Source organism: Amphiprion ocellaris, chromosome 17 (genome assembly GCF_022539595.1).
Source record: "Amphiprion ocellaris isolate individual 3 ecotype Okinawa chromosome 17, ASM2253959v1, whole genome shotgun sequence".
Taxonomy (NCBI): Eukaryota; Metazoa; Chordata; class Actinopteri; family Pomacentridae; genus Amphiprion; species Amphiprion ocellaris.
The window spans coordinates 20,521,031-20,581,978 of record NC_072782.1 but is presented as its reverse complement, the minus strand read 5'-3'; the positions used below and the strand labels follow the sequence as shown (position 1 = coordinate 20,581,978).

The 60,948-nt window shown below is 40.6% G+C and overlaps 3 protein-coding genes across 4 annotated transcripts; 1 reads left to right on the top strand and 2 right to left on the bottom strand.

The window, feature by feature from the left end:
- The first annotated feature begins 366 nt into the window (after positions 1-366).
- mrps24 (mitochondrial ribosomal protein S24) lies at positions 367-4,259 on the top strand. The gene is made up of 4 exons (XM_023286076.3): positions 367-570; positions 2,062-2,139; positions 2,389-2,500; positions 3,713-4,259. The coding sequence occupies exons 1-4, from the start codon at positions 529-531 to the stop codon at positions 3,994-3,996; spliced, it is 516 nt and encodes a 171-aa protein (XP_023141844.1). The 5' UTR covers positions 367-528; the 3' UTR covers positions 3,997-4,259.
- A 1,762-nt stretch (positions 4,260-6,021) lies between these two features.
- gnsb (glucosamine (N-acetyl)-6-sulfatase (Sanfilippo disease IIID), b) lies at positions 6,022-23,862 on the bottom strand. The gene is made up of 13 exons (XM_023286075.3): positions 23,540-23,862; positions 19,649-19,708; positions 17,982-18,185; positions 15,039-15,104; positions 14,858-14,956; positions 12,419-12,586; positions 11,380-11,462; positions 11,119-11,237; positions 10,792-10,895; positions 10,587-10,688; positions 10,376-10,486; positions 9,188-9,298; positions 6,022-9,092 (listed from the first exon to the last, which is right to left on the bottom strand). Exons 1-13 carry the CDS (start codon positions 23,717-23,719, stop codon positions 8,943-8,945), a joined length of 1,557 nt encoding a protein of 518 aa, XP_023141843.1. The 5' UTR covers positions 23,720-23,862; the 3' UTR covers positions 6,022-8,942.
- An 11,584-nt stretch (positions 23,863-35,446) lies between these two features.
- On the bottom strand, positions 35,447-48,103 carry ndor1 (NADPH dependent diflavin oxidoreductase 1). Of its 2 annotated transcripts, XM_023286074.3 has the most exons (15): positions 48,008-48,103; positions 46,837-46,976; positions 43,720-43,797; positions 43,260-43,357; positions 43,080-43,178; positions 41,598-41,699; positions 41,266-41,469; positions 40,968-41,095; positions 39,514-39,725; positions 39,015-39,122; positions 38,812-38,926; positions 38,446-38,592; positions 38,220-38,338; positions 36,889-36,983; positions 35,447-36,570 (listed from the first exon to the last, which is right to left on the bottom strand). In XM_023286074.3, exons 2-15 carry the CDS (start codon positions 46,969-46,971, stop codon positions 36,426-36,428), a joined length of 1,785 nt encoding a protein of 594 aa, XP_023141842.1. In that variant the 5' UTR covers positions 46,972-46,976; positions 48,008-48,103; the 3' UTR covers positions 35,447-36,425. The 2 variants fall into 2 exon arrangements, with proteins under 2 accessions (XP_023141842.1, XP_054875053.1); XM_055019078.1 differs by lacking the exon at positions 36,889-36,983 and having other exon boundaries at positions 36,431-36,570.
- Positions 48,104-60,948: the final 12,845 nt, after the last annotated feature.

Here is a 60,948-nt window from a genome sequence, read left to right as displayed (position 1 = left end):
TTTTCATATTGCCACAGGATGAAACAGTTTTTAATACAGCACAGTCTAACCTTTATATTGCATATAACTGCATTTCCACATGAGCATGTAATCCTCTCAAACAAACAAAAGCACAAGATAAGCTGTTGTTGTTTGGATTTACCTATGTTATACACTTGAGAGAATGTCCATTTTAAAATTGTTTAAATAAAAAAATAGCAGACTAGGTTTTGCGCAAATATTTGCGAGTAATATATTTCATTTAAAAAAAATAAACATGTTTAGTGAAAGCTACTACTGTTTTATTTTCTTATTTCTGCTTGGTACAACCCATAAGTCTTCCGGTGGAAACAAATACCAGTCTGTCGAATAAACAGTTCCACTTTACAGCTACAATTTCCAAAAGAAATCCCGAATTTTGTCTTTGTGACAAGAGTTATAATCATAACAACGTTCACAGAAAGTCTGAGCTGTTTAATGAAATTATAACGTTGATGGAAAATAAGAGAGATTAGAGATTAGCATTCCACGTTGGACGTTGAAGAAAACATGGCGGCGTCCTTGAGCAGCGCAAGGACTGTGAGGCTGCTGGTATGGAAATTATTTAAAACTGTAACGTTTAACAGAGTCCCGTGAATCCGTGTTGATATTGTAGATATCGTTATGCTTTCGTTAATTTAGCCCTAAGCTTTCGGAACGTGTTAATTTAGAAGCTAGCTAGTGACTAATGTGGCTGAACGTTTGATACCCGAGTAGCAGCTCATGTTTCCTAATGCGTCTCATAGATGTAACCTAAATGTGTGTGAATTTGTAACTACACGCAAAGTACATTTTGGCCTTCATTCTTATCGGTGATATATTTTTTTCCCCGCACAAATAATATTTAGTTGTATTTCTGACCTGCTCTGTAGGAGTTTCTGTCTAGATTCTGAGATGTAAATCAGCTGTAAGAAATGTCTCCCTCTCACCGGTTCTTTTTCTGATCATGTTTTCTACGAGTGAATCAGCCGCTCAAATGAGGAAATAACGTTTAATCTCTAAACCTGATGCTACAATTGCATTTATGTGTTTTTATGATTTGCTACTAAGTCTGTTTTACACTGCTTGGTACTGCAGGTTATAGAACACAGATTGAAAAATGTATTCATAAACATTACAGATAATATTCAATTCCCTTTTTTATAATGCAATGTCAGACGTAAGTGCAAATCTTCAAGATCACGTTTAAATGAATGAAGTTGAAAGTTTCAGAGCCTTACTGTGCAGCTGTCGTGTTAAATATGTATATTAACCTACGCTGTGAACACTTTTCTATCGCAATGACCCTCTAGCATTATTTACAGTAGCAGCACTTTTAATCGTATCGTAAAAATTCACAGCTCTTCATTATAACAACCATTTCCTTTCTGATGAAAGTATGCGGCACAACATTAGTCAGTTTTGTGCAGAAGAGTCGCATCTAGCAGTAAACGGCACCTATTATGTGAACATGCACTGTCTGAGTCTGAAGAGGAAAACCTGATTAACAAAGAAAGCTGGTAACCACTGCGGTGATCACTATTATCTCTGGTGGGATTTTAGGATTCAAGCTAACACAAAACCTGGCTATGTTGAACTTGCTTCTTAGGCCATCACTCAGAGTTGTGTGGGATTTAGATTAAACGGGTGAGGTTAGAGGAAGTAGAGATAAAGACTGTGAGTTCATCAGAAGGACAGCACATGTTGCCAGAGAGGCCAGATTGAAATGGTTTGGACATGGAATAGTGAATATTTTGGTAGAAGGATGCAGAATTTTGCTGAGAGGAGGTTTATGGATGTAATGAAAGAGGACATGAAGTTAGTTGGTGTGAAAGAAGAGGATGCAGAGGATAGGGTTAGAGTAGCGCAGATGATTCGCTGTGGCAACCCCTGAAGGGAAAAGAAAAAAAGGAGCCTCCTGATGAATACGAATTTAAATTCCCTAAACTTTTGTACCGTAATGCATAAAAAGTGTGATGGACACTCACAGCTGTTTAAAGTACTGACTCTCATACAGGCCAGTTTTCTGCACTTGTATTAATCTGACGGTTGTCTGATTTTCAGAGCACCTTAGCCCGGTCCAGTTTATTATGCAGCTCCTCTGGACTCCGAGGTCTCCATGTCACTGCAGCATGCTGCAAGGTAAACACTGTGCTCCACACATCGTGTTGTCCTATGTATCTTCTTTAGCCTAAAAATCTATATCAGACATAATAATGATTTAATTTTTATATGGTATTGGAATAACATTGTTTACTTTAGCAACAGTTGGTCATGTATCAAACGGTAATACTATCGGCTGCTTGGCTTGACAGCTGAGCAGCTCTATTATGTTTATTTGGGACTTCTATTTTACTAACATTTATTCTTCTTTTTGCGTTTCTCTTCCAGAATCGAGCCGCTCGTATCCGAATAGGGAAGGGAAACAAACCTTTGACCTACGAGCAAGCACTTCATCCTCATCACATCGGCCACTGCAAAGGATGGCTGTCACAGCACACCAGTAAGCAAAGTCATTTCAACACAGTTTTAATAAGGCTGGAACTTAGTCTTATTTTAACTGTTGATTAATTTGTGGGGCTGTCCCTGTAGTATCAAACACGTTTGATATTTACATGTTGAAACTTGTATAGTTATGACTATCATGCTCAGAGCAGGCGATGCTGTTGTCAAGTAGTGCTAAACTTCTAGCCCTTCTGGCTAATGTTGGCCACAGATAGTAAAACTGATAAAATCTCACCTCTCATTGACACTGAAGAATAAACTGATTGAATCGTCCCAAACTTTTTCTTAGACAGACTTGTTTCGCCTTCTGCTTTTTTTTTTTTTTTTTTTTCCCCACTTCAAAGTATTAATAGTATGTACTACTCTTCAAAAGTTTGGGGTCACTTAGAAATATCCTTATTTTTGAAAGAAAAGCTTTTTTTTCAATGAAGATAACATTAAATGAATCAGAAATACAGTCTAGACATTGTTAATGTGGTAAATGACTATTCTAGCTGGAAACGGCTGATTTTTAATGGAATATCTACATAGGGGTACAGAGGAACATTTCCAGCAACCATCACTCCTGTGTTCTAATGCTACATTGTGTTAGCTAATGGTGTTGAAAGGCTAATTGATGATTAGAAAACCCTTGTGCAATTAAGTTAGCACATGAATAAAAGTGTGAGTTTTCATGGAAAACATGAAATTGTCTGGGTGACCCCAAACTTTTGAACATTAGTGCCTATAGTTGTGTAAGTTTTACCCATCATCAGTGTTCTATATCGATCTGGAAACTCTGAGACCTACATTCCTTAGAGAACAAGATGTGTCTTCTCACTGTAACTCCATTCCTCAGGAGGAATTTCTGATCTTTGCTGTAGAACAGACACATCTCTCATTACTTAAAAGCACTTGTCAACTCATAACTCTGAGTACATACAAATTTTGTTTCCACTGAAAATTAGTAAATATATGAGTAATTGATGCACCGTTATTTCCTGTGTATGTCTGAGATTAGTGACAAGAATATCTGTGAAGTTTCTTCTTATGATGCAACTTAGTTTCAAAATCTGTAGAAAGCAACACACCTTCTCCAAACAGCTGATTCTGAGATTTATCTGCTACATAATCTAGGAGCCACATGAATACATGTTTTTCAGACTTTCGGTCACACATCACCATCCATCACTTGCATCATATCTCAGCAAGTCTCTCCTCTTCCTCACAGGTAACCTCAAAGGTGAAGAGGGGGCGGCTGACCGCACTGTGGAGGACGTCTTCATCCGGAGGTTCATGTTCGGAACCTTCCATGGCTGCCTGGCCAATGAGATTGTGCTGAAAAGGCGTGGCAACGTGCTCATTGTGTGCACTATAATGCTGCAGAAGATGATACCACAGAAAATTTACTTCTTGATCGGCTACTCGGAGTGGCTGTTGTCACACTTGTACAAATGCCCTGTGAAGTTAGAGATCCAGACCCTGCAGGACAAAGCTGTGTACAAGTACATCTGATGGAAATGTGCTGATAATAATCATAGGGGGTAACTGCAACACAACCATTCCTACCAACAGGTTTCAGTGAAATGAACTTATTTATTTCATTACTGGCGTTCGAAGAAGCCATTGATCATTGGAAAAACTAAAGTGAGCCACATTTGTACTTCCACAGCAGACAGTTGTTTCATAAAATGTAAGTAAAATGATCAGATAAATCAGTAAATTTACTTCATGCTCCTGCTTTGAAATAAATAATCTGTCTGGGATCATATAAGATACCTCAGGTTGTTTTTGTAACTCTTTGAAAAAAAAGAAAATTCACTTACTGCATTATAAGCAGAATATAAACTCATTACAAATAGTTTATAACACACTATGGTATACCTTAAGCAGACAGAAATCCAAATCATGCTTCTGTAATGTTTAATGTTAAGAAAACACAGCAGCAAAAATACAACTGTTGTCAAAAACTGCACATTTATAGTCACATTAACTGACTTCTGGTGTGTGAATACTGCTGTCTAGTTTGTTTACTTGTGAAACAAGCTTATCATTAACTGTAACTGTAGACTATATCATACAAATACAAAATAATTAGCAACAAAACATGTTAAATTCAAAGTTTATAGGCACTGTTGTTAAGAAATTATCTTCCAAACACGAACTGGTTTACTTGTGGACAAGAAAGTGGAAACCAAGAAATGTGAAATTGAAAGATTTTTATAATTTATATTTTTGAAAGTTCATAAAATAACAAAAATGAGTGCAAATTGTACACTGCCCATCCAAAAAAAATCGCACACTCTATATTTCATTGGACTGCCTCTATCTTTGAGAATGACACACATTCACCGTGGCATCGATAAGCTTCTGCAATGTCACATTTATTTCTGTCCAGAGTTGCATTCATTTTCTACCAAGACCTAATATTGATGATGGGAGTGCCGGACCGCCATGCAAAGTCTTCTCCAGAACATCCCAAAGATTCTCAGTGGGGCTGAGGTGTGGAGTCTGTGGAGGCCAATCCATGTGTAAAAATGATGTCTCATGCTCCCTGATCCACTCATTCACAGTGTTAGCCCTGTGAATCCTGGCACCATCATCTTGGACTATGCCCATGCTATCAGGGAAGAAAAACACCATTGAAAGAAAGATCTGGTCACTCAGTATATTCTGGTAGTCAGCTGACCTCATTCTTTGGCAACATAATGTTGCTGAACCTGACCAACCCCAGATCATAACCCTAACCCCCATAGGCTTGTGGGCACTAGCCATGACGAGTGCATCCCTTACTTTGCCTCTCTTTTTTCCCTGATGCGCCCATCACTTTTGGAACAGGGTCAATCTGGACTCATCAGACCACAGGACCTTCTTTCATTGCTGCAGAGTCCAATCTTGATGCTACGTAGCATACTGAAGCCTTTTTTTCTGATTAGCCTCACCGATCAGTGGTTTTCTTAGAGCTACACAGCTGTTTAGTCTCAGTCCCTTGAATTCCCTTTACATTGTGCATGTGGAAATGCTCTTACTTTCACTATTTAACATAGCCATGAGTTCTGCTGTTGATTTCCTACCATCATCTAAGAGTTTGTTCTGACCACATTTGTACCTTGATGGTTCACCACTATCCTTCAGGTTTTAATAATGCGTTGGATGGTTCTTAACCCAGTTTTAGTAGTTTCAGAAATCTCCTTAGCTGTTTTCTTTGCTTGATGCAGGCCAATAATTTGACCCTTCTGAAACAGATTAACATCCTTTCCATGACCACAGGATATGACTGCCAACATAGTTGTTTAAGAAATGAGAAGCTCCTCACTGTATCAGCTAGGGTTAAATAAGTTGTTGTCAGCTGAAACATATTCATCACTACAGTAATTATCCAGTGGAAGGCTCTTACCTATTTGCTTAGTTAAATCCAAGTGGCCACTTTTTTGGACAGGCAGTGTATTTTTGCTGAAAATGGGTTTAAAGTGTACTTATGTGTACATTTAAGTGCCACACACACACCTCCATCTGAGACACTAAGAAAGAAGCATGACAGGCACTTGTAAATGCTTCTGATTTATTTTGAATCAGTTTTGTCACAGTGCAAATTCATTCACATTTAAGACATAGGAGCCTAATCAGTGCAAACAAGGCACACAGGATTAAACTGTGCAAAAGGTCCCTTGATATGGAGATTCCTCACATTTAGAAAACACATCTGAAAAAGTATTATAGCACATCTTCCAGGTCCCACTGTTACAAGCCTGTTTGCAAAAGTTGCCATGAATATTGTAAGTATGTATGTAAGATATGTTTATACATGAGAGCTAAAGTTTTAAAATGTCCAGACTTCAAATATGAGGCACAAAATTGCAGTAAATACTGGACACAGGACAGAGTGTCCATTCACGACAGACTTTCACTTGAAGTGCTGCAGAAATTAAATTATGAGCATGAACATGTCAGTGACAACACAGCAAACAAGAAGATAAATACTTGTCTCTGTACGTTAAATATGTAGTTAGAGCCAGCAGATGGTTAGCTGAGCATAAAACCATAAAGTGTGATTTTTACAATTCAGTTTTTTGCAGTAATTAAACAACTGAACTTTATGTATTAATAGAAACGGGTCATTTTTGTACTAACTAGCTGCTGGTGGTACCATGTACTTATCGAGCTCTCAGCAACAAATCAAAGAGTGTGCCAGTGTTCTAACAAACCGTTGGTTGTATATTGTTTAAGAAAAAAATCTGCACAACATTTTGTGTTTCGGTCATTGGTAAAATGTTCCTGAACATTCAGTGCAGTTTATACGTAGAAAAACATCCCACCATAGATGAGGACAGGTTTATTTTTGAAGTAGGGGTGGACGATAAACAGCCTAGCTGGATCCAACGGAGCAATTTTCAAATTAGCGTTTTGGTTGTTTTTTAACACATTCCAAATAAAATTTATTTAACCTTATGAACTCCAACCAAATTTTAGCCTTCATTTTTTTTTGCTCCTGTCATTACATTTTTTTCCTCACTGTGGACAAAGTTTTCATTGCAATATAAAGTGATGCATCTCCATAGAACCAACACAACCATGACTTGAAGTAAAAAAGAACTCTACATCTAGCTGTGTCTTTTGTAATGTCTAAAATGTCTTCTATCCAGTATGACAGTTATGTTGCGACAAATCATTTTTGTAGAGATGAATTTCTTTGATTATCCACTTTACAAACATTGAAACAAAATGGAAAATGTACATTTTCCCATGTGCCTATCTTGAAAATTTGTTTTTATAACTGCCTTTTTTGTTGTGTGTAAATACAGTCAGCAGTTCACCTGAAAACTCAAAAAAATACTTTTTTTTTTTTTAAAAGACTAATTTTTTGGTAATGTGACTATTGGTAACAGCTGAGATTCTGGTTAGTGTAAACTATTTATTTCTGGTGAGGTATTTTTTAAATAACATGAATTTTTGGCGATTTAAAAAAAATAAAACATGTAGAATAATTAGATTTTGTTTAAATATCACAATTTTAAGCTTAGATTTGGTTAATTTTGCTGATAGAACATCACAGATGAGTAGTTCAAGGTCCATCGGAAAAATGAAAATCCATCATTCCTTTTGATTCAGTTTCTGGCTCTGAGAAGTGTCATTAATTTGGCAATATTTTTTTTTAAAGGCAGCATTCTTTACAAACCCGCTTGCAGGTCTTGGGGTTCAGAGAAGACATTATACTGAAGTTTTGTTAGACTTTCTGTTATTGTGAATTTTGACACCGCAGTTTTAATTTTTTCTGGAACAGTATATCAGTTTCAAACCTCGGTATTGGTGTCCTTGATTACTTGCAGTCTGTAGTGACTCTGAAACATTCATATCAGTCAACCCCAACTTAAAAGAAACTATACTAAACTCTTCAAAGGATTAAATAAATGAGCACAACTCAGAAAAAACAGCAACAGTGTAAAAGGGAAAGTTCAGGTGACATGAATAAAAATGTGGCTGAGCGACAAAATCTGAAGTATTAAAACAACAAATCACAGTTTTACTGTGTTACGTTATTGAACCTGGCTGAGAAACAGTCTGGCACGCAAACCCTATTAAAACTGTCATTTATCACGTTTACAACTATGGCTCCGTATTTGCTGCAAAAACATCTAAATATCATCAAAAGATCAAATTTCCCCAAAATCCGTTCTACACAACACCAGGGCCCTGGCACTGAATGCAGCTAAATAGAAGTCAGCCATGTCTTGTGTCATTAGTTACATCATTTTTTTCCTTCTGAAACATGGCATCATACTTGTGATAGAAGTTCATACAAACAGACCCCGTTCATCCATCTTGACCCAACCCTGTACATACTTGTGATACTACCTGAGGATCTGATAGACAGAGATAGTAGATACCTTTTGAGAGTTCTGCTCTTGATAGCAAAGAAAATGATCACAATCAGTTGGCTGAAACCACATCCCCCCAACATAATACAATGGACAGACAGAGTAAAAAAGTTTTTTATGATGGAAAAAATTACAGCAAGACTACAACTGAAACTAGGAAAATTTGAGAGAAGATGGAAACCGATTATACAAGCGATGCCAGAGCTCTAAATACCTCCCCCTTTTTTTTGCTCTCAGTGCACTTATTTTATTTATATAAGTAGCTTTATGGTTGCGTACATACCCGTGCCAGTGAATATTAGAAGTCAGAATTGAAGACTTATTGGTATCTATGTAAAATATGTAATCTTGACTGGTGTATGGCTTGTACGGAAAGGAGATATATGTATTTATGACTGAAGGTAACAAGATATGGACTGAGTAGTTTGTAAATTGTGGTGGTGTGATTTTTGTACATCTTCATCTGTTTTACCTATGTGGAATAAATAAAAAGTTCAAAAAAAAAAAAAAACAGACCCCGTCCTCTACTCTCAGTACAGTATGGTCTTTGGTAATTGGCAGCCTCGTCATCGATCTCTTTCCTCATTAGTCGATGTTGCGGCAGCTGTCGCCCACACAAGACTGCAGCTTTATGAGCCGCTGGTTCATGGCCTGCAGAATAGTAGGATCCACCTTCTTCACAATGTTCTCCAGCTGGTGCGGGTCCGATGTCAAGTTATACACCTCTACAAACGACTGTGGAGACAGAACCAGAGAGATGCTTCAAAACTGCTTCCACAAAAATCATTCAAATATGGGAGTTATGAAAAACCAAAACAGTCCTGCTATACCTCGCTGTCAGCAAACTCGCAGTACTGCAGGTTGTTTTTGCTGTCGAGAGTCCTGACGCAGGCATATGTGTTGTTGTAGGCATCTTCACACACACAATCTGGGAAACATTGCTGAGGGAAATGAAAGTGTTAGTTTTGCAAAATGTTACATTAACGTGTCCTGTGTGAACAAATGTAAACTTTTACAAAAAACAGGAACCATGCTGTTTGTTGTCATTGTTTCAGTGGGTGACACTGTAGGCTGTAACCTGGCATCCATTACGTTAGCCTACAATATGTAACAGAACAATACACTCATGTGCATTACCACTTCAATGCCAAATGATTCATTATTGTATAACCTGTCAATACTTTTTATTTACTCTGCTGAGGAGCGGTGGAGATATGTGACAGTCATACGTTTGTCCGACTGACTGTCTGTTCGCAACATTACTCAAAAACAGACCAACAGATTTGGATGAAATTTTCAGGAAAGGTCAGAAATGACACAAGGACCAAGTAATTAGATTCTGGCAGTGATGCAGCTTATAGTCTGTATCCATGGATTTGTTAAAGATTTCTGTATCATTGCGAGATAGCGGCACAGCATCACTGTAACTATGACAGCAAGTGAACACTACATCAGCTGCCTGCTAACGATCACATGATTGTGATCCTACTACAAATCAACCGCTACAGACTTATCCATTGAAAATGATACAAGGAACAACTGATTAAATTGTGGGGGTGTTCCCGAGTCCCATCAATTCCCACCGCCCACTACATATTTAGGTCACGTGATTCGGTATCCATACATGACGTACACATGCATAACACACACCTGTGCTCAGCGCGAGGTCATTTTATTTGTGGGTACATCTATATTAAATGGCCACATTCTATGGTGCTGTGATTTCTGCCTCAAATATTTTCAAGATTTCATCCATCAGACATGATACAACGACTGAGCAGTCTTAGTGGAGTACTGCGTTCTCTGAGGGCTTTTCTTGTCATTTATAAGTTGAACAGAGGGTATTTGCTCTGCTGTCAAATTAAAAACTAACAGTTTAGATTTACTATATTAAAAACAATTTAAAAAAGTGGTGTAAAGTAAAACAAACCTACCCGATTGATCAATTTTCCCTTTTAGAAATAACTTTTATTATCAAACATTAATACACTAACACGCTTTTTGTCATGGCTACTCACAGACAGCCCGGGGCCGAGTTTAGGACAAGCTGGGTCTGTGGTTGGATGTCCCTCTCCAGTGTATTCAACCAGGAAAAACGGTCGTGCCGTTCCATTACGCAGTGACGGAGCCTGAGCAAAAAACCTGATTTAGAATTCAGTTTAAAAAAAAAAAAAAAAAAAAAAAAGCAGCACAAGAAAACATTATGGTTGATGTATAGAAGCTGCTGACCATCTGAGCAAGGAAAGACTGTCCATCTACGTTTACAGTCGACAGGTTCACACCAGATATGTCTAGTATGGTGGGAGCCAGGTCGATGTTCAGGACCGGAGCCTAGAGGGGTCAGGAACCATGAAGAAATGATGAATAACAGGCTCAAGCCAAAGATGTTTGTGTTTGTGTGTGTATGTGTGTGTTAGTGGAGGTTTGTTCTGACCTGCAACGTCTGGTTCGGTTTGATACCAGGACCTCTGACCATGAGCGGGATCCTGATGTCAAATTCATACAGCTGCCTTTTATCGATGGGTAACGAGAACTGACCTGGAACAGTGAAGAAGATGTTCACAGCAGAGTTACAATTGATGGAGGAAGTGATGCAAAACAACAACAAATAAAACACGATCATTAAAAATGTAAAAATAAATAAATAAAAAGGAAGGCAATAAAATAAATGGCCACAGTGGTACGGTTAGGGTTAGAGTTAGTTTGTAACAACTACAAAACAAGAAAAAGACCCAGAAAAAGGCAGTTTGTTGCAGCTGACCTGTGTGGTAGCCATTGTCTGATGTGTAGAAGATGTAGGTGTTGTCCAGCTCCTTCATACTGTCCAGTTTCTTCACCAACATCTCCACCATGTCATCCACAGACAGCAGAGTCTGCCACCTGCCACATATCATCATTCATTTAATATGATATTTCTTATTATTACTTCCATCAAACAGTAGATACCACAAGCAATGGGAATCGAGTAAAGGTTCAATTAAATGATCGTATTCTACAAAGGAGGAGTATTTAGCCATTGTACCTTTTCCTGTAGGCATCATCTAGGAAGTTGATCGAGCTGTTGGGCATGGGGTTGACGGGCTGACGCAGCAGCCAGTGTTTGTCCTGGAAAATACACAAATAGAGATTCATTGAAAATACAATTAAAAAACAAGCATTACATTCACTACTGTTCAAAAGTTTGGGGTCATTTGGAAATGTCCTTATTGTTTCAACAAGAAAAGCATTTTTTTCAATGAAGATAACATTAAATTAATTAGAAATACAGTCTAGACATTGCTAACGTGGTAAATGACTATTCTAGCCCAAATGGCTGATTTTTAATGGAATATCTACATAAGGCAGAGGTGTCAAACATGCAGCCTGCAGGCCAAATGCGGCCAGCCAGAGGGTCCAATCTGGTCTGTTGGATAACTTGCGAAGTGTAAAAATACAGAGAAGACATTAACTGTAAAATGTAAATTTGTAAAACTGTACATTTAAAATAATTTCTTGATCTTGACAAGTTGCTTTGATCATAAAGTAAAATACTATATTGTTCAGTTCCAGATACCTGAGACTGATTGTTTTGTGCCTTTGAAGACACACTGTGATCTTTAAGTTGTAATGTGTAAATGATAAATTGAGGCAAAATACTGTTGAAATTGCACTTATTTTTCTTAAATTTCAGGTTGTCCACAATGTTTTGTAAAAAGACAGTTCATTAAATGTGAACATTTTCAGAAATTTACTTTTTTGCACAAAAACAAATTTATTTATAGGTTATTATGTTAGATTTCACTACTCCGGTCCACTTGAGATCAAATTGGACTGTATGTGGCCTCTGAACTAAAATGAGTTTGACACCCCTGGCATATAGGGGTACAGGGAGCCATTTCCAGCAACCATCACTCCTGTGTTCTAATGCTACATTGTGTTAGCTAACGGTGTTGAAAGGCTAATTGATGATTAGAAAACCCGTGTGCAATTATGTTAGCACATGAATAAAAGTGTGAGTTTTCATGGAAAACATGAAATTGTCTGGGTGACCCCAAACTTTTGAACTGTAGTGTATGGTTTACCTTCCCCAGCTTGTTAAAGCTGCCGTCTCGAGGAGCCTGAACGTCGCTGAACATCTTCTGGTACTGAGGTGCTGCCATCCAGGGTGAGTGAGGAGCCGGAGGAGACAGCATCAGGAAGAACGGATGCTGAGGACTTCTGTCATCCAGAAAGCGAAGGGACCGATTCACCTGGATGAGGCAGGACAAGACTTCATAAGATGCAGCTGCAAGATGTACACTACCAGTCAAAAGTCTGGACACATTTTCTCACTCATTTGTATGAGAAAGTGTGTCCAAACTTTTGACTATTAGTATACATTTGTTCAAAAGCACAGATCAGGTTGTAAAAACTTCGTGTTTATCTGAACCAGCATCACATATCAAGAAACAAACACTGATGATGTGTAAAGGACTGTAGGATCAGGGAGAGCCGTGCATCTGCTGCTGCAGAGTCAGTATCACCCAGCATGTAAGATGCTGCTAAATACATGCTATTAGTGTCCTGCACTGTCAAATGCTGTGTTAAATCAGACTTTTCAATTAACTCAAACAATGGTAATTTTTTTGTCTCAACTCACTAAATGACTGGTTTTGTTTTGATTTCTGAGCTAAATTTTCTTCCTTTTTTCACTTTGCCTATGAGTTTTTTCATGGCTTATTTTTGTTCTTGCAGTTTCGGGTCAAGATTTATTCTTATAATACTCTTTTATTCCTAAGCTATGGGTTACAGATAGATTCCTGGCTGAGGCCCGATATTAAACTCTGCTGCTCACTGCAGCGACAACTGAAAAAAAACATTATGAAGCCATTTTTCTGTACAAACGAGGCATTAAACAACTGTTAAAGGCACGTTTTAATCTTTTTTAAACCTTAAATCTATTGAATGGACTGCAATGAAATGAAGCAGTGACTCTTCCTCTAACACCCCCATAAGATTAATGCTTGTGCTTCAGTATAAACTGTATTGTAAATTTGTAAATAATTTTTTTGCTTGATGTTATTCAGGTATCCCAAATATTTTAACAATTTGAAATACTGAGTTTCTGATTTTTACCTATAAGCTATAATCATCAAAATGAAAACAAAAAAAGTCTTTGCATACAACAAAGACTGTACTAGTATCATGTTTACCTTTCGTGCCACCAGCAGGTAAAAGTTTCCAATAATTTCTTTACTTTTAAAATAAGAAACGGTTTTATCCTTTATTGAATTATCTCAAAAACTATTAGATTTCTGAAAATATATAATAAATATCCATGGTCCCCAGAGGATATATAGCTCTATTGGGCATTTCTGCTGCTCGCACATTTTTCCTGACTGCAGGTTTATTTTTCACTGCACCTCTGTGAAAAAATGGCAATCGTGGATAGAAGGAGAGAGAACTTAAGAATGTCATAAATGACAAAAAAAACAATGAACAAAAGTTCAATTTCTTTGACTACTTATTTTGCAAAAAAAAATTAAATAACATGGAATCAACATTTCCAACCTTTTTCCGAAGAGCCTACAGGTGATAACAATAGAGGGGAGAAAATGGTGGCTTAGCTACTACATTTCTCATTTGTTTCATACTAGCCTCCTCTCTGTTCTGCAAAAGTCAATCGGCAGTGTATCTGCAAAGTGCCTGATTTTTTGTTAGATGACTATTAGTCACAGCTGACTGAGTCATAGCTTCTCAGTTGCGCAAAGGAGTGAAAAAAAAATTATTTAAATTTTTCTACAAAATCTAGTTCGAGGAAACAAACTTTTAATGGCAGGTTTTAAAAGTAGAGATGTAGAATAAAGTGATTTTGATGAAATAGCTTTAAGCTTGGATGGCCTTCATTGACTGTGGGAAAAGTTGAAAATCTGATGATCCTTCTTGTTTTTACAGCTTCTGACTTTGATAAATCCTGTCTATTGAGCCATAACTTTAAAGGCAATGTGCCTCTAAATCCGAATCTGAATTCACAGCTTTTAAAGTCTCATTAAGACTGCTTGCTGCACGTCTTTGTTGGTGATAAAAGTACTAATATCACTGCACTTTTGTGACACCCAGCAAAGCAGGTGACTTGGGAAAGTTCAGTTGTGTATTTAAAGCAGAATAGGTCAACAATTAGTTCAACACACAGACTCATCTGTCACAGTAAAACACGCAGCACCAGCATGAAACACTAAATAAAAACAAAGAAACCAAATGCTCTGAAGAGTCCGACTGAAACCATGTTACACTTGTGCTAGCTTGTTTCTTGCATCGACCATCTTCTGCAGGTGATGATTAACCTCCACACTGCTGACTCACAGACTAACTAGACATTTTACATTTCTATGACAGCAGCTGATTCAGACAGTTTGCAGGTGAACAGTCTTATTTCTTCCCATAAAGTCTTATATAAACATCCCTCCGCGTGATGCATAAAGCATGAAATACTGCTGATGGCAGACTCAGTGCGAGCATCTGACAGTGTGATCATGACTTACTATGAGGTCTGTGAGGTAGTCCTTCTCATAACTGTCACCATGCTTCTCCGCTTTCCCGTTGACTGACAGTGTGTAATTGTAGTATTGTGAGTTTCCCACCTGCAAACAAAACAGCAAAGAGTGTGACCGCAGAGACATTTGAAATAACTGGTATTTGTGTGTGAATTTACATGAGACTCACCAGTGCATGCCATTGGTCCCAGCCAGGTGGAACATGGGCGACGTCTCCGACCTCTTTCTTACCATACTGAGGGCAGAACAGACAATTAGTTTGGTTGGGAACAGGAGAAAATGTGCAACAAAAATCAGCAGTTCCACCAGGCTGTATTTAGCCACTAATATGCTAACATGTGACAATGTTAACATGTTAACAGGTGGGGAACCTGCTATATATATGGCCCCACTAAGAACTGTCCTGTCCCCTTTCCTCTTCATATTATATATGTCTGACTTTCGGTATAACTCAGACAGCTGCTTTCTTCAGAAATGTTCTGATATCTCCACAGCTGTCAGCTGTATCAGATGAGGACATGAGGCGGAATGCAGGGACATGATCATGGACTTTACTGACTGGTGCAACCTCAACCACCTTCTACTGAACACCTCTAAAACCAAGGAAATGATGATTGACTTGAAGAAGTCCATACCAGGACCAGTCACCTTTCTTGGCACGGAGGTGGAGATTGTTTCCAGCTTCAGGTACCTGGGAATGCAGCTGGACTGGTCCGGACACACGGAGGTAGTGTACAAGAAGGGCCAAAGCAGACTTTACTTCCTGCAAAGGTTTAAGTCTTTTAACATCAGCAGGCTTCTTCTACGTACATTTTACCAGACTGTGGTGGCCAGTGCTTTATTGTTTAGGATTGTGTGTTGGGGGAGGGGGCTCGCTCCAGGGACAGAAACCGGCTGAATAAGCTGATTAAAAAGGCGAGCTCCACAACTGGGCTGGAGCTGGAATCAGTCCAACAGGTGGCTGGGGTGAGAATGCTCAGGAAACTGAACTCTATTATGAACAAAGCTTCTCACCCACTACACAGTCTGGAGATGTTTAGGAAGAGCACCTTCAGCCAGAGACTCATCCCTCCTCAGTGCAGGTCTAGCAGGAAGTCTTTCCTACCAGCTGCAATCAGGCTTTTCAGTTCACATTAATATTTTAACTTACTGCTATAATAAAGTAATTTCCTGTAAAGGATCAATAAAGCATTATTCTATTCTATTCTATTCTATTCTATTCTATTCTATTCTATTCTATTCTATTCTATTCTATTCTATTATGTTCTATTATTATTATATTCAACATTTAGCAGGCTGAATGTTTACCACAATCATATGTTAGGGTGTTAGCATTCTAATTTTTTCTAATCAGCTGGCAAATTTGAATAAACAGACTTTCGAGCAGGAAAAATTTTATGTGTTCATCTTTGCCTTGTTTTTAAAATCTTACACAATTCTGTTTTGTTTTGTTTTGTTTTGTATGGAAAGATTTTAACTAATCACTGTATCATATTGACAGATGAGTGGACACACATAATATTTGTTGTGATATCTCACTTTATTCTAATTTTCAGTTGTCTTTTTAACGTACTGAACTCCAAAACCCCTCAGTGGGTTTGAAAAGCATGTTTTCAACGGAAAAAATACATTAAAAAATACTAAATATTTAATAGATTTTTAATGTTCCTTGGTCCTTGAACATACCATGTACGAAGTACAGTTGTCATTAAAATGAACCAAATCCAAGGTTAACATTGTAATATTTCATCAAAATGACTTTATTCTTTAGTCTGATTTAAAGCTGTGCCAAAAAAAAAACATCTGCATGATTTTTTTTAAAAATCTGCGGAAGTCATGACTGGGTTTTCAAGTAATCTGCAGACTGAGAGGAAAATAAAACCTACTGGATCAATAAAATAAATGCAGCATGAGTCAAAAACAGTTTACAGAGGAGCAAGTTGCTGGAAGATACATTCAGCATGGTGAAACATCTTTCTTGCGTTAATGTGCTAAATAGCTGTAAAAAAAAAAAATTATAGCAGTTGTAAAAATATAAATAGAAAAATATGTACAATATGTAGAGCTTCTATTTTCCCCAGTGTTGGTAATACCTGTGGGCACTATGAAAAATTAAGGACATGTTGATTCCATTTTTTTCAAATATTGACTAAAGATTGAAGAAATACAACCTTTTTCATTTCATGCTTTATCTCATTTTAACTGTGCCAAACTGCACTGCATTTCTGAGTTCTCTCTACTTCGAGCCATTGTTTGTGCTGTTTCCACACAGCAGAAAATGTCCAGAACCTGATCAGGGTTCTGAGAGTAAGATTTCATATTATACGAAGCTTATAGTTACAATCTAAATTTTTTTGGACTGAAAATCTGCAGGTTTGAATTAACCAAGAGTCCTATATTATTGAGACACATCTGGCATTTTGGAGAAAAAAATCAAACAAATGGAAAATCTGCGATGTACGTTGTATGATCACTGCAATGAACAGGGCTGTCGGCCAATGAGGCAGCTATGTGTCCATGACATCATGCCAACACGTGGGCATTGCTACTTGATTTAGTAAAAGTAATTTACGATGTTTACAAGTAAACAAAATTTACAACAGTCATGACAAGAAAAGCACTCCTCAGAGAGCGCAGTACTCCGTCAAGGCTGCTTAGTCATTTTCCGACAGATAAGTCCCGACAAATCCACAGCGGTCAATTTAGAGTAGCATCGCAATCATGTGATAGTCAGCAGGCAGCTGATGTAGTGTTCACTTGTAATCATAGCTACAGTGACGCCGTGCCGCTATCTCACAATGGTACAGAAATCTTTAACAAATCGTGGATCCAGACTACAAGCTGCATCACTGCCAAAACTGAGTCACTTGTTCCTTGTGTCATTTCTGACCTTCCCTGAAAATCTATTTCATCCAAAGACAAACGTACGCCGATCATCACATGATGATTAATGATAAACATGCAGTAATAACACTGCATGTTTATCATTAAATGTATTATTTGACTTGAATTCTGAACACACTTTAAAACAAAACACTGTTGTCCCTCAAACCCAGAGCGTACACTGCTGAATAATAAGCATGCAGCTTATAACATCGAAAGGAGTTCACACCTGGTTAAGATACTTTCCAGCAAAGAACGTCTGGTATTTCTGCTTGCTGAGGTAGATGGGGAAGGCCTCAGCCTCGGGGCCTTTCTGCCACAGAGCGCTGGAGCAGTTCCCGGTCAGAGAGTTGTTCCTCACCTCGTGGTTGTGAGGGTAGCGACCTGTCAGGATGCTGCTTCTGCTGGGGCAGCACAGCGGCGTGACTGTGAACTTAACAGGAGGAAGAAGCGAGAAGAGGAAGACGAGAGCAGGGGAACAGAATGGGGACAGGAGATGATGAAAGGCAAGCGTGACAGCAGAGAGGAGGACATGCAACTCATTCAGTGTGTAGCTATGCGCAATTTTAGGTGCGTGCAGTGCTGGAAGAACTTTTTACTGAAGTAAAAGCAGTAACACAACAAAAGAAAAACACTCCTCTTGCAGGAACAACATATGACTTGCACAAGCAGCATTTATACAACTAGTAGCATACAATTTACAATTAGGGTCAGATCCCTCCATTGACTCATTTAGTATTCACCCCCAGGTGTGGCTGGGTTGTCCAGGGAAATTTTAGAGGACACCCTGATCCACTCTTCAAAAAACTGCAACTTGGGAGAAGATTTGTTTTAAAGGAAGACAAAGACCGGAAGCATTACAGCCAGAACTACACAGAAATGGTTTAAAGACAACAAGGTGAATGTTCTGGACTGGCCGAGTCAGAGCCCAGATCTTAATCCAGTTGTGAGTATGTGGCTGAACTTAAAAAGGGCTCTTCATTCATGATTCCAGTGGAACTTGACAGAGTTTGAGCAGTTTTGCAAACAAGAATGGGGTATATTTGCAGTGTCCAGATGTGCAGGGCTGATTGAGACCTTTCCACACAGACTCAACGCTGTAATTGTGCCTGTAAAGGTGCATCTACTGAACACTGACTTGAAGGGGGTGATTTCTTGTGCACCAACTTATTGTATATTTTATATTTTTAATTACTTTGTAGAAATCTGCTTTTTTTGTAAAGTCTTCTCAAAAAGGACAAATTAATCTGCCAATGATTCTATGCTGCAAAGCAATAATAAGGAAAAAACTCCAAGAAGAGTAAATAGTTTTGATACGCGCTTCAATATACTATAGGCCTGATGATGATGATGATGATGATTAATTTAGGAGGACTACAGAAGAGCCCTTGTTCTTATACACAGATTTAAATGAATGTGTTAGACTTTTCTTAAATATTTTCCATCCAGTCAATGACTGAATCTCAGTGACAGCGGGCTAAGCAGGTCACCAAAGATGCTCCTTTCCAGCCATACTCCTGTAATAATTCTGGGTCTACATGGGATTGCCTCTCAACAGCCTGGATAACCTCCAAAAGAAGGCACCCAGGAGGTGTCCTAATCAAATGTTGAACCACCTCAACTGGCTACTTTCGAAAGAGCAGTGACTCTGTGACAATCCAGATATCTGAGCACTCCAAGGCAGAGCTGAAGAGGAAATTTAACTTCTGAGTGACTTTGCAAATTCAACAGATATTTATGACACATCTGAAGGAGAAAGTTGCTGTTTTGGCCCAACTACAGATGTGATAAATGTAGTGGAGGATAAAGTATAATAGTTCCCTATTAACTGTAGTAGAGTGGAAATAGAAAGTAGCCTAAAATAGCGATAACTTTCCATTGGGTAAAAATACTCACAGCGTTCACAAATGTTGCTCCTGCAGCTCCTATCAAAGCTTTCGTTTTCTTTATCGGCATCTGCAGAAAAGAAACAGACAGACGTGTGAAGTGACTCGTGTCCCAACATGCAAACGAGCTGTGAAGTCAACAACAATACACGCAATCACTGTGTTTGAATAATAACAGACACTAAAGAGCAGAGGGTCCAGGCATTATGACACGGTTGGCCGATGATGTACTCTCTTATATACGATAGTTTACAGGGTTTCTAAAGATTTTGACTGTTGTTTAAACGAAAGAAACAATCTGAAGTTGCAATGTTGTGATCTAGAAAATTGTGATGGACATATACTTCATGTTTTTTGACATTTTATAGACTGTAATCACTAGATCCAACCCTAGTCAGGTTTATATATAATCAAAATGCGCAAAATGACAAGTTTGGGTTAGTTTTCTTGAGCACAAGTTGATACCCAACTATTTGCAATATACTAATATACTAATTTATATATATACATATATATGTACATATATACATATATATACATATATACACACATATACACACACACACACACACACACACACACACACACACACACACACATATATATATATTAGGGCTGGGACTTTAACGCGTTAATTTCGATTAATTGATTACAGCAAAAATAATGCGTTAAAAATAATAACGCAATTAATTGCACCCTCCTCAGTTCCCTCATTTCTGGCACACTGGTAACTCTGATGAACACTCCAGCCCAGTAGGTGGCGTTAATGAACCTAAAGTCTATTTGTAGCCATGAAGAAGAAGGAGCACAGGAAGCACTGAGTGAAGTCAGGCACCGGTGAACAGTGAAGGAAGATGAGATTGAGCTTGTTGAGCAGAAAGTTTCCTTTTAAAAATCTTCCTGATGGCAGCTTGGATAAAAGCCTGGTTGTGTGCAAATTGTGCAACAAAGAGTTTTGTGATCACTGCAGCATTTCAAGCCGACGGTATCACCTCAATGTAAAACACGTTGCTGTTAGCACCAGAGCTAACGTTAGCTACGAGTCATGCTAACGGCTAACGGTGTACCCATCCCATAATAGACCACTTTTCTAGACAGTGCTTGAGTTTACAAAAAGTCTTAAGATGTTGAATAAAATCGCTATAATTGTACTTAGATTTGCAATAATCTGTGAATGTAGCAGACAGATGAAAAATGCAGATAAATAGAAATGAAACATTTTTGTGGTTTAAGTTTTTACTCTGTCGAGGCTCTGCCTCCTTGGAGGAGGAATAACCTAAACAACAAAAATATCTATTTTAATAACTTAATTATAAAATTTTTGTTTATAAAAAAATTACATAAATAAAAATTGATATTCCTATAAAGAGTGCCATCAAAATTCCACCATTTATCAGACCCAGAAAGATGAAAACGAATGAATCTCTGGATTTTCAACTTTCTGAAGCTCCTTGAACTACTTATGCTGATTTTATGTGCCATACAGTGGAAAAAACAACTAAATTCAGGCTTTAAGTCATCAAAATCACTTTTTTCTATATGTCCCATTTTCCTTTTTTTTTTTAAACATAAATTTTAAATTATAAACATGTATATGTCTATTCATTGATTCAACTGTCAACCACAATTTTATTTGAATTGCAAAACTTCACTTATTGTGTCAAATATTGCTATTTAACAAAACTGCAATTATTGCGATTAATTAATTACAAAGCCTGTAATTAATTAGATTACATTTTTTAATCGCGTCCCACCACTAATATATATATATATATATATATATATATATATATATATATATATATATATATTTGTAATTTTTGCTTGAGAACAATAAATCAGTATCAAAATAGTTGCTAAAACAACAAAAGCAGCTAAAACAAAGAAATTTTGGCATTTTTGGTTGATAAATTATTCAAATATTGCAATTATTATTAGAATTATGTAATATTATGTGCTGCTTTTTTAAATTAAATTCACTTCACTAGTCCATGTTCATCACTTTTGTCCAAATGGAAATATCTCAACAGCTCTTTGATGGACTGTTCATATACGTGTTCTATCATGCAATCATGGAAGTCACATCGCTTGTGATGGAGACGGTTGGTGGTTAATTTGAATTAGCACCACCAGCTGTTTATCTTGATGAACCAACTCCTCCACAACCAAAGTGTAGGGATCATAGGCATTCATTTACCCTTTCTTTCATTGATTTGTTGAAAATGTGGTCAATATTTGTGTGAGTTTTGAATGAAAACTTAGCTACCTATGGTTCCTAAATGCCACTAAGTTCTTATTAATGAGATCGAGTGACATAATTTCATAGTTATTGGCTATTAATTACTCCACCAAGGAATGCGGCGGAGTTATTTGACGATCGGCGTTGGTTTGTCTGTCCGTCTGTCTGTCTGTTTGCAACATTACTCAAAAACAGACTAGTGGATTTGGATGAAATTTTCAGGGAAGGTCAGAAATGACACAAGGACCACCTGAATAGATTTAGGCAGTGATGTGGCTTATTGTCTGGATCCACGGATTTGTTCAAGATTTCTGTATCATTGTGAGATAGTGGCATGGCGTCACTGTAACTATGACAACAAGTAAACGCTACGTCAGCTGCCTGCTGACAATCACATGATTGGGATCCTAATACCAATCTACTGCTGCAGACTTATCAGGACTTATCTGTTGGAAATGATACAACGGAGCAGCCTTGGCAGAGTACTGCACTCGTGAGCGCTTTTCTTGTTAGAAAATGTTTGCATTCTAACATGCTAAATCAACACAAACAACATGGTAAACATTATACTCAATAATCATCAACATGCTAGTGTTAGCATGTTAGTGTTCCCATTTAGCTCTTTTTTTCCATCTAGTACCATCATCAGGTCAAAACTTTACAAAAGTACTGAGATGGTTGTATTTCGCAAAACTAACAGCGTTCCCACCAGCCTCAGCTCTACTTTATGTTTAATATTATATTTAATACTGACTAGCAAATGGTAGCATGCTTAAACACCAAACAGTGAATACTGTCATGAGAATACCGTTTATTATTATCATGTTAACATTTTAGTTCGGAATGTTTTAATCATAAAATATTAAACCACTGAGTAACAGAAAACCAAAACAATCATTTAAATGTTTTATCTGCAGTATTACTTAAGTTATTTATTTAAACAAGCATCTGTTTTACTTCTACTCATTATGAGTATGCTAGCATGCCAATGTGAGCAGTTAGCCTTAAGAGTAGTCTTTCAGAGGTGCTACTGAGGCTACAGACTTGTTTTCTGCATTTTATATCATTTTTTTTCTATTTAATGCATTTTATGTACTTTATATCTATTTATAATTACAGCTGAATGTATTTTACAAACATTATATAAATGAATGTTTCTATTCAATGAATTTACTGTACTTTATGCATATTTATATGTTCTATCTAGTGGATCTTATGTACTTCAGGAGGGAAATTATCTTGCACAGTCGAACTTGTCAATTATATTTCTGTATTTTATGGATAACAAAGTGTTAAAAACAATATTATTTTTACTTATTAACCTTTATTTAACCAGGAGAAATCCCAGTGAGATTAAGAACCTCTTTTTCAAGGGAGTCCTGGCCAAGATAGGCAGCAGCAAATACAAAACACAGTTACAAAACTACACAGTTAAAACACAAGACACTAGCAATAAACAAATAAAAACATTACATTTACAAGCAAAGTTACATTGACTCTAAACTCAGCCCTCGTGGCTATAAACACTTTTATAAAGGGATGTTGTAAAAAGCAGGAGCTTTAAAGTTGAATTTAAAAGTGCATTACAAGCGCCATAAACTCCCCAGCAGACTTAGGATCGATACAGTTGATCAATCACGTGCACCCCGGCTGGTCACTCACCATCCCCCCCAGCTGAACGTCCTGGTCGTCGGCCAGCACGACGATGATGTTGCTGGGCTTGGAGCTTTCCACACACCTGACGCAGCAGGTGAGCAGCAACAGCGGGAGGACAGTGAAGGCAGCGGCCAGTGCTCTCCGCCGGCCGCTCGGTGCTCCAGCTCTGCTCCTCAGACCTGCCATCGCAACACCGCCACAGCGTCGGGGCCTGCTGCTACACAACCACCGACGCCGCAGTTGAAAGGAACGCCGGTTTCGATCCCTGCTCAGGGCGAAGACACGCGCTGCTCACACCGGGAAGGACCGGACTCACACCGCGGAGCAAAGTTTGAGGAAGTACAGCCAAGAGTTGAGGGTCATATGATCAGACTGAGTGGGAGGAGAGACAACCGAGAACAGATTGTACAACACAACAACAAGCACACAACCGACACACAACAATAATATAACAAGTGACCCACAATATTTAGGTTACTAATTACCTAGATCAACTTATACTGAAAACAAATATACCCATTATTAATACTTTGGTCCTTTTCAACTGCTTGTTAATTTAAGAATATTATATTATATTATATTATATTATATTATATTATATTATATTATATTATATTATATTATATTATATTATATTATATTATATTAGCCATTATCCATCCATTATCTATACACCGCTTAAAACTCACTAGGGTCGCAGGGGGGGCTGGAGCCTATCCCAGCTGACTCAGGCGAAGGCAGGGGACACCCTAGACAGGTCGCCAGTCTGTCGCAGGGCTACATATATAGACAAACAAACACTCACACATTCACACCTACGGGCAATTTAGAGTAATCAATTAACCTCAGCATATTTTTGGACTGTGGGAGGAAGCCGGAGTACCCGGAGAAAACCCACGCATGCACAGGGAGAACATGCAAACTCCATGCAGAAAGATCCCGGGAGAGCCGGGACGCGATTTTCTTCTCGCTGCAAGGCGAAAGTGCTAACCACTACGCCACTGTGCAGCCCATATTATATTATATTATATTATATTATATTATATTATATTATATTATATTATATTATATTATATTATATTATATTATATTGAATTGGATTCCCTTTTCTTCATGTAATATAATATAATATAATATAATATAATATAATATAATATAATATAATATAATATAATATAATATAATATAATATAATATAATATAATATAATGTGACAACCCTCCACCTGGACACCAGGTGTCCCTGTCTATTCTTTTGCAGAGGTGAGGGAGGGTCTGATTGAGCCACACCTGTGATCCAGATGCTCAACTGCATAAAACCTCCCTCACTTCCATTCCAGCTCTCTCTGACAGGAGCTGCTTTTCTCCAGGAGCACCAGCAGCATGGTTTTTGGTTTTCTGTTTGGAGTCTAGGGCTGCACAGTGGCTCGGTGGTTAGCACTTTCACTTGGCAGCTGGAAGATCCCCAGTTCATGTCCTGGCCTTCCTGGGATCTTTCTGCATGGAGTTTGCATGTTCTCCCTGTGCATGCGTGGGTTTTCTCCTCCAATTTCCTCTCACAGTCCAAAAATATACTGAAGTTACTTGATGATTCTAAATTGTCCGTAGGTGTGAATGTGAGTGTGATTGTCTATATGTAGCCCTGTGATAGACTGGTGATCTGTCCAGGGTGTCCCCTGCCTTCGCCCTAAGTCTGTTCCCCCACGACCGTAATGATTCAGAGGTGTATAGATCATGCATGGATGGATAATATACCACTGAGTGATAAAACTTATGCAGATATTGAAAGATCTTAGTCTCCTGAGAAAAATAGACAGCTTTGACCTCTCTTGTACAGTCTCAATGTTTTTGGTCCAGTCCAGTTTATTATCTATGTGGACACCAAGGTACTTGTAATCCTCAACATCGTCCAGCTCTGTTCCCTTGATGATGACTGGATTCTAAGAGGTCCTGTTCCGCCTGAAATTTGCCACCAACTCCTTAGTTTTTGTGATGTTGATCTGTACGTGGGTGATGTCACACCACACCACAAAGCTATCCACCACACTCCTCTACTCAGCCTTCTGCCCCCTGCTGATACAGCCAACTATGACAGAGTCATTTCAAAACTTCTGCACATGGCAGGACTATGAACAGTATCTGAAGTCAGAGGTGTGGAGAGTGAACAGGAAGTGAGACAGGACAGTCCCCTGAAGTGTACATGTGATGCTTACTATTGTGTCTGACACACTGCTCTGCAGCCTCACAAACTGTGAGCAACCTGTGATGTAGTGGTTGATCCAATCCACTAGTAGTGCATTCATCAGCATCTCCAGCAGCTTATCCCTGAGCAGGGAAGATCCTGGGTGTTAAAAGCACTGAAGAGTCAAAGAATACGACTCTCACAGTGCTGCCTGCTTCTTCCAGGTGAGTATAAACCTTCAGCAGTGAAAGTAGGTGGCGTCTTTCACTTCAGTGTGAGGCTGGTACGTAAACTGCAAGGAGTCCAGAGATATGACTGGACCCCCATCATTAGGAAATTGAAGGAATTTGGCACGTGTAAATCTGTCCATAACAGGCAATCCCCAAACTGAGTGATCATGCAAGAAAGTCATTAGTGAGTGATGCCACCGAGACACCTAAGGCTCTTCTGAAGGCTTTATGGGACAATGGCAAAGAGAAAGCTACTGTTCAAAGAAGCTCATATTAAATCAAGACTTGAGTCCACCAGAAGGCATTGTGGGAAATTTATTGTCAACTGAGAGAAGGTTCTTTCAGTGAGCCCAAAATTTAGCTTTTTTGGCCATCAGACTAGGTGACATGTTTGGTGAACCCCAAACATTTTACATCATTACAACACACTATCCCTTCCATGAACCATGGTGATGGCATGTTATGAGGATGCTTCTCAGCAACAGGCCCTACATGACTTATGAAGGTAGTGAGTAAAATGAATTTAGAGGAGAATACCTGATTCAGTGTGCAAAAGAACTGTGATTTTAGGGATTTTTTTTCCCCAGCAAGACAGTCACTGGAAGCATACAAGCAATGAATAGTTTGAAGAATGGTTTGTTTTCCTCTTGCTTCCCTTCCTCCTTTATAGTTCTTCCCTTTTTCAGTGGCGTGCACAGACATTCTAGGGCAGGGGTCACTAACTGGCGGACCGCGGTCCGGATCCGGACCCAGACGCCGTCTTATACGGACCGGACCTGTAATCACTAAATTGTAACGGGATTTTAAATTTGACCGGTCACCTTCACCACTCTCACCCCTCTGAGCACTCCTCAAAGGGGTGAGAGTAAAAAAAATAAATAAAAAAACAAAAAAAACCATACCATTTCTGCACGTGTGGATTACATTACATCCTTGAAGAATGTCGCATTTCAGGGTTTTCAGGTCTTGAATATTTCTCAAAATGAGCTGAATTGAAATTATTTTTAAGTGATTCAGCTTGTAAGTGATCAAATGATCAATCTGAGGGGACTTTTTCACATTTTATTCCTTTTATAAAGCTCAAGAGATCTCAGACTTTTTTAAACTACTTTTAATACTGTGTTTAGTGTAGCGGCTGTATTTTATGTTGTTGTTTCCTTCTAAAAGACATTTTCTTGCGTTCATCCTCTGACTTAAGCTTTTCAGTAACCTTTACACAGAGTACTTTGTGAAGCTCTACTTTTTTGATGGTATAGTTATGTGAAGGATTCTTCTAAATACAGGTGTCTTTATACTACGATCACGGAGACACATTCACTGAACTCAGATGATCTTAATTTCACTAATTGTGTGACTTTTAGCACCAACTGGCTGCACCTGAGTTGAATTTGTCACTTTGAAGGGGTGAATGCTTATGCAATCACTTATTTTATGTCTAATTAATTTACATTATTCTGTAGAAATCCATTTTCATATTGACATGAAAGAGTCTTTTTTTTGTCAATTCTTCTCAGAAAAGTTCAAAAGCATGTCATGCATTTGTAGTGACCACACAAGCCATGGGAAAAAGTCAGTAAAAACAGCTGCAACAGTAATCAGGGGGTACAGAATGAACCATAGTACCACTAATCATGGCTGCTGTGGTTGTCCTCCTAAAATGACTCCACAGGTAACAAACTACTTTCAACAAAATACTACTACTGATAATAATAATATGTTAAAGCAGCCAGTGGTTCTACACACCGCACAAGGTGCCCTTTTTTTTCCACTGAGCACCTGCCCCCCCAAAAATGTCTGTGTACACCACTGATTCCACCCAAGGCAACTGACTTGGTTCTGTGTGATGTTTTGCATGATACTGTTGCTAGGATACAGATTCAATATCCTGAGGCACTTGTAATAATATCAGGAGATTTCAATCATGTCAGCCTCTCCTCTCACCTGACTGGATTTACACAGTTTGTTAACTGCCCTACCAGAGAAAATAAAGCCCTAGACCTGCTGTATGCCAGTGTCAAAGAAGCTTACAGAGCTACTACCTTACCACCCTGGGCAGGTCCGATCATAACTTGGTTTATCTGCAGACCTGTTACAAACCTTGTGTGCTGAGACAGCCTGCAACTAAGTCAAAATCAGAAGATGGATGCCTCAGGCTAGTGAAGCTCTAAGGGACTGCTTTGAATCAACAGACTGGAATGTGCTGCTGGAAACAGATGAGAACAGTATGAACATTGACAAACAGGTTGATTGTTTTACTGAGTACATCAACTTCTGCAGAGACACAGTCATACCTGCAAAGACTGTTCGCTGTTTCCCCAATAATAAACCCTGGATCACAAGCGACATAAAGACAATCCTCAACCAGAAAAAAAAAGCTTTTAGAGACGGTGACAAAGAACGGCTCAAAGAAGTGCAACATGAGTTGAAGAGAAGACTGAAGATGGCAAAGCTGGAATACAAAAAGAAGATAGAGAGGAACTTTCAACACAGCAACATCCGTGATGTGTGGAGAGGAATCAGTACCATCTCTGAACATAACAATAAAAAGAAAAGGGAGCCAATAGTGGGTGATGTGGAAAGAGCTGATGAACTCAACCTGTTCTTCACCAGATTTGACACTGGACACACCTACTTCTACTGCTGCTCCTCCTTCTTCTCCTCCTCAACACGTGGAAATCCCCACTATAGCTCCTTCTTCTCTTCTTCCTACACATGTCTCCACAGCTGTAGCCACTTCTCTTCTAGCACCTGTATCCTTCTCTGTTACAGAGACAGGGGTGATGTTGGAGCTTGGGAGACTTTGCTCTGGGAAGACAGTTGGCCCAGATGGTGTGTGTCCAAGGCTGCTTAAAGACTGTGCTGCACAACTGTGTCAACCTCTCCACAGGATCTTCAACCTGAGTCTACAGCTGGGGCGGGTGCCTGCTCTATGTGTGGCGAAATTCGAGGAATGTTTGCAGCCAATTAGACCAATTATGGTCCCAACAACGCCACCTGGGACTTGCACCCAGGAAATCCTAGCTCAGGTGTGTTTCACTGTCACTAAACCAATTAAGGCTCAACAAGTTCCATTAACACAGGGGGGCGAGACGTGTTCCAATTTAACGATGTTTATTAACAAATTATGAGGAAGGAAATAATTTCACACACCAGTTAACATATACTAACTAAAAGAAAGAATGGGCAACAAGGAATAAAAACCCGGGCTGGGGCTTACCCTGCGGCAGGATAACCAGAAGGGGAGAGGAATCCTCAAATGAATCACCCATGACACAGCAAATAGTTCACACACACACACAAAACCAAAAGAAAGGGGGGGACCGTGAAGAAGACACCACCACCAGGGATTAACTGCCGCAGTAAGCCACAGCACCTGTAAACACAAGACAAAGACAAAGATTAATAAAATGTGCCCAAACTAACCATAACTGGTGTGGACAAAAGAAAACAAAACCAAAGAACAATAAATGATGAATTAAATCAATACATGAGGCTGAATAAACTCACAAAGAAAACAAAAAAAGACAATTAAACCAACTAATGCAACAAAGCAAACCAAAATACCAAAAGTAAATACCTAAATTAATTTCTAAATAACAAAGAAAAACAAAACACCATCAACTGAAGTAGCCCTTACAGCTATACCGGTTCTGGCACAGCAACGACACAACCAGCCTCTGCACGGAGCGGACGCAGACGGCACTCAGCCGTGCTGGGCTGAGAAGCCCACTCCAAGCCGCAGCAAACAAACAAAATCAAAAAAAAAAACACCAACAGTTCACCAGACGAATATTAAAGAAAACCAAAACAGCAGCTCGGCTTGAAGTGATAGTGGCAGTCAGATTCTGCCGGGCTGTTAACTGAGAAGAAAAATAACCCCGAGTTAATAAACTCATTACATAAAATCAGGATAGTGGCTGGGGGAACCAACCCATCACGTACCTGGCAACTGGAGGGTGTGAGCCACAAGAATACGGCTCACACACACGCACACACACCCAGAGCGAGCCTGTGATCCTATGCCCAGCAGGGCTCCAGCAGATCCCCGTTTCACCCCGGGGAATTCACCCCAGCACTCGGCCACGCTGGAAGGAGTGGAAATATGGTGATCACTAGATGTAATCACACACCAAAAATTAAAAAAAGGCGGCAGAACACTTACATATTCGGACAGCGCGCCTTGACGGCAATCACAACAGCTGGATACACCAAAGAACGGCTGCGTCCACCAACGCCGTCATGCCAAACCACAGCAAGCAGGGAGCAGAGGACAGAAAGCTCCACCGCTGCACACCTGAATATAAAGGGCACATAGTACCGCCCAGCAATTACGGTGCCCGCACCGCTGGCATGGCGCCCAACAGCGGCCAGGAGGGAGACAACCTCCCGTCACATCTACCCCCCACCTTTGCATCGTCGGCCCGACGATGTACATACAGACACTAACACCATGGCCTAAAAATAGCCATCTGGACATTGGACACGGGATCTGGAACTCTACCAGCAGATCGGGGGAGGTGATGGATGTTTGAATGGTGGCCAGCTGTAGGGAGAACGATTCTACTTAATGCCTGCTGACTGGTACTCGGCTGATCAGTTGGAGACAGTGGGGGAGCTGGCAGCCCTGATACTTGAGGGGTTACCAAGATGGATGGGGCTTGCCCCATGGCTTCAACAGGAGCACCGGTAGGATACGAGGCACCTGGAACGACTGTGGGTGGTGGATGGGAGGTCTCAGAGACCAAGATCCACAGGTCACCATCACAAGAAGACTCACCATCAGATGCTACCTGGGCAGGTGGGGAGGGCACCCTCGGTGGGGGAGCAGCGACATCGGGGTGAACTACGGCCTTCAGCATGTCCCGATGCACATTTCGAACCTTGTGCAGATCGTTCACCGGGGCCACAGTGTAAACCGCCCCCCCACTGGCAGGGGCTCTCCCCACCTGGTGAACAACAGAACTCCAGAGGTCCTGGATTTTCTGGCGACCTCTGTGACTGTGATCTCTCAAGTACACCAGCTGACCCACCAGCAAAGGTGTCTCCCAGACCTGCTGATCATGTCGCTCCTTCCGTCTGTCAGCAGCCGCCAACAACCGCTCGCGGGCACCCTCAAAAGCAACTCTCAGTCTGGCCTGATGTTCGACCACCCAGTCCTGTACCCAACCCAGTACTGGATCCTAAACTCTGCCCAGAAGAAAATCAACCGGAAGCTGAGGTTCCTGCCCAAACATCAAATAGAACGGGGACTCTCCTGTGCCCTGATGGGGAGTCGTGTTATAACAAAACAACACCTGGGGCAAACAGGAAGCCCAGTCCCGCTTCTGTGATGCTAGGAGAGTACGAAGGAGGTTGTGTAGAGTTCGATTGAACCGCTCACATTGCCCGTTACCGGCAGGATGGTACGGAGTAGTACGGGACTTTGCAACCCCGTACAAAAGGCAGAGCTGGTTAATCAACGAACTCTCAAAGCTCCTTCCTTGGTCCGAATGAAGATGGCTCAGAATGCCAAACTTATAGAACCACTCGGAGATCAATGCCTGGGCCATGGTGGAGGCCCATTGATCCCATGTAGGGACAGCTACGGTGAACTTGCTGAACACATCAGTCATGACCAGGACATTTTCGTACCCATTCCAGGAAGGCTCCAACAGTGTGAAATCGATGGCCAAGATCTCATTGGGTCGGGAGGCGAGCAAGTGGCCCATGAAACTATGCGGCCTGTGTCCAAAATCCTTAGTGATTTGGCAACGCTCACACTCCAACACCCACTGTTTTATGTCCGAAGACATGTTTGGCCAGTAGCAGCGCTGTCGGACCAACTCGGTGGTCCGTTCAATGCCCTGGTGACCATGTTCTTGGTGGAGATGATTTAAGGTCTCCTGCTTAAGAACTGCAGGCAAAACGAGCTGGAGACACTCCTCTGCACCATCTGAGCAGAAAACCCGGCGAAAAAGAACCATGTCTTTCTCTACCAGGCGGTCCCACTGACGCAAGAGGATTAACGCCGCCTTGGGCAACTGCTGTCGCTCGGCCCAAGTAGGCAATGCTTTCTGCCGCCAAAATGGCAGCACAGCCTTCAGAAGGGGGTCTGCCTCCTGCAGGGAGCGAAGGTCCACAATAGAATGGAAAGGAAGGGCTGAGATGACAGTCTGATTGCAGGGCCCGATAGGGCCAATGGGTAAGCCTTGCCGAAGGTCAGTGGGGACTGAAGTGCCTGGGAAGGAATCTGCAATTACAGGTGATGCTTACACATACTGCCATGAAAGTGCATCTGCATTCTTATTACTGCCGCCAGATCGATACTTAATGTCGAAATCAAAAGCGGCCAATTGGGCCACCCACCAATGTTCAGTAGCCCCCAGTTTAGCGGATTGGCGATAGCTCAATGGGTTGTTGTCAGTATAGACAATGCACCTATGCCCCAACAGGTACTCTCGAAACTTTTCCGTCATGGCCCACTTAAGCGCAAGAAACTCCAGTTTCATAGAGCTGTAGTTGGACATATTGCACTCAGTGGGCTGAAGACCCCTGCTGGCGTAGGCCACTGGTCTCACACCACTATCCGTCTCCTGGGATAAGACAGCCCCAAGACCACTGTGGCTGGCATCAACCTCTAAAATGAAGGGGCGTGAAAAGTCAGCATAAGTGAGGACTGGGGCCGAGACCAGCTTTGCCTTTAAGGCCTCAAAGCTGTCCTCACATTGAGGTGTCCATGTGGCTCCCAAAGCCTGACCTGAGCTTCTCTTTGATTTCGTGCCAGCTAACTCAGCCACTAACTGATGCAGAGGGGCTGCCAACTTGGCAAAGCCCTCTACAAAGCGGCGATAATAGCTGACAAAACCTAGAAAGGAGCGCAGCTCGGAAACATGGCTGGGGTGCCGCCAGTTGGCCACGGCCTCGATCTTCTTGGGGTCTGTGGAGACGCCTTGGCTCGAAATTACGTGCCCCAAGTAGCCAACCTCCTGTTGGAAAAATGCACACTTTTCGAGCTTCATCTTCAGGCCCTCCTGGTGGAGCCGACCAAGCACCAATTCCAAGCACTGCAGGTGCTGGTCCACAGAGGATGAGTAGATGACAATGTCATCAAGATAGAGCAACAAAGACTGACACTGCTGGTCGCCAAACATCCTCTGCATCAGCCGCTGGAAGGTGCTTGGGACGTTACACAAACCAAAGGGCATGCGGTTAAACTCGAAAAGGCCAAAGGGTGTACAGAACGCAGTTTTGGGCCGGTCCTGCTCTGACACAGGAACCTGGTTATAACCACTGGCCAGATCAAGAGTAGAGAACCAGCGGGCCCCCGAGAGAGCATCCAAGCTCTCCTCAATACGAGGCAGGGGGAAGGCATCCTTCCTGGTCTTGCTGTTTAGGAGATGGTAGTCTACACACAACCGCAAACTCCCATCCTTCTTCCAAACCAATACAATGGGAGAAGTGGAAATATGGTGATCACTAGATGTAATCACACGCCAAAAGTTCTTGGTATTTTTTTTGGTATTTTGTATTCTGGGTTTAAATGTTTCTTTTGTGATGTTTAGTTTGTAGGATTTCTGTTCTTGTTTATAGTTTAATTTCTTATTTTTGTTTACTGTTCATTTTGCGTTCCCACTAATCCCCTTTTGTTCTGTTTCAGAGGCTGAGCACCTGTGGCAGGGAATGTGGTGTTGTCGGTGGTGGTACCCCTTCCCGTGTGATGTGTGAACCCTGGGTATTTTTTGTTTAATCCATCGTGTGTGTGTGTGTGTGTGTGTGATTTTATTCACCTGGTGACCTCTCCCTGGGCCCTGTTCCTCCTCTCCGGTGACACATCCTGCCACATGGTAAGCAACAGCCTCTGCCCCTTTGCACCTCCCTCCCCTTGTTTTATCTAGTTGTTTTAATTGATTTTAACCTGATTGTCAAATAAAATTTGATTACTTAATTGAGCAACCACGTCTCTTGCCTGGTGGTATACGGACCTGTGTGCCTCAGACAAATTATTAGGAGGCAGAACTTTTCCACTGGGGGAAACTCTGACAGGAAGAGGTCTGGAAGACCCAAAGCCACAACAGAATCAGAAGACAAGTTTCTGAGAGTCAACAAGACAACAGCTTCAAGCACAGCTTCATAGTGGTCGTAGTAAGAAGTCTCAGATTCAACTGTGAAGAGAAGAGTATGAGTTGCAGGTTTGACAGGTTGAGTTGTGGCATGAAAGCCATTCCTAAGACGTCAGAATAAAACAAGAAAAATAAGAGGTTTCCCTGGGCCATGAAACACCGCCAGTGGACTACTGTAGACCTGAAGAAGGTATTTTGGACGGATGAATGAAAATTTTAAATCTTTGGTTCATCATACAGGATTTTTGTACACCGTCGAGTAGGAGAAAGGATGGCTCCTCAGTGTGTGACATCAACTGTCAAACATAGAGGAGGAAGCGTGATGGTCTGGGCTGTTTTGCTGGATCCAGGGTCGGTGACTTGTACAGAGTGAGAGGTACCCTGAACCAAAACGGCTATCTCAGCATTCTGCAGCGCCATGCAGTACCCTCTGGTATGTTACCAGTTGGTCAGGAGTTCATCCTACAGCAAGATAATGACCCAAAACAAGTTCAAGCTATGCCAGAACTACTTTAGGAAAAAAGAACAAGGTGGCTTGAAAACATGGAGTGGCCAGCACAGCCTCCAGACTTAAACCCCACAGAGCTGGTTTGGATGAACTGGACAGAAGAGTGAAAGCAAAGCAACCTACAAGTACCACACATTTATGCAAACTTCTGCAACAGAGTTGAGAAGAACTTTCTGAAGAATATTTGATTTCCATTGTGGAAAGAATGCCAGGAGTGTGTTCAGCTGTTATAACTGCCAAAGCTGGCTACATTTTCGTTTCTAAAAAGTTTTTAAATTTTTTTTATTTGTTCTATTCTTTCCTTTCAGAGTACAGACATTAATATGCATAATTTCCAATAATAAAATGGAAAAATTGGGTGTTCAACTTTTGACCAGTAGTGTGTATTTACCCATGATCAGAGATTATTTCATCTACTTGTCCAGTATTGCTTATTCTGAATTATTGACATGATGAGATACAACATTGAAAATTTTAGGCTTTTATCTTTAACTTCCTGTTTTTCAAACAAAGCCTTAAATATTAAAATGCAAAAAAATGTGCTGAAAGTGGATGGATGTGCAATTTTTGGAAAAAACATTATCTTGGAAAGCATCAAGCTAAAACATCCCAAATACATTTCTGAATATCCTTATTTTTATGCTGTTTAAAGTTTAGGCAAATCAGAGATGGTCAAGCTGAAACTGTTCTGCAGTTATGATGATTTGAGATGGAATGACCCAGTAGCTCCTCTGTAGGATCGAACCACACGGGCCAGCCTTCGCTCAATGATCCTTCAGCATCTATAACCTTGTTATGGGTTCTTTGGAAATGTTTAAGCTGGCTATAGATGAATGTTAACTGCATTATTGGACATTTAGAAAAGAAAAAAAGGTGAATTTTCTCAGCAGCCTGGTGGAGTGTTGAGATGGTTTATTATGTCATATTTAAAACCACAATGATTACATCTCACACTGTAGAATGTAACACCATTGGTCCATATTACTGAATGTCAAGTTTACATATTCCTTAAGTTTAGGATGCACTTGTTGCAGTACTTTATGGTAATACAGTTCACATAATTATGCATTATATTTTCATTTTCTGCTTGGAAGTCTGGCAGTAGTCAATACAGACTGTGTGTTTATAGTGCTCAGCAAGTGGAATAAGTTCAGTTTCAATTACAAATATTAAAGTCTTGTTCAGATAGAATTAAAAGCATCTGGAAAAAGGGTGCATCGGTGCATAGATGTTTTTACACTCTATACGATCTATTTCAAATAGCTACTTAGCCAAAGATGTTCAATGGCTTCAGATGTCTTAAGTGTTGATTATACAGTGAGTTTTTTTCCTGATTTTAAAATGGCATCGTGAATGCAAATGTCCTGTTACAGCCTGCAGTGACTGCACAAGACAAAGAAAACTATTGTATGTTGACATATGTAACCAAATAATCCAACCTTTTTTTCCACAGAGTTACTGCCAGAACTGTGATACAGTTTTCACAAAAGGGGACTCTGCAAAGATGTCAAAATTGAACTTACCATCAGCCACAAACAACTAGTACAACCCCTTTTGAATTAGCAGGTGTTTAACAATGCTGGGTGTATAACAGTGGTTTCCAGCGATCAATCAGTGGTGTTAAGCACTGGCTAGAAAAAGGTTCTATTCTCAGGACAAAGTTCCTGCGGTGGAAACACACCTAAAGGCTGAGAGATGCAGTTGAAAACTCCAAACGCAAGTAAATGGAGCTTTGAGCTTGTGGTATTTAGTCAAATGTGCTGTTACATAAGGTGAAGAATCCAGGGTTAAATATGCTGATGTTGGCGGAAGAATGGCTCCACAGTAGGAGCAGTCTCATGCAGCTGAAGATGGAATGGGCTGAGGCAACATGATCAGGACCACGTCTCGCTCTGAAATTGTCCCGTCCTCTCCATAGCCACCAGCATCTGCTCAGCTTCCTCTGCAGTCACACTTCCCTCCTGCTGGAACACCTCTTTCAGAGCATCACACACGCTGGCTGGCATCTCTTTAGCGTTGCTGGATGGGACACAAACAAGGTCAACAGTGTTTGTTTACAGCAGTGTAGGGTGTGGGGGCTTGATATTACATATAAGCACACCAACTGACGTAAATAGAAGCATCACAAACAGCTGCAGTGTTAATCACAGCATGCATGCAAAGTGCATAAAGTGAACAAACACGTAGTATTTCAACAACTTTTCTAATCCCACATACATACACACCCCTTCATACTGATAAGCTGATATGTAGGAATGGACCGAATCTCAAAATGTAACAACAAATATCCTGGTCTAAATATGGAAGAAGTTAAGGAGTTTCGGGCCTTAAACTCACCCAGCGATGTAAAAACAGGCACTTTTTTTGGCAATCAGGTCCCACAGGAGCTCTGCGTTTTCCCTCACGTGGTGTTGTACATAGACCTTGTCCTCCTGCACAAACATACCTGTAGTCTAATTTCTTACCACACAGTTACAGCCACAGTTACAGTGCGGTTAGAGCATGCAGCTGTGTAGAGTCACTGCAAAAGGTCAGTATTAGTATTGGATCATGGGATTTGTAGGGAAGATTGAAAGACATTGATGCCACAGTGGCAGCTTAGCTAGGTTTGTGTCAACTTGTCTGAATGAGTCATTGTGCAGACATTAAAATTTACCTACAGACTTCAACACATATAACACTCAGAATGTCAGTGAATAAAAGTTCAGCCTAACAGTCTATAGAAAATGCTTGCAAAGTTGTAATCACACAACAACCAGGTGTCATTTTGTTCTGCCATCAAGTTAGGAGTTAATGCTAATTAGCAACAGCTAATATTTAAAAAATCGCTTTTTACATTTTTAGAAGCGGAAACAAAATCAACAATATGACCCTTCTCCCTACAATTGTGACACGTATAAACTGCAATATTTTTTTTTGTGTGTATCGTTTAGCCCTACTGTCGGCAGCGTTCTTGTTCATTTTTATAAGACAGTAGCAGGTTGCGGTGGCTAAAATGTGCTACTAGCTGAATATGTTATATACTGATCTTTTCAAATATCAAAACAAAAATAACTTCTTTGTTAGCAGGCTAAACTCTGTCAACCCAGGTCCCAACCACAGATGCAACATATAAAGTTTACTTTACACCTACATATGCAGTGAAATGTTCAGGATACACAGCCCAGTGGTGGTACAACATATTTAGTGGCTCTCACATTTACTTATTTGATGATTTATTTTGTCCAGCAATGTTGTTGAAATAAAGTGGAATTACTGCATTTAATGAATGAATAATTAGTACACTTAACCTCTACAGTTTAACATGTTCTGGCTTTGGTGTTTCCCAGCAGCATCAATAAAACAGAGACATCAATGCATGCTGGGAGGGCATGAATGTGAAGCAGGCAGCAGATAAAACAGCTAGTGAATGTACTGTGATGCAATTTGCTAAACAAACTGGTCAAAATGTTGATTTGTCCAGTAAGTTGGTTTTTAGTGGTTTTCTGGTTTTCTGTACAACGAACATGACGGCTTCCAGCTGCAGCTGCACTCATTGTGTTTTCATTTCTCGTATTGCACTAAAGTTAATGTTATTACTGGAACTGCAGCATAGTGTCTGCATATTGAGTATCTGTGGTGAAGACTCTGTCCTTGGCTGTGACACGGGGTTGGATGGTGTTTCTGACCTGATCTCGAGAGAAGGCAGTGAACAGGACCAGATGTCCAGCCTTCGTCATCTCCTCCCACTCTGACTTGAAGTAGAAGTCTTTGATTTCAGAGCGACAGCCAAAGAACAGGACATTGGCTGAAGAGCAGAGACATGAGGAAGTTGTCAACACACAAGTCTCATGTCAGTGTTTTGACGTAGAGCAAAGGAATTCATTTAGAGAACAGAGGACACAAAGATCTCACCAGTTTTTCCCTCAGCAATCCTCTCTTGTAACGCTGACCTAAAGGGTGCGACTCCTGTTCCAGGTCCAACCATTATCACCGGGGTGCTCTTCTCTTTAGGGAACTTCAGACCTCCCTTCTTCACCCACAGAGGCACATACACCTCTCCTGCAACACAATTTAGTAAAACACTTCAATTGTTACTCCTTTATCATCATATAGTAGTGTGAATATCCTGGGTGAGGAATCAGTAAAGCTGTTATTTTGGTAAAACGTCACAACAACTTTACAACATGGATACTTTCAAACAACTAACAAACAAGTACTGACTTATTAAGACCAAAGCTGTGTTTGAAATCATTCCCAGGTTAAGATGTGTTTAAATACCTTGTGCAGGGTCCAAAGAGGCTAGCCAAGTGGAGCAGAGGCCTCTTCGTGGTTTATACAACTTGGTTTTGTACTGGACCACAGCTACCAGGATCTGAAGCCTGTTCGGATAAGCCTGTGGAAAGAAACATCCTTTATTATGATCTCTGTATGTATGATTTTTTTACAGAGCAGTTAAATAGTTGTTACGAAGGATGAGCTACCTGGAGAGAGGAGGCGATGGAAAATGAGCGAGGCTGGATCTCAGGGAAAAGATCAAAGAGATAGTCTGCTTTAAGTTCTGCTGTGGTATGGGGGAAATCTGCCAAGACCTGCAGTAGCAAGAGCACAAATACACATAATAAGCCTCAATGTGTAGGATTTGTCTGACTTCTCCTTGGACTAACAGAACACACACACACAGATGGATGACATCTAGATACCACACAATTGCAATGTCCACAGTTTGATTTCAGACGAAGTTGAGATTTTTGTTACATTGCATTCCTTCTCCTTTCTCCCCTTTCTTACTGTATAACCAATTCTATCATCAATAAAGGCATATATGCCCAAAATAAGAAATTTTAAAGAGAATCCTAAAAAATCTTTGCTGATTATTTATAAAGCAAAAATAAAACAAGCTCATAGTTATACGCTGTGATTATGCCAGAGCAGAACATGTTTTCCTGTGGTCCAGCCCTGACTCCAACCCTGAGCAGTCACCTCCAGCGCTGTGCGTCGTGGACGGTTGCAGTAGCTGTGCAGCTCGTCCTGTCCTGCTGCTGAGCTGAATTCAGCCAGCTTGTCCCGCTCCAGCTCATTGGTGGCAAAGGTAGACAGTAGCTCAAAGAAAGAGCGACGAGGCACAGCAGCGATGTCCAGGAAGCTCTCCACCAGCTGGCGCACAGTGCAGGGCTGAGGAAGCCTGGCTGGAACTGAGAAGACAGGTCGTTTCATGAAGATGTGCTTTCCTCAGGAGTAGGTGGAGACAAAACCAGAGCAAAAAAATGAGGGTGATTTCATAGGCTCGACACAAACACTACTCTAAATGAAAGTCAGCGTTGGCTAACATTCTAAATAACACTGCTAGCAAACCTTTCAGAGCATACTAAAACAGTCCACTGTAATGTCTAATACAGTGACATCTAGCAAACTCAAATGGGTCAGCACAGTACCCATTAATCAAACATTTACAAGCATATTAATATGCACAAAGATTTTTTCTGAAGCTGAGCTACAATACTGGTTACCTGTACCTGGTTGTTTTCATTTTAAAATGCCGCTTTATAATAAAATCATATCAGTGTGAATATAACCTAAAGGGACAACTAGATGTATTTTGGCCATTCAGAGAGTATATCGTAGTTTTGGCACTGTAATGCTCTGGCCCTGCTGTTAAATAATCTTGTGTATAAATGGCACATAGAATAAATTCCTTATCTACACCTGAGCAGCTATTGCCATCACAACTCTCCAGTGTCAAAGAAAATGTTGCTCTAAACTAAACCTGACACCCAGGTGCTGCAGCATTATGGCAGCATCATACTACTGTGACAATACGCTAAACAGACACATTTCTGTATCATCAGGCTCTTCTCATTTCACTCATTTCAGTGTCCTGTACTCCTCTGTCCTCCACCCCGTCACCTAGAAATCAGTCTTGTGGGTGCCATCACAAAGAATGTCTCATTCTGTTAAATGCTTGTTGCTTTAACTCCTTTTTCCTCACCTTCCCTGCTCAAATCTCCAGGAGTTGAGGGAAGGAATTGAGGATGTACAATTAGTGAAATCAGAAGGGATTGTGTCTGGGTTCAGTGAGACAACACTACCGTCATTAGGTCAAGTTGGAAAATACAACATTTACCACTATAATTTTCATCTAGCGCACTGATATTACAAACTCTAGATTACTAATGAAAACAAAAATGAAATTATTAAAGTTATAGTTTTGATCAATTTTGGTATTTTGACTCCAGTTTGTTGTTAAAACACATAATTAGAGGAATCCCAAGGATCTGACTGCTTAAAAAAATGAATGAATGAATTACATGTGAGTAACTAATGACCTGAAATATTTAGTTGAGGGTTAATTTCCTCACAGTTGCAGAAATATCCTCAATAAAATGGTGTCAGATAAAAAATTGTCCAGAGAAACATAGACAGACACACACACATACCTGCAGTGTTGTCTGTGGCCCTGAGAGTGAACAGGGTCTCTGGATCTAACCGCAGCAGCTGACAGAAGAGCTCTACATCCTCTGGTGAGTTACAAGGACGCATCACAACAACATCACCAGCAGCAAATCTGCACAGCAATAAGTCAAAGAAGACACATAATTTTCATTTTGTATTCAAAGAAGAGAAAAAAAGTGGAGTGAAAAGTGGAAAATGTTTTCTGTATAACACCAAAACATAGTTCATACGTAATGTCATTGTTGTCATTCTGACATGCTGGAAAAGCTCGAGATTAATTACTCAATGTTGGATCCAGTAATGTCAAACTCGATGTGTCTCACATCCTGAAAGTGTGACAGCTCCGTAACTCTCTTATTGAACACCACTCTAGCAGGAAAGGGATGGGACTGGGAGGGGACCGTTTGATCCATGGGAATCCTGAGCCTGTCATCTATCTCCTCTTTCACATCATCCAAGAAGTGGAAAGTGTACGTTGGAGGGAGTCTGCCACACACAAAACACAACAGCCGAACAGGAGTTAGCAACAGCCTTTTCAAGTACACAAGCAAAACAAACTTCAATCAAAATGTGCAACCACAAAATGAGATGTTTTGAATTAAGTGGACACTCACGGTTCATCCTCTTTCAGTGGGATCACTTCAGCTAAAGATGGGTACAGAGCGAATACCTTCTCCCAAAGTGATGCGAGCCACGGATCAATCACAGCATCTGACCTGTGTCAAAAAAACAGACTGTGAGGTAAGCAAACAAACACTACATAATGCAGCTCTCTACTTAAGATCTGACCAGTAATACCTGTTGCATAACATTCCAGTTCTCCTACTCTTTCCCTTTCTGTTGTGCTTATGAAACAATAAATCTCACATGACAACAATCGTGTCAAACTCACAACTCTGATGCCCTCATTTTGAGACACTGTTTAACTTATAAATTGGTGATCATTCTTAGACTAACACTGATGAAAGTCAACATTTTAATTAACAGTAGCATAACTGCAACTTTAAAAAATGGAATTGGCGGTAATAAGTGACTGAAGGCTGCAGAGTGGTATGACATGAATCCTGATTTTTCTCCCCAGAATTTGTAACTTGCAACCATTATTTGAAAAATTTCTGTATGTTTTTGATAAAATTGTCTATTAAATATCCATTTTTATCTGATTCTCCTGTTACTGATGGACAATTATGATTATTTTCAGAGTAATTAATTGCTTCCTTTGAATACTACAGCTTTGTTTAAGCAGTTACAGATCATATTCCATCATTTTCAGTTTTCTGTAGAGCAGATTATTCGACCACAACAGAATAATGCTTTCAAGACTTAGGGCGATGGTGGATAACAAGCAACACATACAAAAGTTGGGACCAGTTGCAGTATATACACAATACTGTGTGAAAATAAACACAGCATCTGGATCATCTAAAACATTATAAGGCAAAAATAAAAAGTATAAAATCCATATAAATCAGAACAAATTGGCCTCTTTTTTTTGTTTTCACAACTAATGGCTTCATAAGTAAGAGAAATACCTGGAAATAAAAGCTGAAATGTTGATCTCTTGTCTCCTATTGTCAAACTCAAATGTTTTCAGTCTAGAGCAAAAATAAAGGAATTGGCCTCACTGCTCCAACACCTCTGGATTGGAGTGTATCTGAAAATGACTGTCCTTAAGGTAGTGTTATTGGACCTGAATCAGCACCAAAAATAAATCCTCCTTCCAGCTTGAGGTAATTTCGAGGAAAGGTCTTAATTGGACCAAAGGATGGTGCCACAGTGTGTAAAGTGAGTAAACACAGGCAAAATAGATTATGGCTTGATTATTGAATGTAATCATCACTATGATTACATAATAACAGAAGTAATTAAGTAAGTAGTAGTAGTAGCAGTAAGTAAATAAGATTGTTGTACGATGTTCAAAAATGTACAGTAGCACTTGTCTTTGCTTCTGCATAATACCTATATTTGAGGAGCAAAATTATATTAAAATCCTGCAGAAAATGCAACACAATATATGAAATGACAACGCATCCTCTGTAGCTAATTAATTGTGATGACAATGTTTCTCCACTATCTTCAGACGTGTTGATACTTACCCCAGGTCATGCTGGTCATCTGCCAGCCCTACAGGGAGTAGCACGCTGGCACCCAGCTGCAGAAGCCGCTTATGAAGCTTCTTGGCCACAAAATTGAATCTAAAGCATGAAACAGTTTATACATTTACAAAAGCAGTTTCAATGTGTGTTGCTAAATCGGTAATTTTTAAAAGGACTGACTTGGGATAGGACGAGTCCCCCAGGCCCAGTACTGCACAGTCCAATCGACCCAGAGAGCCAGCAGGTAAAGACTTCCTAAAGAGAAACCTCCAGAAGTTCTTTGAGGAAAGTATACATTGAAAGAAAAAACACGTCAGACGTACACACATGTATGTATGTATATTTCAATCTTTTTTTTCTCCTTTAGAAAAATCTGGCTGGCATGTTAGCTCCTGCTACTCTAGTTTATTAACTACCCCTGATAAAAATCAATATCCTTTAGTTTAAGACTCACTAACTTGGATCAAAGCTACCATTAATCAACCACATGAATATACCACTAACAACTCCACAAAGAAGCACACATCTTTCCTCCACATCAATTATAATACTGAATGGACATGTCACCAAAAACTAAAGTAACTACATCGTGTCCTCTTTTGTTATATGACTTTTGTAACACGTTTATGTGGTTTATTACCTTCATATTATCAGGAGGGTCTCCTTGGCCAGTGGTGGAGCAAACAAAAACAACCAGAGTCTCTGAGATCAGGTTGGCCTGTTTGATGAGAGGACACACGTCGGTGCACTGTGTGGTTCTGTGGTTCATGTGAAGTTCTTTTACATTTTTTAATAAAAGCTGTCAATCACTCTCTGTTCTCTTTTTCACAGCTGTTCAGCCAGTTTTGTTAGTGACATGCAGCTCAACACAACAGTTAGTCTGTCATCCAGAATGTAAGCAAAATGCATCTCAGGATAAACTCTGGTACCAGAACACAGGCAGCATTGTGTTGTGCAATAATATCATCATTGTCTTTCAACTATCTTTGTTATTTCACATTTGTTTAAACTCCAACCAAGATGCCACTACAATAAAATAAGGCCACCTTTTTCTCCTGCTCACATGATACAGCACCGGTCAAAAGTTTGGACACATCTTCTCATTCCAGGTGACTACCTCATGAAGCTGACTGAGAGAATGCCAAGAGTGTCCAAAACTGTCATCAAAGCAAAAGGGGGCTGCTTTGAAGAATCTAAAATATAAAACATATTCTAGTTTGTTTAACATTTTTTTGTTTACTACATAATTCCATGTGTGTTCTTTCATAGTTTGGATGTCTTCAGTATTAGTCTACAATGTAGAAAATGATTAAAATAAATCAAAATCATTGAATGAGAAGGTGTGCCCAAACTTTTGACTGGTGGTGCATGTCACAACGATGAATCAGAAATGCTTCAACAGGTTTTTTCTCATCTTTTGCAAACTGTAAATAAAAAACACAAGAAGATCTATTGACATTAATGATGGCTCAGTTCTATGAAATATACACTCCTGAACAAAATCCTAAGACTGGGGTGAAAATTATAAGTATTCACATTTCGCACTGGTAGATCCTAACCATGTTGTAAGTAGAGGTTCAAAATGCAAAAAGAAGAAACAGGAACAAGAGACAAAAAATAGGGAGGAGGCAATTTATTGAAAGCTGCATTTTAACTCAAACAGGCTGCTCATCAGCTGATCAAAAGATCATAGACCATAAAAAAAACACACAACAGAACTAAAACTGGGAAAAAAGGACTCTAGGAGGGTGGTTGGAACGCTGCTCCATGTGGTGAAGATGGCTTCACGAAGGGCATCCACTGTCTGGAACTGATGTCCATTTTTGTAAACTTCCCTTGCCATCCATCCCCAAATGTTCTCGATTGGATATAGATCAGGGGAGCATGCACGATGGTCCAAAAGAGTGACATTATTCTCCTGGAAGTAGTCCTTCATCAGGCAGGCGTTGTGAACTACAGCACTGGCCTGTTGAAAGGCCCAGTCAATACTGCGTAGACAAGGTCCTCAGTCCAGAGGGATGTCCGCTTCAACATTTCCACATAGCCAGTCGCCCTGCACAACCTGAAGTTCCATTGTTCCATTGAAGGAAAACGCACCAGTGGGATCTCCTTGCCATTCCAGTAACGTTGGAAATGATCAGGACCATCCAGGTTAAATTTTTTCTCATCACAGAATAAAACTTTCCTCCATCTTTTAATGTCCCATGTTTGGTGCTCCTTGCAAGGTTCAAATGGGCAAGTTTGTGGGATGGGAAGAGACATGGCCTTTGAAGTCTTATGGTTATTGGGCTGCAGTCAGCATCAGTAAGGGCCTTAATTTGGGTCAAGGATCAGCCTGTGTCTTCATAGACAACCCGTTGCACCCTCCAGCTCAGTGCAGATGAATTTTTTTTTGGGTCTAGCACTTGACTTTGCTTGTGCAGCTCAACAATCCTATCATGTTCAAAGACAGAGAGCTTTTTTGCATTTGCCATCAGGAGGTCATGACAGTGTGAATACCTGACAGGAAATGTCATGAAAGTCAGATTTTTGTGCAGATCCTGCCTTTTAAAGGCTATGGTCTAAAGTTAGTTTAAACTTAAGTTAGTTTTAACTTAAGACCATGGTTACAATCCACCAGCGCAAAATGCGAATACTTGGAATTTTCCCCCCAAACTTAAGATTTTGTTCAGGAGTGTACCAAGAAGCCTCTCCTATGAGCCAAACACGTTCAGTATCAAACCTGGCTCACCTAAATGGAATACAGAAATCTTTAATGCTGTTAATTACACTTGCTATGAAAGAGGTTTATATTAAATCAAATCTAGCTTTATTGTCATTTTGCCGTACATACAACAGTAGTACAGGCAACACAAGCGAGTGTTTCTCCAGGATCCAATAACTTAAAGCAATTAAGTTAAAACATCAACATTTATGCAAATTTATATAATCTTTTTATGTATAATTATCTGCACAAAATTAAACAAAAGTAATTTCAGTAATGGCATACAAAACTGCATATTCACCAGACATACTTGTGTGGAATAGCTACAGATATGGAAATACAACGGTGTCAATCAACTTTGTCTTCTGTATTCGTATTCACACTTTAACTTGTTTTATAGCACTTATCCAGGTTGCTTTCTGCTGACTAGATTCTTGTTTTTGTTGTATATACTCTCAGATGTATGTTGCTTTGGATAAAACCATTTGCTAAACTAAATTATAGAAGTGTATTTGGCAACAAGGCCTCATTCACATCACACCTCATGTCCTCTCTTTAATTCACCAGGAAAACAATCTTTCAGCAGCCTGTTCATCAGATATGTTCAGACCAAGACCAAGGAAAATAATTTGACCATGGTGTTATGGAACGCAGAGGAAAGTGGAAGGAGCAGTGACAAGATGCTGTGATGGACTGGAAACCACTCTGTGACTGAAAAACGTGGTAAAACCACCACAGTGTTCCATACAATTACAAATAAATTCACTGGGGACAAAGGGCAATCCTCAGCATTGTATGTCAAAATTTTCACTTTATTATATCATTTTCGGATTTCTTCATTTGATGTAACATAATGTGGCAGTTTTTTAAACAGTATGTAAAATATGCAGAACTGATAATAAATACACCGGGAATTTGGTAGTGACTGACTGAGAGAACAGTTCAGGAATTTGGAAGAGCTACACTGCCCTCTGCTGTGTGAAGAGTTTTGACAAACTGAACCAGCTGTAAAAGCAAATTAAAAAAACAAAAACACAGTAACTCCACACTCACCACACTGTAGCTATCCAAAGGCAACACTTTAACTTGCATCCGCCTTCTCTGCGCCTGCCGCACGATCCTGTGTGCCGTGTCTTGGGCCGTACCCATCTGGCTTCCATACAGGACGAGCAGAGAAGGACTTGACATGATGACTGAAAGAAATACAATCACAATATGCACCATCGTTTCAGAAGAACACAGACTTGGAATACTGAATCAAAAGAATAAATAAACTAAACATCCTAGAGCCACAAAAGAAAGCCAGTTACTTGAAGAACAAAGAAAAATACAATCAACAGCTCTTTTATGAATCTAGTGAGGCCGGCTGAGCCCATTATTCCTATCGGAATTGCACAATTAATTGTTTGATAATAATTATTTTTTAACAGTCATCTTTATGGGTCATTCACTTTTATCATTTGTCTTATGCAGACAAAACTGCCAGAAGTGCACATGAATTCATATACAATGTACTGAACTTTTTTATGTGACCCTAAATTGATTAAAATTTGGAATGGTTGTTCAAGTTGTGTTTTCTAAATTGTTAATAAAACTCTGAAGAAAGTCACTAAATAGCATATGACAAGTAGATTCAACATATTCATGTCAAAGTGTGCCTTTAGTTTCTTTCATCTGGCTGCGGGTTCTGGATCAAAGGCACATTAGGTGACTGGGGGAACAACCCTGTGGTTCTCGTATGATTTTCATGTATTTTCCTTGTTGAAAAAGTTACATCTACATCATTGTAACTGTGTTGCATATGGTCTCTTCGCCGTGTGATAGAATATAGTTTATTTTCAGATACCGTATTGTCTGGTTTTAATCGGCTCACTTATAACATATAACTATTATTTTACTGTGACGTGTTTTGGTCAGAAATGTTTTTTTCTCGGGGCACAACGGCCTTGACCTTTGTCATACACATTTCATTAACTTGTAAAGTACTTACTACAATCGACAAAACCTAACAGGCAAATTTGTATATCCACTTGGTCTTCTTAATGTACAACTTTAGCTACTTAAGTTGCCATCATCTGTCATGAACCGTGCCATTGTGTGGCTAGCTGCTAGGAGGTTAGCTAACTAACCGACTAAAAATATGGCCAAATATTTTTGCTCGTATGTACTTTTCTCGTGTAAGAACGGCACATATCACCAATAAACAAAGGACCAAGCAACTTACCGCAGCTGTCTTGGTCAACAACAACCTGAAACGTTAATAAGTGTGACTTATATCTCCACTAAGAGACGCTAACAGCTCCTCATTCTGACCACCACCGTTACACTTTACGGCAGAATCGATACGCGCTGTGATTGGTTCCTGCGCTGACGTGAGGCATTCAAATACTCAGAAGAAAATCGAAAATTACGATTCTACTGAAAAATGCGTTCATGGACAAACAAATCAGAAAACAATTTCTACATCAAAGAGTACTGCAACGAGCGAGCACTGCAAGCCCACTACGCACTACTTGGACTTTACTTTAGCCATTTAATTTTTACAAATTCAGATCAAATCAAATTTATTTCTAAATTACATTTTAAACAGTATGTGTTGACCAAAGTGCTGTACATATTATAGGTGCAAAAAGCAAATCAGACAACAGGATGAAACTTCAAATACTATGATCAACAACACAAACAGAGCAGTGACTTTTATAATAAATTCCTAAAAAAAAAAAAAAAAAACTTTAAACAAAATACTAAAAATATTAAGAGCACTAGAGCAACCACAAATCATGAGATTTTCCCAAAAAATGTAATTCAGAGGGCCTATTTGATGGAAAGAGGAAGGCTGCTCCAAAGGTTTGCAGCTACTACAACAAGGGCACAATCTTCCCTGACCTCCTGGTTTTGATGATGGAACAGTTAGCAGTGGCTGTTCTGAGGATATAAAATGTTGAGAGGTAGAGCAGGGTCAGAGAAGTTCTGAAATGTATCCAGTGTCAACCCATGCATGGCTTTACAAAAAATAAATAACCTTCAAATTGATTCTGAATTCAACATATAGTCAGTGAAGCCATGCAAGTACAGGAGTAACTCATTCCATTTTTTAGGACCAGTTGGGAGTCATGCAGCAGCTGCAGGTGAAGCAGAGAGCACTGTTCATTTCCTAGGTACAGAGGGTTACCTTAAACTTTCCTTGAGGAAACTAATGCAGTGGTTACGGTCTTAATGTCATTCAGACAGACAATGAATTTAAGTTGCAATTGTCCCTCAGTTGAAAGCAGTACCCCTTTACCATTGACTATTAATATTTTAGTACCGAGTCAGAGGTGGCATATATATTCCTGCATGAGCATGTATGTTTACTGCCAGTAGCTCTAATGATTGTACTCACTGTGGATTAAAAACACTGACTTCTGTCTGCCTGTCTAGACAGCATCACAGGCTTGACTCACTGAATAAGATATTATTCACTGTGTTTCAGTGAATAAATGTGAGCTCGATGAGAAAAGGAAAGCAGGATGCACTGGTCATTTAAATGTCATGACATGTCAGACAGCTCAGCTAACACAAGGTCAGTCCATGAAGTAAACTGGCTCATGAGGTACTTTACATTAATATGAACATATGCGGTTTTACAGCTCCAATTCAGTTATTTATGTGAGCGTTTATAAAAGTTTCCTCTGTTTTTGTTCCTGTCAGAGCTCTCTCCAAGAAGAATCAGATCAGGATCAGAAACCAGGTGAGGAGCAGTACTATGATTACAGAAGGCAGATATGGATCGTATTATTCTTGTGGTGAGATGAAAAGGTGAGTCAAAGAGCAAATCAAATTCAGTTTTATTCTATTCATTTGTGTTGTGCCCTATAACAGAGGGTATCACTATTCATGTGAGGTGACAGCTCCAACCACAATGGAAATAAAATGTCTCTAGTGACAGTGTGTTGTTACAGGTACATAGTAGAATATCCTGAATCATCATTTTTTCTTACAACACTCATTTCAAAATCTTTGCAGGAGAAGAAACAGTCAGAGGATTGTCCAGATGTGCAACAATGGAAGAATCAGCCCCAAGATGAGCTGAGAAAGAAGACAAGGAACAGCTCCAACAGAGAAGAAGAACCAGCCAGAAAGAGAAAGAAGACCAGGAACAGCCCAGACAAGCCCAAAGGTAACAACTCGAACTAAAATGTCTCCACAGATACTGATACAGCTGTTCAAAAGACATTCTGTCATGCTGCAATAGTTGCGGCTCCAAAAGATGCACATCACACAGCACAGGTTATATTTCAGACAAACTCTGATGTTATGATATTAATACTGCACTATTTCTGTGTTTATCTGCTTACCTTTGTGTTGTTTGTTTGTTTCAGCTGAGTCCAAGCAGCGAGCTCTGATACCAGACTGAACAGTCTTCATTTAAAGATGCTGGGATGAGTTCACTTCACTTATTTGCTCTAAACAAACTAAGCAAAAAGAGAAAGTCTCAAATAAAAGTTTTCTCTTTGTTTACATCTTTCACATTACGGACCTTCTTGTTGTGTTCAGGGGACATTGGGTTAATAGACAAGTGGCGTGAGATGAATCCAAAAGTGACAGACTATACATTCAACTCGCATTTTCACAACTCATATTCCAGATTGGACTATTTTTTATTCCTAAACAATTTAACAAACATTTTTTTTCACTCTGTCCAAACCTGTCAAGTAGACTCTATTGTGGTATCTGACCATGCCGCTGTACATTTACAGACAGACCCTGCACTTACCATTTCTAGAACCCTGATCTGGAGATTCAGCACTTCACTTCTGAATAATGATTCCTCTTGCACTTTCATTCTTAGTGGTTTGTCACAATTTTGGCTTGAAAATAAAAACTCTCCAGTTTCTTCTGCTGTGATATGGGATGCAGCTAAGCGTGGACATCTCATCTCTTATACCTCTCATCAGAAGAAAATTTTGGAGAATAACAGAAAAAGTCAATATGGATCATACTTGCCACATTCAGAAATTACTGCTCTTCACTAAACAAAAGTATTATGAGTTTGGTAACAAGCCTAGTCAATTACTCTCTTATCATTTAACAAAACAAACTAATGATCGCTTAATTAACAGGATAAGGACGCCAGACGGTGATCTTTCAGATGACTCTCTTACTATCAAAAGAACATTTAAAGATTTTATGCTCTTTCTACAGCACCCAAAAGGTGGAATCCAACATCACTTCCTACCTTGATAGCATTTCGTTACCTATAGTCACAGAACAGGATCGCACCGACTTAAATGCAGAATTTACACCAGAGGAGGACTGGGCTCCAATCCAGGCCATGCCTAATGGGAAATGTCCAGACCCAGGTGGTTTCCCACTAGAATGTTTCAAGAAATGTTGGCCTGAGATTCACCCAATCCTCCTACCTGCAATTAACAAATGATATGCCACCATCTAGGTGATATGCATCCATTAGCCTGCTTTTGAAGAAGGACAAAAACCCCTCAGGTTGCTCATCCCACAGGCCCACTAGCTTATTGAATGTGGACTACAAAATAGCCACAAAAGTACTGGCCCTCAGACATGAGATGTTACAATAAGCAAGGGAGCTCAAACGCAGGAAACGAGCAGACACACTGGTGTGATGTTAAGGTGTTTATTTACAGGACTGTGAGCCGACTACAAGTCGAAGTAGGAACATAACAGCTGGCATTAATCCTAGGAAAACTCAAGAAAGGCGTTTGACTACAACTAGTGGCGAGGAGGACTAAATACTAAGCTAAGGGCACAAACTCACGGTGGGTAATACCCAGGCAAGAAAGGCCAATTCTAAGATTTTGCGATTTACAACTATAACGAAACTACAGGCTCACAAATTACTTAGGCTATTATGATACAAACTATAATTTCAACTACTAAGGCTTTTGAAACAATATGAAGCAACTCTATAACTATCAGAAACAGATTTCAAAACAAATCAAATAGCTGATGCTCCGACTGGGCTCTAACTGGAAACCTCAGGGTGCACATGGTCCAAGGCAATTGCAGCGGCTGGTAGGTTATGGTGAGAACGCCAGGGGGTCAAGTCGGCTCTGGTGAGTGAATCTCTGAGGCAGAAGGAACCAAGAGAGAGAAGCGATGGAGAACCCAGGTGAGTCCAAGCAGGATCAGGTGGCTCTGGAGAGGCTGTGTCACAATCCGGCAGTGAGAGGTGAGTGGCATCTGGATTTATTGCAGTGTGTGAGGCTTGATTGGCTGCATTCCATCTGCTCCTGAACCGGCTGATGATTGTGATGATGTAGAACACCTGCCGCTGCAATTACTCAATGGAAAACCTAAAAAGGAAGAAAGGGGAGGAGAGAGAGGGGGAGAGGGCACTATCTGGGCCTAGCAGCTGCCAACCTGACATGAGAAAATTCTTCCAAAAAATTTGGCAGTCTGTAGACAATGTACGGCGTGCACTTAATGTCATACATCATCTCAACCCTAGTACAGTCCCTGCATTCATTATTTCTTTAGATGCCGAAAAGGCTTCTGATCGAGTGGAATGACCTTTTACATTCTCAGTACCTGAAAAATTTTATTTGCTATCTAGCTTCATTAAGGTAATTAAAAGTCTTTACTCAGCCCCAATAACCAATGTCAATACAAACAGCTTGTTATCTGAAGGGGTGGTAGACAGGGGTGCCCTTTATCACCTTTATTGTTTACAATTTTAAAGTTATTATATCTAACCCTGACATTACTGTTATTAATATGGACAGGAAAAACCATGTAATTTCCCTTTTCACTGATGATCTTCTTTTATATTTATTAAATCCTGAAAAATCTACCTCTGCCTCTGACCTATTTGGGAGTAATTACTCCCCTTTCACTGAGAAAATTAACTACAATTTAAAGAAATGGTCATTTTTACCTACTTCCCTCCTTGAGAGAGTTATTGCCGTAAAAATGAATGTCCTCCCCCGATTAAATTATCTATTTCAGAATCTTCTTTGCTACTTGACCCCTGTATTCTTTAAATCTCTGAACACGAGTATCTCCCAGTATATGTGGAATAATAAACACCAGAGGGTTAAGCTTTGAAAACTCACTAAACCAAAGGAACTAGGGCGTCTTGCTTTGTCTAATTACCAATTCTATTACTGGTCGGTCCAACTCAAACTGATGACTAACTGGTTCATGAATAGGCACGATTTGTTATGGATTGGTCTTGAGTCCCTAACATGTTATTTTATTAAGCTAGTATCTCTCCTATTTATTTACAATTTTGAGAAAGTATAGTTTCTTGCCAATAATATAATTATTTACAATACACTACTAGTGTGGAGGAATGTTATCTCTACTCAATCTCCCCTGTCATTAAACCCTGACTTTCCACCCCGGGTTAGAAGTAATGGGTTGAGGGAGTGGATTCCTGAGGGTATTTTAGATTTTACAGGACTGCTCACCTCCGACTCCTTAAAGCCATTTGAATAAATTAGGACAGAGTCTGACATTTCCTCTAAAGATTTTTTACAAATGTCTCCAAATTCGTCACTTTTTTTTGAATCCCTCTTGCGGGAGAACAAATTTCGTCAGAATTTGACACACCTGGAAAATACCCTGGTTGCGGCTAAATCCCTGAAGGGGATACTTATGCTATACTAGCACACTATGACAAACATTTTATATTGTCTGCTTCATTTTATTTCCTAAATCAGATACTGGACAATGTTTTTGAGACAGACACGAAGTCTGTCTTAACAGTTCTTTTATTCCTTGCTAAAAATGTATACTATTATGGTGGTCTGCTCCTGAAGTCCCTACAGTTGTTACACTATATTGCCAAAAGTATTCGCTCACCCATCCAAATAATCAGACTCAGGTGTTCCAATCACTTCCATGGCCACAGGTGTATAAAATCAAGCACCTAGGCATGCAGACTGCTTTTACAAACCTTTGTGAAAGAATAGGTCGCTCTCAGGAGCTCAGTGAATTCTAGCATGGAACTGTGATAGGATGCCACCTGTGCAACAAATCCAGTTTTGACATTTCCTCGCTCCTAAATATTCCACAGTCAACTGTCAGCTGTATTATAAAAAAGTGAAAGTGTGTGGGAACGACAGCAACTCAGCCACGAAGTGGTAGGCCATGTAAACTGATGGAGCAGGGTCAGCGGATGCTGAGGTGCATAGTGCGAAGAGGTTGCCAACTTTCTGCAGAGTCAATCGCTACAGACCTTCAAACTTCATGTGGCCTTCAGATTAGCTCAAGAACAGTGCTTCAGCAGAGAGCATCACGGAATGGGTTTCCATGGCCGAGCAGCTGCAACCAAGCCATACATCACCAAGTGCAATGCAAAGTGTGGGAATGCAGTGGTGTAAAGCACGCTGCCACTGGACTTTAGAGCAGTGGAGATGCGTTCTCTGGAGTGACGAATCGCGCTTCTCCATCTGGCAATCTGATGGACGAGTCTGGGTTTGGCGGTTGCCAGGAGAACGATACTTGTCGGACTGCATTGTGCCAAGTGTAAAGTTTGGTGGAGGGGGGATTATGGTGGGGGTTGTTTTTCAGGAGCTGGGCTTGGCCCCTTAGTTCCAGTGAAAGGAACTCTGAATGTTTCAGCATACCAAGACATTTTGGACAATTCCATGCCCCCAACTTTGTGGGAACAGTTTGGAGCTAGACCCTTCCTCTTCCAACATGACTGTGCACCAGTGCACAAAGCAAGGTCCATAAAGACATGGATGACAGAGTCTGGTGTGGATGAACTTGACTGGCCTGCACAGAGTCCTGACCTCAACCCGATAGAACACCTTTGGGATGAATTAGAGCGGAGACTGAGAGCCAGGCCTTCTCGTCCAACATCAGTGTGTGACCTCACAAATGCGCTTCTGGAAGAATGGTCAAAAATTCTCATAAACACACTCCTAAACCTTGTGGACAGCCTTTCCAGAAGAGTTGAAGCTGTTATAGCTGCAAAGGGTGGACCGACGTCATATTGAACCCTATGGATTAGGAATGGGATGTCACTTACGTCCATATGCGAGTCAAGGCAGGTGAGCGAATACTTTTGGCAATATAGCGTATGTGGTTATCACATATTTCAGCTTTGATCCCTCTGGAAAAACTGATTTATGATCTGAATTATCAATCTGAAGACTTCTGGAGAGTATGGCAACTGTTGCACACTTTCCTGCAAAAGCTTTAATTTTGCCTTTGTTGAGCATTAACTTCTACTTTCCTTTACACACGGACAAAATTGTTGGTACCCCTCGGTTAATGAAGGAAAAACCCACAATGGTCACAGAAATAATTTGAATCTGACAAAAGTAATAATAAATAAAAATTCTATGGAAATTAACCAATGAAAATCAGACATTGCTTTTGAACTGTGGTTTAATAGAATTATTTCAAAAAGTAAACTCATTAAACAGGCCTAGAAATGACTGAAAATAATGTGACCATAGGGACATGTTCAATCAAGGTGTGTCCTCTAATTAGCATCTCCCAGGTGTCCACAAACTTTTAATCAGTCAGTCGGTGTATTTATAGGGTTACAAGTAGTCACTGTGCTGTTTGGTGACATGGTGTGTACCACACTAAACATGGACCAGAGGAAGTGAAGGAGAGAGTTGTCTCAGGGGATTAGAAAGAAAATTATAGACAAATATGTTAAAGGTAAAGGCTATAAGACCATCTTCAAGCAGCTTGATGTTCCTGTGATGACAGTTGCCCACATTATTCAGCAATTTAAGATCCATGGGACTGTAGTCAACCTCCCTGGACGTGGCCGCAGGAGGAAAATTGATGACAAATGGAAGAGACGGATAATACGAATGGTAACAAAAGAGCTCAAAACAACCTCTAAAGACATTAAAGGTGCACTCCAAGGTCAAGGTACATCAGTGTCAGAGTGCACCATCCGTCGTTGTTTGAGCCAAAGTGGACTTAATGGGAGACGGCCAAGGAGGACACCATTGTTGAAAACAAATCATAAAAAAAGCCAGACTGGAATTTGCCAAACTGCATGTTGACAAGCCACAAAGTTTCTGGGAGAATTTCCTATGGACAGACGAGACAAAACTGGAGCTTTTTGGCAAGGCACATCAGCTCACAGACGCAAAAATGAAGCATATCAAGAAAAGAACACTGTCCCTACTGTGAAACATGGAGGAGGCTGTGTTATGTTCTGGGGCTGCTTTGCTGCATCTGGGACAGGGTGTCTTGAATCTGTGCAGGGTACAATGAAATCTCATGACTATCAAGGTATTCTAGAGAGAAATGTGCTGCCCAGTGTCAGAAAGCTTGGTCTCAGTCGCAGGTCATGGGTCTTGCAACAGGATAATGATCCAAACCACACAGCTAAAAACACCCAAGAATGGCTAAGAGGAAAACATGGGACTATTCTGAAGTGGCCTTCTATGAGCCCTGATCCTATTGAACACCTGTGGAAGGAGCTGAAACATGCCATCTGGAGAAGGTACCCTTCAAACCTGAGACAACTGGAGCAGTCTGCTCATGAGGAGTGGGCCAAAATACCTGCTGAGAGGTGCAGAAGTCTCATTGACAGTTACAGAAATGGTTTGATTGCAGTGATTGCCTCAAAAGGATGTGAAACAAAATATTAAGGGTACCATCATTTTTGTCCAGGCCTGTTTCATGAGTTTATTTTTTCAAATAATTCTGTTAACTCTTGTGTGCGGTCACTGTCTCAGTGGGGGTGTAATCGCCCCCAGGTTTCTAGGGGACCAGACATCCACTTCTTCAGAACGTGTTTTTTATAAATTATTATTTATGACTGCCGTACACATATGAGAGGGGGTATAATCAGCCTCAAAGTGGCTAGAGAGTCGGCCAGTAACCCATCGTCGATAGCAATGACGACGATAGCGACAACGATGATAGCGACAACGATGATGTGACGATAGCTACGAAAGCGGCTACAACGACAGCAATACCAACAGCGATGAGGAGGACCAGCAGCAGCGACAAGGGCAACAGTGACAACAGCAACAGCAACAAGAGAAACACATACCGATCTCAGACACTGCTGCGGAGCTGCCGATGTTCCACAAACTGGCCTGGACATGCGACTGGGGGGCTCGGTTCTCGATTGTCTACAAGGTAATGGCGTCGAGCTGGGACAAGCTAACGATTTCGATCGCGGTGGAAGGAGACAACCTTCGGGCCAAGGCCGCTGCGTACAAGATCTTCGACTCTCCCTCGCTGCACCCGCAGTATTACAAAAATTTGGTGAAGCTGAACAACCTGTGCGCCCAAGCCAGGAGCACTCTAGGCATGGCCACAGGGGAACCCCGTCCAGAGCCTTTCGACCAGTCACTGCTCATGGACCTGACCGAAGAGCAGCTGGACCTGTGTTTCTCGGGGAGATTGCAGGCGACCTCGAGTTCAAAGTCAAGGTCAATGCCCAGGAGTGCTGCCCGGAGGGAACCAGGCGCGCTCTGGATCGGGATGTCGTAGACATGACCAACATAGGCAAAGCTATGCAAAATCACATGGTACATGCTCATGATGATGACCGAGAGCAGATTTGACCCGTTTGACAGCGACGAGGAGAGCAGAGACGAGAGCGACTTGGTCCAAGAAGAAGAAGGAGGAGGAGGAGGAGGAGGAGATGAAAAGGAAGAAGATGAAGAAGAAGAAGATGAAGAAGAAGAAGAAGAAGAAGAAGAACAACAACAACAACAAGAACATTTGGATGATGTTCATTTTGTCGTTATCGTAGGATAATGTTATTTTTTACACCGACAAATCAAAGAAAAGATGGTTTTACCTTAGCATGTTTCAACTGCAACTGCAGTCTTCTTCAGAGCATCATCCGACGTGTGCTGAGGTGTCCTTTTTTATCAGGTGACTGGTCTGACAGATCGAGAGGAACGAGGGTGTAGGCCCCCTTGTCCTGGTTCATGGAGCGGGCGAGCTGCTCCATGAACCGGGACGAGGGGGCCTACACCCTCTCGCATACCTGGGATTCCATCCTCCAGAGACCACCGGACGGCGGGGGGCGGGCCGGTCTGACAGATCTGTCAGAATCCTGGGAGAGGGCTGCGCGTCTTGTACGTGCATCCTCTTTCCTGTTCCTGGAGCCGGAGGGCTACATCAGTAGCATGGTTTGGCGTGGATTTGCGTGGTAGTTTTGAGACGCTGGCTGTCGAGCTTTCGCTATTTCCTGTCATCAGAGTCGGGCCGTATTCTGGCTGAAGGCTGGGAGCCGGGCGTAATAATTCGCATGCTGCATTGAATTCCTGAGTGATCGAGCTGCATTTTTTTGCGGCTGTCTCCCCTGTTGCCTGACAAGCCGTGTCTTCACTGACTGGCGGCTCTATCCCCTGAAGCGGGCTACTGCTGTTCTGTCTGCGGTTCATCGCGGCAAGCGCTCTGCTCATCGGCAGCTGTTTTCTTGTTTTCTTGTTGTAAGATGTTTTAAAAAAGAACAACGATCTTGGTGTGCGCGTGCCTCTTGTCCAGCACGCCTGTTATTGAGACTATTGCTATTATTATTAGTGTTGTTGTTATTATTAGTATTAGAATTTTTAGTATTAGAAATTTTTTTTTGTATTAGAATTATTAGTATTAGAATTATTAGTGTTAGTATAGAGCTTGGGATTCTTTATTAGTTAGTTTTGTTATTTTTTATTGTTTATTTACTTATTTGTTGTGATTGCATATTTAAGTTATCCATTTATTCTTTTTTTGTAAATTTTGTTTTCCTTTTTTTTTTTTGGCTTATTGGGTTGACTGGGCGAGGGACTAAGTGGTGCATGTTGGCATAATTGGCCTTGGTGGTGACCTCCTGGGCCCAGCCTAGTGTGGTGTTGGGGCAGTTTATTTGAGATCTATGTAGGCGTGCCTCGTTTTCCCGTGACTAACAGTTTGCCGCTTTTTCTTGGACAGGAGCTGTTGGGCCAGGTGGCTGGTGGCTGACTGATTCCCTCGGCGGTGGTGGTCCCTTCACTCCCTGTACAGTAGTGCACTTGGGTGTCCGTCAATGGTTTTGTTTTGTTCACGTGTGGTGTGGTGTGGTGCATCAGGACCCTTCTTCCCTTCAGTTAGTCATCTCTGCCTGGTAACCCCTCAGCCCTGTGCCTAGCGACTGTGTTTCGGTGGCAAACTTAATTACGTCAGGGGGGCCCCTGGAGGATTAGATTAATACTGTGCCACTTACTACCAGGTTATGTCTTGGCATCGCCACCAAGGTTTGTTTTAGAAAGAGTGTACATTTTTAAATATTGTTAATAAATTTCATTTTTCTATACTTCAAGTGGAATCGCATCAGTCTCCGGTGTCTCTCGTACCTGTGTGACCTTTCTTTTGGTCTGTATTGGAGTGGTGGTCCTCCCTAAATAGATCTCCTGGGGGTGAAACTCCCCCAGGTGGCGTTGTCGGACACGTGATAAATAGCAAACATACATCTAACCCTCGTAGCCTTGCCACATATATATATACACACACACACACACACACACACACACACACACACACACACACACACACACACACACATATATATATGTGTGTCTCATATCCTATTCACATAATCGGCTTCATTATGTGAGGGAGCTGTGATAGGGATGCATGTGCCATCTATGCAGCTAATCACACTGGGAAATCCTAAAAGAAATAAAATAACTAATCCCAGTCTGAGGTTGCAGCATGATGCCATTAACAGAATATGATTTAAAATTAATTTGACAGATCTCTACATCATTCACCTGCAATCCTGTGGAACTCCTCCTTGATGGCTCTGACAGGTTTTTGTCCAGGGATAACGACAAAAATGACTAAAAGTCATTTCAGGGCCAGGCACACTTTTCTGACCGTCCTGCATACAGTTGCCTTAAATGCTCTGCATCTCCGAAATTATAAAAAAAACTTCCATTTGCAAAGAAACGCAGCGCAACACACAATATCTGCTGAGATGTGAGAGCATGACTGCGGTTGGTAATGTTGCAAATGTAAGGACAGATTAGGTTGTGTATGTAGATTATGGACTGTGACGTGAAGCGGTACCGCTCAAAAAGATAATTGTCCGGAAATGCGAGAACATCTACGCGCGGTCCGATAATCTCCCGACGAATATTTAATTCTCTGCACAGTAATGCTGCTCCTTCATCTACTGGATCGTTGATAAAAGGACATGCCATTTTGACACACGGCAGAACGAGACTACGCCAAAACTGGCCAGCTAACTGAATGAATGAATGAGGAAATCAAATAGCGTGTGTGACTGAAAGAGGGCGCAGACAGAAAGAAACTCGAGGTTTACTGAGAAAAACCTGGTCCCGACCAGGTTAGAGTCATAGAGTCTGTTACTACGGTAACTGACCGAGAGTTTAAGTTATCTCTCTTTGTGAAACAGGCTAGAGTTACCCCTCTGTCTCTGGTTTGAGTTACCTCCCTTTGTGAAACGGAACACCCTGATTTTCATTCCCTTCCGGGTTAACACACTCAGTGTTTTCACTAAACCTGCTTCGTGAAACAGACCCCAGAGTGCGTCTATGGTTATTCTGTTTTGTCTTTTTGTGTGTGTGTGTGTGTGTGTGTGTAGGTGTAGGTGTGTGTGTGTTTTCTATGTTTTTATGAAAGAAAGAAAGAAACACGATAGCCTGGTCGGTCGGGCAAAACGAAAACCAAACCACAGAGAAAAAAAAAGCAATACCCAGTCGGTCGGGAGGAAGAAAAGCCGGTCGTTGGGAAGCGGTCGGTTGGGGTAAACGAAACAATAAAAACATGACGGTAACCCCCACCCGACCCCACCACCTCCTACACGTGAGAGACATCGACTGGATCTTTTCCCTTATTCGCGACCATGGGGCTCTTCTCAGACCCGGATAGTAGGCCACCAATAGAGGATACAACAAGCAGATGGGGATTGAGGATGAGCAGGAGGAACAGGATAATATGCTCATGCTCAGACCCTGCTCTCGGGACCCGGGAACTCGTCGGAACAGGGGGATACCCTGAGACTACTGCTGCTACTGCAACAGTAACAACAACAACAACGACAACACAAAACAACGACAACAAAAAAAAACCTCGAAAACAAAAAAAACCTCGAAAACAAAAAAAAACCTCGAAAATTCGTCAGGAACAGGGGAAACGAGACTGCTGCTGCTGCTGCTACCGTGACTACTGCTGCTGCTACTGCACAACAGCAACAGCACCACCATCAACAACAACAAC

Excerpts from the sequence above, each read along its gene's own strand:
- gnsb (XM_023286075.3), bottom strand. The coding sequence starts at position 23,719 with ATGGCAGGTCTGAGGAGCAGAGCTGGAGCACCGAGCGGCCGGCGGAGA. Across the intron at positions 18,186-19,648 it reads GAGCAACATTTGTGAACGCT|TTCACAGTCACGCCGCTGTG; the intron begins GTGAGTATTTTT and ends CCTCCTGTTAAG. Across the intron at positions 11,238-11,379 it reads GATGATGCCTACAGGAAAAG|GTGGCAGACTCTGCTGTCTG; the intron begins GTACAATGGCTA and ends GATATGTGGCAG.
- ndor1 (XM_023286074.3), bottom strand. The coding sequence starts at position 46,971 with ATGTCAAGTCCTTCTCTGCTCGTCCTGTATGGAAGCCAGATGGGTACG. Across the intron at positions 41,096-41,265 it reads ATTACTGGATCCAACATTGA|ATTTGCTGCTGGTGATGTTG; the intron begins GTAATTAATCTC and ends ATTGCTGTGCAG. Across the intron at positions 36,571-36,888 it reads GCCTGTTTTTACATCGCTGG|CAACGCTAAAGAGATGCCAG; the intron begins GTGAGTTTAAGG and ends TGTCCCATCCAG.
- mrps24 (XM_023286076.3), top strand. The coding sequence starts at position 529 with ATGGCGGCGTCCTTGAGCAGCGCAAGGACTGTGAGGCTGCTG. Across the intron at positions 571-2,061 it reads CAAGGACTGTGAGGCTGCTG|AGCACCTTAGCCCGGTCCAG; the intron begins GTATGGAAATTA and ends TCTGATTTTCAG. Across the intron at positions 2,501-3,712 it reads ATGGCTGTCACAGCACACCA|GTAACCTCAAAGGTGAAGAG; the intron begins GTAAGCAAAGTC and ends TCTTCCTCACAG.